Consider the following 64,420-nt stretch of genomic DNA (forward strand, 5'->3'; position numbering starts at 1 on the left):
TTTGGACAGAAAGGACAATGGTTAAACTGACTGGGGAAATAAACTTCAGCCTTGGACACCATACCATTTCTGATGGTAAGCACAAGCATACACATAGTGATACATAAGCCATCTGAATGCTCCTGTGTTTCTTCCATGCTTCTTGCAAGAGCAATCTAGAAGCAAGTTATAAAGGTGAGTGAAGAAGAATTACTCTGCAGTGTCCACCAGCTTACAGGGGTAGACTGTTCTCAGAATAGCAGGCTGGACCTGGTTCCTGTCTCGCTGCCAAGGGCAATTATGTTGGAAGAAATGGAAACCGGTAGCACTTTGTTGTTAGTCTTAAAAGCATGATGTGGAATGTGACACTGAAATTAGAAATAATACCAGATTTATGCCTCCTAGAGATTCATTCTATTCAGCAGGTAAACTAAATGTGAATAGGCTCAACAAAACATTTTCACAACAAGAGAGTAAGATGTAGTATAAGGTAAAAGAGTTCTGCAGGCCGTAGCTAAAGTGCCAGTGATATTTTTCTGGTGACAGCACTACTCTGGCTAATAAAACTCAGGGCTTTTCAAGCACTTCAGAGATACATGCTAATGCTTGAGGCATTGAGATGAGAAGAAATGGGTCTATGGGAGTGATTCAGTAACTGAACAAGATGTTAAGCAGTCAAGTTTGCAAGATACATGTGCACACATAGCTAACAAACACTATCAGGAAGTAGACGGCCCTGTATTATGTGTTTATACAATACATGTCATACATGCTGCTTTACACCATGATGTGATAAATCACTAGTTTATATCCACAGTTTGACATACCTTAAAACAATCAGTGAAATATTGCATTGCACGCCAGATTGTCACTGCTAAATATCTAAACTTCTAGTGACCACGTTTTGATCTTTATGGCTATTGTTTGTCCTTTTAAAAAATGTGGCAATGTAACAAGTATCAAAACAGGAATAAAGAAACATCGCCAAAGCATTAGCTTAACTAGGCTCATTCTTCCTTGAAGCAGAATTAGTGCTAGACATCCGCAGTCTTCTGCAGCTGAGGCACTGCACTTCTTCCCTTAACATCATGTAACTTGCAGTGTTACCTGATAGCCTGGTGCTCTGCTACAGACTGTGCCAGACCATATCTTTAATAGTTTATACCGAATAAAATATTTGTAGATTCTCCTTATGCCCTGTCCTATATTTAAAAAAAACAGCTGGTGGAAATTCAGTTTTGCGGTGTGTGTGTGTTTTATGCAACATTGGACACAACTTTGCAGACATCTTTTAAAACTCAGAACCCTCCAGTGAAAAATATCTCCCTGCATTTTGTCCAGATGGAAGCAAAATAACAGAGAAATTAAATGCTTTTCTCAAAAGCATATCAGAAAACTAGTAGAAAATCAGGAATGGAACAAAAATAAATATCCCTATCTCACCCTTTCTCATATCAGCCATCAATCATCACCACTGGCTTTGTAATGTAATGCATAACATAATGATTGCTTACACTGCCATTAATAGATTAATTGCTTAACATCTTCTTTTTCTGAAGATAGGGTAATGTTAAAATCAAATTTTTCTATGTAGATTATTCTTCGCCTGTAACAATACCTTTATGATACCTTTGTGATTCTTTGTTGTTTTTATTTATGCCTTTAATACCGTGTGCTTTCAACAATTTTTCCTCCACAAGCAAGAACAACCATACTTGTTTGGCTTGAATGCTGGTTTGTTTTGTTCAATTTGTGTTTTTGAAAGAGTGGTTATGAGGATAGCCAGAAAAGGCAGAGCTCTGCTTAAGGGAAGTCTAGCAAGGGCTTTAATTTTTTTAAATTATTGTCATCCAGGTTGAACACTAGGGGTCATATTTAGATAACCACTGACATATTATAGAGCACATCCAGGAGAAAAAATAACCATGCACTCTCACCAGTGATCTATGAAGGTTTAATGATTCACAGAGGAACAGGAGTGATTTTTGGTATTATACAGTGCAAATGCTTGTTTGTTCTGGAGAGCTGGGTTGGGTCCTGTGTTACTGTGCTTCCACTTTGAGTCCAGAAACAAGATAGGAAGGCTCAAAACATGCTCACAGCACCAGAATAGCACTATCTTTTCCCTAGAGGAGAATTTGTCTGCACAGATCTCCCAAGATACATGACCTGTCCCTCTTGTAATTTCAGTGCCACACCAATTCCAGCGCCAGAAAAGTGGGGCACAATACTTATGTTGTTGAGTCAAGATGTTTTCGGGAAACACACTAAGTTCATTTAGGACTAGGTTTAGAGGCAGTAACACCAGTTGTTTTACTAAGCTTCTGTCTACTAATACATTTCTTTTTAACTTTCAGTGACTAAAGTGTCTGCAAAATAGAGCTGACATCAAGCAGAGCACCTGGACTCTACTCCCGGGAGACATCCGGGAGACCAGAAAATGACACTGTGAGGAATAGATGTAGCTTTTTTTATTTTGCTTTTGTGGAAGTGCAGTTCTGACAATGTGAAGAGAGACCCGATGGCTTATATGGTGATCAAGAAATAATGGAAATGGTCTGGATGATGTTTCTACATTGACACTAACCCCTGCTATGTAATGAAGCCTTTACAGCTGCAGATTTCTTATGCTCACCTTTTGATGGATCATCATAGTTTTGGTTTGGAGCTGGCTTGCTGCGTTGTGCTACCAGAGGCCTAAATAATGAAATATCATTACTAGAGAATAAGTGTTTGGTCATGCATAATCCCCTTCTGTCTGCATGGCTTGCTTGTTTCCTAAGTTATAGTTTCCACTGCTTTGTCCAGACACCTTTAAACATCCTAAGTACTGGAGTTTCCACCATTTCCTTTAGGAGGTTATTTCACAATTTAAAACATCTTGCTGTCAAGAAGGTTTTCCTGACATTCATCCTAAAATTTCCTTCTCTTAATTTCATCTCATTATTTCTAATTAAACACCCATGTAAGTAATTCCTTCCCACAGCCAAAGCCAGGCTGAGGCCCAAAGTTGTGAAAGGAGGCAGAAACCCAAATGTATCCTTGCCCTGTGTGATAAATGCAGAACCATGTAACTGTTTAAAAATCCTCATTTCAAATATGAAATGATGAGTTTATGTGATATGTGCACTTTGTTCGAATGTGGAAACAGTAGAAAACGTGAAACAGAACTGAAAACAAATAAGCAACTCAAGACAAATAGAAGGCAGAGAGGATTTTCACTACCCCAAAGCTTTTTTAAGAACATTTACTGCTATTCCATGCTAAAGATATGGTGTGGTGTCTTTTTCTGAAAATGTGGTCATCTTTAACTGTCCCCACTGTATTACTGCTTGACTGCTATATCTCTTGTTAAGGTGTTTAACAAGTTATTCCAAGGCTTTAGTAATATTAAGTTACCTCCAAAGTAGGAAATAATGATCAGGTGGTGGTGAGAAGAGCCACTCCATTTGTAGGTTTGGCATTTCTGGCATTAACAAAAGATTGTTCTTTTTGTCCTGCTTAAGTTCTGATTTACCTCTCTTGCACTGACATTGAGCTCTCCTGTAGTTTCAAGCCTGGTATGTTGTCTTTTATTTCCCTTCTAAAGAACAGTTGTTCAATGTTGCTATGGTGTTTTGATTGTGAATCAGTGAAGTAATTGGTGAAATGGTTAAACTTCAAGATATTCTGCAAGAAAACAAACAAACAAACAAACTCTATTGACATAGAAATATATAGGTATAGATCAAATCCTGACTGTTGAAACAGATTTGTACAGGGAATGACAAAACATTATTTACAGTCATGATTTTTTGTGCTACAGCAAAGAGAAGCAGAGCACAATGCACAGCCCTGGCAAACATGGCCCTTCCTGATCTACATAGAGCTGGGCATGGAGGAGTGGAATAGCTCCAAGCAATTGGCACATGGGGAGCATGAGGTAGCAATATATCCCAGCTCATCATGGCCATGAAGGTTTGATCTGGGAGCAAGCATGCTGCAGCAAGGTGTAGGTTTCATGGTAGGAGAAGGTACACAGGCCCAAATCACAGAGCACAGGGCTGGTGGGGTGCTGCTCCAGCTGAAGGACACTGAAGGCTATTAAGAGGGACTTGTTTTGGGAACCATACTGTGCAAAACCTTAAGCAGGAGCATTTGCTGTGGACAGGAAGACAGCAGATCATGCCTAGGCACTGAATCCATTGGATGACTCTTCAAGTAACAGTTTCCTTGCTTGGGAGTTGCAGAGGCCCCTATCAAAGAAGCGTCTGAACAACCTCACTTCTTCTTTTCAGTAGGGATTGGGGAATTCACCACTTGGTGAGAACTGGGTAATATTCAGTGTCATCTTTTACTGTAATCTGTTGCAAAGTAAAGAAAACACTGGTCTAGAAAACTGTAGCTGGAGAACTGTTTAAGTGGAATTAAATTCGTGTTTTTGATACTGTAAGCACTAGGGTCATTTTCTGCAAGCTGCTTAGCTAGGATTTTATCTGAAGCACATTAACACAATTTACTGATTCATTAGGGAACGCACCACAATGCACCACTGGTACATCTTGACAAAATATGCTCGTTTTACCTTGGCAAATAAGCATATTAAAGGCAAATACTGCAATATATGATTATGACAGTGTTCATTTAAGGACGTGTTTTTCAAAATGTAATCATCATAAGTATTTGTTTAATGTTGGCAGAGTGCTTACTGCTCTGCAACAACAAATAAAAATCATATTTTCATATCTTTGAGCCAACAACATAACAAAGAAGAGTCATGATGGGAAAGAATAAATATATTAAAATAATTAATTTGAATTTTTGCTGTGAACTTGCAGTCTTATGACTGCTGTAGAAAGAGTGAGTTTTCCAAATGGACTGAGTGGAAAGAGCTGTAAATTTGGTGAGGTGCAGTAAAGTGGTTTTGAAGCAGTGTTTCCAGACTGTAAAGCTCCTGCCATATGGCTTTGTTATGAGAGCAGTGCTGCAGAGGCTGAAGCCCAACATCCTCAGGTTGTTTTCTTCTACTATTTCCAGGTATCCTGTTTAGCTGTCATTTGGACAAAACTATAGATGTAAAGGTGAATATCCACTAATTCTTGTCCCTTTCCCCCTCTCTTTCTGAATGTGCATCATACGAAATAGAGTGTGGAATTTAAATCTGTTTTGCTTGTAAGAACACACAAGAAGGTAGCAGGAATCCAAAATAATTAAGGAATACAATAGGTATGAAAACAGAGAGAAGCTGAGCTGTCAGAGAGGGGAATTCCCTGCATTTTTATGAGATGTGCCAGTGCAGAACACCAGGACTGTCCTCAGATTAAACAGCTGAGGATACTCTTGGAGCAAACCCTAACCTGGCAATTGCAGGTCATACTGGGGGGAAGAGGATAATTACTCATGGAGGTGTGATCCAGAAGGTTTTTCACTGATCCAAGGCAATACAAGCCTTGGCAGAGGTGGCCCTGTGTTTTTCCTCCTCCCATTTTCCTGTCACTTCCCTTGTGTCAGACTCTGGCATTTGGTCAGGTAGGCATAACATTACAATTCATTGCTTTGTCTTTTCTTTCCCGTTCGTAACAGTGTAAAATATAGTCGACCAATTTATCCCGGGTGGAAAAAGCAAGCACACTCCCTCCCACTGGGTGCTGCATGGCAATGCTGTTGTTTCCAGGTGACGAAAAAACACAGACCATTACTCTCCCCCTTTGGGATAGCTGAATCACTGCAATGTGTGGAACTGTGTAATTCGGCCCCAGTGTCTCAGCACTGCCTGTGGGACTCTTTCTGCCCTGCAAGAGTGTGCTCAGTCCACTACCCTAGGAGAATGACTCCAAGAGCTGGGGATCATGCTGGGAAACTTTGTGTATACGTGGAGATCTGGTATTCTCCATCCTGATATCCCAATCCCTACCATGAGAAGGAGACTCATGAGACTGCTGTAACAAAGGCAAAGAAAGCACAAGAGTAAGACCTGCACTCCAGCAATGAGTGATGTATTTATGAAGTATCACAGTATCACAGTATCACAGTATCGTGTGAGTTGGAAGGGACCTTATAGATCATCAAGTCCAACTCCCGGGATTCGAGCCTTCTGTGTAGCAGAGCGGCACTTTACCACTTGCGCCAGTGCTTAGATTCTGCTTCATTCTCTAATATGCCCAGGGGCACATCATGCCTCACCAATCTGGTGGCCTTCTGTAATGGAATGATGTCATTATTGGACAAAGTGAAGGCAACTGATATAATCTAACTGAACTTCTGTAAGGCTGTTGACATGGTCCTACACCACAACCTTTTTTCTCTAAATTGAAGAGATATGCATTCGAAGGGTGGGTTATTTGGTGCATAAGAAATTGATGACAGCCAAAGGGTTGTGGTCAATGGCTTTATGTCCAGATGGAAGCTGGTGATAAGTGGTGTTGCCCGGGGGTCCATCTTGGGTTTGCTACTCATCAACTTCTTTATCATTTGCATAGTTGATGGGATTGAGTGCACTCTCAGCAAATTTACAGACAGCACGAGGCTGAATGGTGCATCTGAAGGAAGGCATGCGATCCCGATCCAGAGGGACCTTGACAGATTTGGATGGTGGGCCTAAGTAAATCTAATGAAGTTCAACAAAGCCAAGTGAAAGGTGTTGCACTACAGTCAGGGAAATTCCAGATATGTCTTCAAAAGGACCGATGGAGAGCAGCCCTGCAGATAAGAACCTGGGGATCCAGTGATGAAAAGCCTGACATGACCCAACAGTGTGCTCTTGCAGTCCAGAAGGCCAACAGTATCCTGGGTATCATCAAAAGAAGGATGTCCAGCAGGGAGAGGGAGGTGATTGTCCCCCTCTGCTCTGCCCTCCTAAGGCCTCATCTGGAGTACTGTGTCCAGGTCTGTTGTTCTCAATGAAGGGAAGATGTAGAGCATTTGGAATGTGTCCAGATGAGGGCCACAAAGATGATCAGAGGACTGAAGCAGCTCTCTTATGAAAACAGGCTGAAGGAACTGGGCTTGTTTAGTTTGGGGAAGAGAAGGTGTCAGGAAGACCTCATTATGACCTTCCAGTATTTAAAGGGAGACTATGAACAGGAGTGAAATCAACTTTTTACACAGGTAGATAATAATAGGACAAGGTGGGGGGGGCTGATTTTAAACTAAAGGAGAGATTTTAGATTAGAAGTTGGGGGAAAATTTTTCACAGAGAGGGTGGTGAGGCACTGGAACACGTTGCTCAAAGTTGTAGATGCCTCATCCCTGGAAATGTTCAAAGCCAGGTTGGAAGAGGCCCTGGGCAGTCTGATCTAGCGTTTGAACCAGCAGTCATCAACCCTGCTCGTGGCAGTAGTTTGTAACTAGATTCCTTCCAATCCAAGCCATGCTATGTTTCCTCAAGTCTATGATTCTCTCTTTTACGAGTGTAGAGAGCTTAAAATCTTGTCCTCCAGTGACACTGCATTTTTTAATCTCATGAAAATGATGGCACACACCTGAGACAAGGACAACTCATTGCTTTGTGGATTATGGGAGCAAATTATTAACACTCACACAGAGAGGATCTTTGTGTGCCTGACCTATCTTTGTATTTGTTTTAGTGTCAGCTGCTAGCAAAGAACATGGAAAGAGAAACTATATTTCAGCTGTGTGGGAGTGAGTAGGAAAGAAAAATGTCTTCATATCTTGTGGATTGTTTATTTTATTAGTGCAATAAAGAAGTAATAGGAGCTTTCTATTTGCTAGTCACAATAAAAATGTTGAAAGTAATTGATGGGTACTTCAAATCCAAATTTTATTGCTCTTAAAACAATAACATAAAATTTTATAAAACCTAAAGATTATTGAAATATCTTGCAGATGAATATGTCACAGAAAGGCAGTTTTTGCTTTGGATTTTGTAAGAACTAATACATGATACAAAACCTGATTCATAAGCATAGTGTATCTAATTAATGTAGTATTTCTGAAATGAATGAAGATAAATGCTAATCTAACACGAGAAACAATGAAAAGTATGTGGACTTAAAAAAAATACTACTGAAATTCAGTAATCAAGTACTCCTGGCTCTGCTGGTGTAAAAATGGCTAACTGAACTTGCTCTGAAAGTGCCTGGAAAGCCTGACTGCCCTTTCTGTGGAGTTGGGACCCTCATTTACACAGACACACCATGGCATCCTCATGGTGTCTGAGCATGTGCTAATTCCCATGCCAAGACATGAACAGTAAGGGAGTAGTTCAGCCTTTGTACCATGTGGATACAAGAAATCATCATAGGCAGCCACCTCTCAAAGACTTTAGTTCTCCACTTCTCACATTGTTCTGCGTGGTGAGTCTGGATACTGGAGAAAATACATTGACTTGTTTGAGTATGTTTGGTTGGTTGCTTTTGTTTTGTTATTTCTAATCCTGAGCCACATTCAGTATGTGTTCCTGGAAATGCCATCCCAAGGAAAGGGCTGAAAATCACGTGCTCTTACAAGGACAGTCCCTCTTACCTCTACAAAGCCTTGCCTGCACTGTGCTCCTTCTCCCACCACATGGAACGTCTTGGATTGTAACAGATTTAAATTCTGATTATCCTCTGATATTGTTTTTGTGCTACACCGACCCAGTGGTCATCCAGACATTGTGGGAAATTAATTTTTAGCTGGTTCCCTTTCACTCAGATTTAGGGTTCCCTGCTGTTGCTAGTTGCTATGTGACAGTTTTCATCCAGAGCAGTTTCCTAGATTCTGAAAGAGAATCAGACCCTCTCAGAACAATATTGCTTCACATCTCTGTTGTCAGCAAGAACCGTGTGATCTCTTCAGGACCTCCCCTATCCTTCATCTTGAACCCTTCAAGCTTGTTTTTTTCATCCTGTTTACTTAAAGAGGGAAGAAAACAGACATAGCCAGAACCAGGCATTTTGTTTCTGATTTGGTTTCATCCTGCATGTGATCTCTGAGCAGGTTAGCAGTTGGGAAGACTGGCTGTATTGCTCTGAGACTCCAGCATGCAGACAAGCTAGAAGATGATGAGCAGAGCACAGAGCTTTTCAGTAAGCTCAGTCACTGAGAATAATCGACTTCCAGAGTGGCCAAGTAGATGTGTGTCATACTCATCCCTCTTCCATGTACAGAATCAAAGCTCAGGCTGCTGGCCGGGAATACATATGATTTAGGAGGCAAACCCTGTATAACAACTGTGAAGTTTTAAGTATTTACATTTTAGCAATTTAAACTTATGTTTTTGCTCATCGTGTACTTGAAGACTAAAATAATAAAAATGAACAATTACATAAGTAATCCAAAAATACTCCGTAAAAAAGCAGTCAGGTCAGAAGCCAGAGAAAACTTGAATTTCCTGTCATGTTATTTCTGACATATAAAATAAGATTTTAATGCCCGTGGTTTTATCTTCTTGAGATGTGGAAAGAAGCAGTAATTACAAGAAAAACAATTGGTGATGGCTTTTGCAATTCTCTAGTAGTCCAGTAAATCCAAAAATACTTGGTAAATCCAAAATACTTCAGTTGACTTCAAAGGATTCATGCTGATATAAGAGATTAAGATCAGCTTCACAGTTATATAGGGCAGGCTGGAATCAATCTTGCAATGCATTATAAAAATCACAATCCACAACATAACTTTACATGTGGAAAATTAACAAAAGCAATATTGCAGCTGAGTGAGAGGATAATTTGACTTCCAGTTGCACCCTGTTGACAGCTATTTACAGAATTGTCTTGAGAGTGCTGATTCACTCCCACAACCTGATCTGTGGCATTATAGTTATTAAGAAAAGAACAGAGAAGAAACCCGTTACTTATGCTATTGCTGTTTGTTAACCATCTGATTTGGAAGCACTTGGGCACACACTGTGCAGATACAACCTCTGTGGATGGGACAGCTGCCAAGCAGAGAACACACCATTTCTCCTTCTCCTCCTCTTATGCTCACAGCCTGGGGAATGTAGGTTGCCTCATTATGCAAGCTACCAATCTCTGCAGTGTAGGTGGTTTGAGACAAATAGAAGAAAGACAAACAGCATGTCTGAGAATGGAACAACAGGCTTGTCTGATGGCTTCCCCACGCTAAGGGATGAGTCAGGAGCTCATTTGGGTTTCTTTTCTCTTTCTCCAGCTTATTAACCTACTCACTGTCAGATGCTCTATTACAAACTGAAAAGGCCAACATTGTCTCTAGACAGAACGTTCAGCCTCCAGGTAACTTTCCATAGGCTGGCGCCTACTGATTCTGAGTTTCTGTCCAGGGCTAGATTCATTGTGCTGCTGTGTGGTTGGATCTTGCTCCCGCTCAGGAAAGGAATGCAGGCAGAGTGCGTCAGGGCTGGTGAGAAGCCTGCACAGCTGGATGTGGGGGATAGATAACATAGACCTAGATTAATTCCTTACCTGAAATTTCAGTTCCACAAACCAACACAAATTAATCAAACACCACCTAAAACAAAATACAAGAAAGGAAATTAAGATTAGACATTTTATTCCAAAGTGTTTTAGACTGAGTTTGCACTGTCCAGAAAATCTCTCAGTGGTCCAGTGAAGAGGAAGCCATGCAGCACCACAGATGATATGACAGTGGGCTGATCTATCCCTATGAAAATGGAGAAATGGTTTAACACCTAAATAGGAATGAGCTAATCAAGTCAGAAGTCTTGTAACAGCATAAAGAAATCAGACCTAACAGCACTTTTTATGAAGTATTTCTCATTCAAGGATGACAGCAAAAGGCAGCAAATAATACAAAGAGGGTCACTCTGACCAGCAATTCTGATAGCAATCCATATCCAATGCTCTACCTCAATCAATAAGAGAAAATGTTCAGTATTTAAGTCTACACAGTTAAGAGAAGACAAAAATCCAGAGTAAACACAACCTTGTAAGCCTAACAATTTGGATGCAATGCTTGTTTTGTAACAACAGTCTTCAGTTCTGCCCCATTTTTTCTGCCATCGACCTTTTTAGTAAGACCAACACCACATGTTGCTAGTAAAAAAAACTCACCTACTTTAAAAAAATACAAAAACTCCCCCAGAATGACTGGTTATCAGTCACTACAAACACACGCACATAATTTATCCAGAGATATTCCAGAATGACGCAACACAGTTTACTGAGTAATAACATCTCAACAGGGATATTCTGGCATTAAGTGTGTACAGAAAGACCACCACCGTTTTGCATCAGGGTTTGCTTTTGGCATATGAACCAAAGGGAGCCGTCCTGATGAGCAAAAGGGAAATGCACAGCTGAAGAAATCCCAGTGGCAAGAGTTCTAGTGTAGACTGAGGTTTTTCCTGTAAGTGTTTTTTTCTTCCTGCACTTTAAGTTATAAACAAATTCTTTTCTACAAAACAATAGCAATCTCAGCTAAAATAAAACAAAAAAGAATGAACTAAAACCAAAACTCTTTAAAACTTTTTGAAGAGCAGAGGAAACTGAACGGATCTAAGAGTTCTGCTTTTATTTTGCCCTAATTATACTTGGCTAGATGTCTTAACGCTCACTTTTTAGTAATCGATAAATGCTTTGTGTGTCTGCTCATGTGTCAGTCCCAGTGCTCTGTCGCATTCAGTCAATTTGTTTGCATTGACTTCTGACAGTAACCCTTAATGCATGTGGGACCTAACACAATTATCTCCAGCTATGAGGAAATCTTACAGCAGTCAGTGGGAGCATTCAATGAACAAGGACTGCAGGAGCACAGTGTTTGCTCTGCCTAGTATTTCTCCAGTGCCAGGGAACAAAAGAAACCATGAAATACAAGAAACCCCAAAAAAGCAAACAACAACCCCCAACCTAAACGCAGACTGAAGTAATTTTTCTTTCTTTCTCTTAGAAACAGAGAAAGTAAAGACTTAGAAATGCAATTTGTCATAATTCATGCAGACGTGCAGTACAGTTTTCCCAAGAGCTCTTCTGGATGCACAGCCCAGCAGTTATAGATAAGAGATAAACTGCTTGGTAGCCGTGGTGTTGGGTTTCCAGTGTCTCTATTTTGATCCCAGAAATGGCCTTTTTTTAATACCAACAGAACTCCAGTTTTAGCAAAATCTGGCCAAGACTGAATAGTTGGGAAAAATATCACTAACTAAAGGACAGAAGCATATTTCAAAAATCATTACAAAGCAAGAAGCATCACTTCACAGAGAAAAACATATTAACCATCTTTTTCTCTCTCTTTTTTTTTTTTTTTTCATGAAGTTTCCCAAGGCCAATATATTTTCCACATTTTAGGCTTGTAAACATGTTAGGCAGTTTCAGGTGTTACGTTATACTTAATGGACATGAGAGTACATGAACACTCTTTAAAAAGTAATAACTCTAGGAATTTACTTCCCAGTATAAATAAAGATAGAATGCAGCTTTATACTGTGGTCAAATGGCCAGCTTTGAGGAACCAAAAAATGTGGTAGATTCTTTGACATCTTTCCATACACTGCACTCCTGCTGATGCGACACCCAATTGAGACATGGAGACCAAAGCCAAATTCTCATCTACTCCTGACCTGAACAGGGCTCACAGTCCTGCTCATATACTTATGCATGTTAGAAGATGCAAACAGAAGATGCAAACACATCCTCCTAATAATACTATCTTATTTTAAAATGTTTTTTTTTTGTTGTTTTTTGGTTTTTGTTTTAATTGTAATGTCTTAATAGGAGTAGTTGTGATGCTTACAAACACGGTACAAGAAAAACAACTCTTCAGATGACTTCAGACAGTGTCATTTACCAGAAACGAGTTTGTCCCATGATGAATTATATAGGCCACTTCAAATTACAGTAGGGTAGTTATTACCAGGAAAGGCTTCCTCTTTAAAATGTTCTTAATACAAATTTCTACTTTCTCTCCACAGAACAATGCACAGTGTGGTTGTAGTCTGCAAATGCTAAAAGCTCATTAAAATGTTGATTATATATTACTAGATAGAAAAATATCAAAAGGACTTAGATGAATGTGTTAAATTTAGTTTCACAAGCACACAGTTGTGAGAATACTCTGATCATCCCATGATTATGAGACACAAATAGTTGCATAACGTTTTCTTATATTCTAACATTTTCTAATCTGGCAAACTAAATGAAAGCCAGTATGACTTCAATAATAATAATAAAAAGGAATATATCATACCTTAACAGTACATGCAATGCAAAGCAGTATAACAAAGGGTAGTAGGGTAGCTGAATGTTGATAACTAGATACCCATCCCTCTTGCTGCAGCACAGAAAGGAAGTCCTTTAGATTCAGATCTGTACATAGCTGGTTCCATTAGCATTCTGCTGGCTCAGTCCGGAGCAGTCTACAGTAAACACTCACTGCAGAAGCGAGGCCAGGAAAGTATAGCAGAGTGACATACAGAGAACAGTGATGTGTTCTTTTAGTGTTTTTTTTTTTTTTTTTTTTTTTTTTTTAATTATTATTATCTTTAAGTATGTTATTTTAAATTCCACAGGTAGACTATTGGACTATAACCCAGAAGGAAGATATTCACCTTATTATTTCATCGACAATTCATATGTATGAATTTCAGGCAAACATATGTCTGTTTTTTGCCTCTGGTCTCATTTTCACAGGATGAGGCAGAATGTTATTGCTTCTACAGTTAACTCTGCATTCTCTTATCTATGCTGGGTGGTGGTGCACAGGCTACTACTTGTAACCCTTTTCTCATGCTTATTAACATACTGAACGTGTTTTATTTCATTCTTACTTTGAGCATGTAAGAAAGCTCCTCTCCTGCCTTTGGGAAGAGCATTTATTTCCTACTGAACTAAAACCAAACAAACAAACAACAAGAATTACAAAGAAAAAAGGATTGAGTCCTTAACATCACAGATATTAACCTGACAGAAGATCAGAAGATCAAATGTGCCTGACTGTGACCATAAATAGATTTTTTCTTGTCTGCTTTTCTGCCTTACGCAGACAATTTATTGGACCTAGAAAGCAGCTACGCTTGAAGTTGATCCCTTGTCAGTGCTGAAACTGGGGTTGTACTTTTCTGTATTTGTTTCTGTGGATTCATTATTTTAGTGAAAGCACAGTGAGGAAAGGTGAAATAAAGAACAAAACTTCCAGAAGTATGTTCTTAAAAAGAAATGTACCTGTCCCTTTACAAAATGATTAAATGTCATAGAGTTATCCATTGTGACTTGGTTTGCTTGACTTCAGAAACTAAAGATATTGGCCTTGCTTTTACTTCTCCATAGTCATAAATTGCATGGGAATGACCTTCCAAGGTATTTTCAGGCATGAAAATGTCAGTGTCAATGCCTCTTCTTCCTTCCTTGCATTTTTCTGGTGGCAGTAGTGAGCAATGGGCTGAGCAAGTCAAGCACTACAGCAGATGCTCTGTGGGAAGAAAGATTACCTGGGCTTTGATGAAGCGACAGCGTCCTGAGCACTTAGCATAGCACTGTTTCACAAGAGGATTATTAGCAGGAGACAATTTGCCTCTGCCCTTCTGTTTCATTCTAGCATGAAATGAGGCAGTAGTAACAGCACTCATTCAAGGACACTGGCTCCAGCTTTAGGTGGTAGAAAGGCTGCTGACAGGAGGACCCGAGGTGAGATGAGCAAAGACCTTTACATCTCCTCCTCTCCTTGCAGAACCAGCAGGCTCAAACAGTCTCCTTCAATCACAATATCAAAGCCACCTTATTAGATAGTGAAGCAGTCAAGTGGTTGCTTGTGACAAGCATCTTAGCTTTGCAGTCCCCAAAACTAAAAGTGAAACCCGCTGTGTGAAGAAGAAAAGGACATCTGTTACAATGAGGGCACATACCCCCTATGGCGTCGGAACATACTTTGGGGAACACAGGCATTCTGCAATGTGCTGCCAATAGAAACAAAATGATGTGTGGTAGCAGTCTTCAGGGTTTCATGAATATAGAGTACTTGACAAAGAAGTAAATAAAATAAACTATAAGAAAACTACTTCAAAATAAAATCAAGTTTTTTCAACTACTAGAGTAACTCCGCCCCAACCCCAATACATTAATGTGGTTATTTTCTGTGCCTCCCTGCTTTCCTTGTGCTTGGTATGCACTAGAACTCTGTTCCCAAGGGACTGTAGAGTACTTCATTTACAGCACGTTCCCCAAGTACGTTGCATTCTTTTGCTTTTACAATTAACCTCTCACTACCAGGAAATGCCGGTGATGCTGTAAGGCCAGAGATCACCCGCAGCACCTGTACTGCTCTGTCAGCTGCTGATGTGCACAGTCAAATCTTCCAGTTGCTGAATACTAAAATGAAAGATTCTCCACTCAGACTGCTGCTAGACATCTTCTGGAAATAGCAACAAGAACTGTGTGAAGGAGCACAGGTGCCAAAGTACTTCCTATGTTGGTTTGCAGCTTTTCGTTATCAATCAATAAAAGAAGCAATTTTTATAATCTGTACGGGGTAGGGTACCAACCTGACCTCCTACTAACAATGGATTTACAGCTGTAACTTAATTTATCTCAGCAGCATTCATCTAGCTGTCAATCACACAGCAATGTCTGGATGCATGTTTCATAGGAAAGAGCTATGCGAAATGCCTTTTTTACTGTTTGCCACAGAACACAATGCTGAGTTGCTTGTCCACAAGCAGCACTGCCTTAGGTACCACGTTACAAAGCAAACTGAAAACACAGGCACTGAAGCAGCGTGAAGGTTTTTACATACAATAACATCAGAATGAAAACATATTTGGGGGGTAAAAAAGGGGACATCTATTCACTATAGATAGATAGATACAGATTAAGTTGACGGAAAACATACGAGTGAACAAAACCACTGTGGAGCACAATGGACTAAACTTATCCCAAGTAGAACTGCAGCCAGCTGGCCAGTATCTGCTTGTCAGAATTTGCTTAATGGGGAAAGAAAGAAACAAAGCGAAGTACAGAATGTGTTCTAGAACGCAGCATGTAGTTTTTGCTTGGAGAAACCAGGATGCCTTCCACACACTGCAAATCTTTGAGAGAAATTATGTGTTACTGCAACCCCAATATCAAGATACAATCCTCATCATTTCTGTGGCCCCTTTTCCCTCCCTTTTTATTTAACAGCATTTTGTGAATAACCCATTGATATTTTCTTACGATTGCACTGAAGAGGGAGTTTAAGAAATCTGTGCTTCTATTACTGTGGAAATAAGATATGTGTACTCATGTATGTTCATTCCATGGATGATTGTTCCTTGTCTGAAGAAAAAGCCTGCACTATCTGTACACACTTATGACTGATTGTTCTGTGTGAGATATGGGTGTCTTACTCCTACTTCGGAAATTCATTTGTTTTAATGCAGTTGCACATAGCAAGCTGTAAAGTAGGTTTTATGAAGCCAATAATGCAGATATAATACTTGAGGAATTCCTTTTGGTTTAGTTGTATTTATTTTTCCAAACATTTTGTTTGAGAGAAAACGAGATTGCTATCTGCTGTTTCCTTATTTTTTGCAGGAAAGCAAAGGGTTGTTGACTTCCTCTCCCCTCCCTTCCTTCCTTCTTTCTGAAGGTACTGTACTCATCTGAAAAAAAGAGAACGAAATAATTGTTCCTGTTCTCTTTCTTAAGTCATTTGAAACACTGTCCCTGCTAGTTTTCAAAGTTTACTGCAACTTCTGCACGGGGGGAGAGGGAGAGAGAGAGAGATTACCAACACGAGAGCAGGTAGAGAGTAGGGCAAGATTCCTTCCAGCTTCAACATCTGGTAAGTTGAGTGAAAATGCTTTTATGGTTAACTTTTTAGAAGTGCGATATATATATATATATACTTTTGCATTAAGAAAAGGCATTTATCAGATACACATTTAACTGGTAAGGAGATAATGATCATATACATTGACAAGCAGTATATTTATTCTACAAATGTCTCTAGACTCTTTTTAGATACTGGTGATAACAACGTGCGGTTTAACAAACATGGAAAAGAAAGTGTTTTCCGCTGAGGCTGATAATATTCATATCACAATCTGCTATGCATTTTGCATACAGTGACTCCACCAGAATCTTATTACAGGCTTCACTCACTTTACCCTGAATGTTTCAGCAACCTGCACCAGGCCACTGCTGAAATAATGAGAGAAGCTGTGTTATATGAAAATTGATGTATTTTGCGTATCATCTCCCAGTCCTGAGGTCTGCGCCAATCTGCCAACCTGTGCTATGAGGAGGGACGAGTTGATAGGTCTTCTTTTTCCTTCAGATGGTATTGTGTTTATGATAATACGCATTTATCTCCACTCATCTGTGTATATGAGTAGACTAGAAAGAGTGACATTTAAGATGTGCTAAGGCAGTTCTAGGTTCTCACACGAATAAGAAAAAAAAAGAGAATGTAAACTGCTGTTGCACAGTACTTCAGCTGCACCAAAGCTGATCACCAGCAGAGGATGGACTTGGAAGTTGTCTGCTTATTTGTCACTTGTATTGTTGCAGATATTGATAGATTTTTTTTCTTTTTGGGCATAAATGTTGCAGAGCCATCAGAGCAGAGCATGAAATTAGTGATTAAATGTAATAGTATGTTTCAAATAGTAGAAGAGAAAATCTTCACCTTACACTTTTATAACGGAAGGATGCAATGACAGGGGGTAAAATTAGGATAGGCAATGATTTCTCCACAGAAAAAGAGTTTGGCCATTTTCAGCCCTGTTATTTATTCAAGCTCTCCAAAGTGCAGGGTGCTCTGCAGGGTGTCCAGAGTCCAGACAGAGCAGTCTGGAATGGCAGACAGGCACCATAGAGGCTGGTGGGAAGCCCAACTGACCCTGATCTTGCAGAGCACTTGTGTTGCTCTGCCACTTTGACACAGCCTCAGCTCTCAGTCTTTGCTCAATGAGTGAGCAGAACGGACTTTCCAACCCCTCTGTCTGGTACACGGGTTTCCATAGGAGGGAGTGTTCTGCTTAAATTCAGCTTGATTCCTTGGTAAGCTTTAGGCTGTCTTCACTTTTAGTGCAGCTTGCTACTGAATGCAGCATCCTTCCAGAAGTTCGTAGCTCAGCCTTTGGTTGACTTCCATCCAGTCTGGTGACAGTTGTTAGGTTTACGTGATGATATTTGTCCTTTCTCTGCTAATAGCCAGAAAATGTCACATATTGCCATAAAAAAACTTGCCACATCTGTCCCTTGGCATACTTGGACTTACACATTACTTGTCTAATTACTGATTCATATTAAGCGGAGGGCTTGGTCAGCTGATTTGACAATTGCATGTCAAATATCTAGACACTCAGTAGAAGAGTCTCCTAAGCATTCAATACATTAAAGCTCTGTGTTTGGAAGTCACTCTATTACTCCGTGGTTTTGTTTTCCTCATGCTGTAAAGTGTTAGCCTGGATTGCAATGATATCTAAGTTTTGATCTGATAAGTTCAGAAGTTCAGTTAACCTTGTAGGTAGAGCTGATGGCAGCATTTAGGTATGGGTCTTGTTTTTGAAGATACTAAACTTTAAACATATTCATTATTTGGACCACGCATATGATAAATTCTTTCTTCCAGAGACTGTAAAAAGAAGGAGATTGACACACATAAGTATATATGTGCTCACACTCATATTAATACTATTTCTAAACCCACTGCTTAATAACAAGTGCAACTAGAGATTGTTTTAATAGGAGTGATAAATAATTTAATAATGAAGATCAACTGTGAGCCTTCAACATTCTTAGATTTCATCTGTGAGGTTCCCTTTTCCTTCAAATAATGTATTTTCTCCAGTGATTTGAAGCTTACCTGCTTTCCCTTGGTATACTGTCATTAGGATAACCACAATACTGTCTAGTATAATGGTGATTAGTAACACTGCCAGTATCTTTCTCCAAGGCTCAGGGAGAGGTAGTTTGGGGCTGGTCTTATATCCTTTTCCCACCCTGTTGAGAAATCTACAAGCATAGAAGGGTATATTTTGAGAGTAAGCTGAATATCCATCTACAACCAGCTTGGCACAAATTAAATGTGTGTGGAACAATTTTTCAGTTATTTTGCTCAGTGTGATTAAGAAGAATAAAATTCATTGAAGCAAAAAAAACCCAAAAACCTAAGAATAAAAAGAGAGATGTTCATATTTATTTTGCTTAAAAACTTCTTACTGCCACTGCTAAAAGCCATATCTCTATATATAACCTAGATAACATCACTCAGTATATGTATTTCTGATTGTTTAACGTTTTCCTACAGTCTTACATAAAGTCATTATTTCAATTTTATTGCAATTATAATGAAATAAAATGTAGATGGGTTTTGATTATTCTTCTGAAGAATGAATAAAAACTGCATATACTGATGATGGCAACAACAATATGGAAAAAGTTTGTAGCCTATGGAAATCCCAAGTTAACAAGTCTGATTTGAAAAGCACAGAAACTGACAGAAGTCTTCAAGTAAATGTTAGTTGACCTTTTGTACTCAGGACCATAATCCTTAATGGGGTTTGGATGCAGAATACTAGCACTGAGCTATGTTTCTGTTACCATTTTGAAGTCTCCAATATAGATTTTTTACCAGGAGAGAATGTGAATTGTTGGCTTTTAATGAGTCCTGATTGTCTTCTCATTCTTTCAAGCAAGTACATATTTCCAATAGCCCTAGAGCTGTCTGGATATAAAGCAGATGCTGGTGTACTGTGAGGTACCAAATACATCCCATAGATTCACCCACTGGCATGTCTTTTAGGCGATGTTTCTAATAGTGCCAGTTAGACATCCACTGTTTAGAATGAATGAAGCAAAGAGGGGGGAGTCCTGGTAGCAGTCCAGAGCAAGAGGTGGAAGAGTACAGATTACCCCAAATAGCACTTATTCTGTTCCCAATCTATGATACCATAAAACTGCAATTATGGAGAAAGTTATCTACCTGAATGGACCACAACACTCATGCAGATTTGTCAGCGGAATATTACCCTGAAAGACAAAAGCAGTGAAAGCTGTGTTCGGCAATAGGCTTTTTGTATGATGATTATTTAAGGATACGAGTCAGCCAAAGCTGTGTAAGGAAACGTGGTCTCTCTATAGCTGATCAGAAATTACACATGGTTTCTAAGCACTGGCACACGTTCCTGAGTAGAAACTGATGTAATGAAGCAAACTTCTCCTTTGAACAGACCTTACAAGTGCTGTGTGGACTGCAATGAGTAATTGGCTGGATCAATTTTTTAAAACAACAAATGTTTTCAAATATACTAAATATTAAAACACAAGGAACATTTTCCTCTTAAATACATTAATTATCCGTATTTTTCCTTACCACCTCCAGAAACCATTGAAAATGAAAGAATATCAGCTTGAGAAAGAATTACAGAAACAATATGAAAAGTTTAAAAAGAAATAAACAAGTTTGAGTGGAAAAAAAAAGAGAGAAAAAAAAAAAAAAGATTACTCATGGCTACTCTCTTTATTGTTGAACAAATTCTATTTTGAGTATTTTGAGGCCAAGACTGTAGCTCTCCACTACTGTAAATTTTCCAGTGGAATTTTATGCATGATATTCAGATACCCATTCATCCAATGACGATGACGAAGTAAATAATATTCGTTATTTAAAACACATATTATATTCCATGCTTGATGTCTTTTTTTTTTTTTTTTTTTTTTCCCTTTAAATCTGTCTGGTAGATTTGAGTTCTTCTCACCTGACTTTCAAAATCCTAATGATCCTGTGAAAACTATTATTTAATCTTTGTTTTGGTTCCTACTAAGCTTAATTTTGGGAGTTGTTTTTCTAAAATAAGTGGTTTTATACTACTGCTATCCTGATCTTGATAAGCCAAACATTCCTTCTGAAATAACAACACCTAATGTGTTGCAAAGACCTTCAAAGACACTGGAAGAAGTTAAGCTAAGCAATGAGCTATGAAAAGAAAATATTTTCATGCTCTGAAGGTTATGCAAAGAAATTATCTGAATGCTTGCATTTTTTAACTTTCACTCCTTATTTCCTGCTTTGTATGTTAGAAAGAAACATTATTAAGTATCTGAATCAAGGATGAAAAAGCTATTGTTCTTGCTTTCTCTCCTCACTTTTCTACTATGAAAGCCAGAACACCACTTTTTTTTTTTTTTTGGTTTGAGTTAAAAGAAAAATCTTATGACAGAAATCATGTTTCCTGAAAAATTTGACAGTATTTGTAAAAAGTAAATGTGCAAGCTTCCTACTTCCTAGTTTCTGACATTGTGTAGAAATGACAGAATTCAGTGAACACTTAGACAAGAAAATGCTAGTTGAAACCAAGGATTCATTAACTACAACACCTATAAGGTAAACCAAGACTCACATATGGATAGCGTCACTTCTCACTAATGAATTAGAGAAAGGTAGAACTGAATTGAAGCTAGCAGTATGAATATGAACAGGGTCATACATTTCCAGTTGTTACTCTTAAACAACGCTGTACTACAAATAATGCAAATGTGGAGCAAAGAGGCATTAATTACTCAGCCCTCTGTTCAGAGGCCTGGTGAGGAATACAAACCAACACATTTCTCAGCACACGCAGAAATTGAAGTGGTGATGTTTCTAGAGTGAAGGATCTAAGAGAAGTAGGTGTAGTGGCTCTAGGGTGGGAGCAGGTGGCTACACCTCTTTTCAGGGAGCAGCTTGTGCCCCCCATGCTAGACACAGGGTTGCCAAGAAGCAACCAGTATGTTTACTGCGAGTGACAAGATGACTTCCAGTCTCCTTCTTTACTGGTTTCCCAGCTGTGGAAAACCCACTTATGATTTAATTTTCTGAGTTCAGAGTGGCAGGATAACTCTAGGCTCTTTTTACGGTGATGCAAGACTTCTTGCTTTGCGAAGGGCTCTGTGTTGTTTATGCTACTATACACCTGGAAATAAACATTTGAAATTAAAAGGTTTTGTATGGTCTTTGAAACTGGAAAGACTTGGTGTTCTTACAGCCTGCTAGATTTAAACCAAATTTAAATTGGCTTACTACAAAGATATCAGGGAAGAACACATTGTGGAATATAATTACTATTTCAGGTTTTGTCATCTCTCTTGAGTTGGTTCTTAAATAAAGTATCCCCTTGTTGTTTCAGCTGCATAGAAAATTTATTTGAAAACATTCTTTGACGTGGGGGTGTCTTTCACAAAACACTTCCAGATAGCAGGATATTTTTCTATTTGTCCACTTTCTCTTACAAATATTTGGAAATAGTGCAATAAAAATAGTACCCGAAGGAGAAGAGAAAAAGGGTGACATGTTTCTAGAACATCCATCCACTTGTAGGGAAGTGCAGAGCTTGTTGGAACCATCTGGGAGGCTCCAGCCCAGCCTAGGTTGATTTGCTAGTGTAGATTACTGGAGCTCTTTGTGGCATCTAGTATTAGTCTGAAACTATTACTTTTGTAACAGGAATTACTCAAAATTGTGGTGATGCTCCTGGAAGAGCAAGTTGGTCAAAATATGCTCTTAAGGTTTACCAGGATGAGTGTTCCGTTAAACAAGACTTCTAGGTGATGCTCTATATGTATGTAATCAGTCAGATTTCCACAACTGTTATATACCTGTAGGTAGCATGTTTAAGATGCTGATAAGCAGACAAAAATATCAGAGTTGTGCTGACTTCTCCTCCAAGCCTCATCTTCTCTGTGCCAAAAAGAAATCAAAGCAATAATCAAATACTTTTGATCTCATTAATTATAATTTATTATAATTTTTTTCTCCTATCCCACCAATAGGGAAATCTTTCTAACTATATCCAACGGTAAAGCACTGAGTAGAACCTGCTGGACTCTGTAGACAAGTGATCAAAACTCAGAATTTTCTCTCATGATTTCAGAGATTTACACTAGGTTGTTCACTACTAGACTCAGTAAAAAAAAAAGCATGTACAAGCATTCAGAGGTAGGCACTGAGCATGGTTAGACCTGTAAGTCAAGGTGTGATTTACACAGACGTTTACCCTTGGGCACTATTCCCCTGATCATTGCGTACTGTTTATAGGAATGGATTCACCTGCCATTCCTACCACAACACAGCAATAATTTCTGTCAAATCTTCTAGGTTTTTGTGTATGGCACTTGGAATATCTTTCAGGTATTGACCTCCAAATAGATTTTTTTTTTTTTTTTTTTTTTTTTTTTCTTCCAGTTTGTATCAAGGATAAAATTGAGAGATTCACAGAGGTTGCATGGACTTTCTGTTGGGGTACTTAGTTGCCTTTGTAAGGATTAATGAGTGCATACAGTAGTTCTGAGTAGATAGAGTGTTCTAGAATAGCTGAGTTAGGCCTGCAGGTTTAGAGTTAGTGGGCAGGGGTTTAGGTAGGTGTGTGTGTACAGGTTCTCTCACATGCATCGTGTTTTGCGTAGTGGGTGTACGTGTCTGCGCAGGATTTAGGATGGTATATAAGGAGTGTGACGCAGCAATAAATGGAGAGAAGACATCATGGCATCCATGTTTGTGTCTCTCCCCCGGACAGCCGAGGTCCCGGGATAAGTCGGGTTAATTGGCAGATACGTCAGACGTTAGGCTTCCATTTTCTTGTGAAGAGATTCTGAATTAACTGTTAAAACAAATGTTTGGCATCACTAGTGATGAAGGATTAGTATTAAAGTGGTTTTAGAAATGTTGGAAATTTCACATTTTAAACTTCAGTGATTAATTCAAAATGCAGCACTGACTTTCTTTCTTCCTATTTTTTTTTTTTTTCCTTTTTTAGCAAAAAGTAATTACTTAATTGTTTGTAACTTTAGAATCTCCCAGTATCTGCTGATGATGTTTGGCTAAGCCTGAGCTGCCATTCCCACTTCGTATGACAGTTTGTTGAATTCAGTAAAACTGGCATTTAAAATCTGTTTCAATTTGAAATAATTAACCACAAGAACTCCTCCCTGTTAGTTGATTTGCACAGAGATTTTTTTCCAAGTGATCAAAATCACGGAAGCTATCTGAATTTTGTTTTAAATTTCAGGTTTCTTTAGTTGTGGAAACGAATTAGTTCTTATTTTTAAAATGTTCTAGAAGTTAATAAAATAGGTAAATGCTACATGCAGGATACATTTTGGGGAATCAGAGTGAGAAAACATTTACTTCTTGCTGTTCAGTCAATGCAAAGATTCAAGGCTGGCACCACAGGAGGGGGATTACCATAAATTACTTCCTTGAAGACACTTCATATAACACTCAAAAATACCATTTAGTAGTGGAACTGAAGAACTAAGCACATAGTTTTTTAAACAACTTGAAATAAATTGATTTTAAAAAATGAGTCCTCACTTGCATGCAATTATGAAATATATGTGAAGGTGATCTTTCTCTGGAAAAGAAATACATATTTTAGTTCCACATGGTTTGAATGCTTTGAATACAGATTTTATGCCATTGCAGTCTGGAAAGCAGTGCTTCCTATGCACAGCACAGACATATCAGAAGTAGTTTCCTCCCAGTGCTCCAGTACTTTGGCTAAAGAATAATTTTCAACTTTGTCTCGTCACTCATGATTCTTATTTTTTTTTATTATTTGGATATCCTATGACTTGGATAAACACAATGGTGTCCTAGGAATTAGACATCTCAAATTCTTTTGCTCAATTTCCTTTTGAACTTCTCCTCAGATGGTAATTGTTAAGTCAAGATGAAGTCAGCTTAATTGCGAGTAGTAGAGTTTAATAGGATTAATCACTTTCCTCAGCAAAGCAGCTTTTCCAGAACAAAGTCTGCTCAAACTTCAGCTGAAACCACATCTATTTATATATCCTACATGACTAGGAAAGCATCACCTGGAAATTACATTTAAGGAACTGGATAGTGTTCAGGAGCAGATCTATCTATCTATCTATCTATCTATCTATCTATCTATCTATCTATCTATCTATCATTTTTTTTTCTAGATGTATCCATCTCTGGATGAAAAATCCTCTTTCAGTTCTTGTAGAACAGTGAATGTCTTACAGTAACACACAGTGCTTGCCATTTTAGCAACCATCAGTTTTTCTGTGAATTTTGACTGGGATGAAGTAAATTGAAACAAACAAAAAAAACCATTAAAAGCAAGCTCTTGGTCCTGATGATGAGTAACAATATTGTCCATAATTATCTAAAACTAGACTTTCATTAAAATGTAGTCTGTTTTGGAAACCTTATTTTAAAACTCTACTATATTATACCCTTCTTCTCTGCTTTTCTCCAAGCAAATGTACACATCTCATCAGCTTTTTATGCACGTATTTATTTATTTATTTTGAGTTATCTGTTTATTTACAGAACTTTCAGGAGGTATTGTTTCTTCCTCATACAGTAGCTGCTAATGGCGTGGGAGCACTGCAGTGGGAGAGTTGAGGAACCAAGGCTGAAGGTGCTCCTAAGCTACCCTTGAAGTTAACAAAGAGTTGGGAGGAGACTAGACCATCTCTCTGGACTCCATGGAGGTGATAACGATACTGGGACTGAAGTAGGAAGGAAAGCTCAAACTATTTCCTTTTAAAAGGTCATGAATGCCAGTGAAAGATTTATTTTCAAAACAATACCCCAAGCAGAACAGCATAAAGGTTATGGAAGGGCATGTTTTTTGGTCATTTTAATTTCAAGTGCTCTGCATAATCCTTTTTTTTTTTTTTTTTTTTTTTTTTTTTTTTTTTTTTTTTTTTTTTTAAATTATACTGTATTAAAGCTCAGAACCCCTTTTTAATGTCGCTCTATAGAATTTAAAGACTCTGTTTTGTATGTGAAAATATTCTGGCCAGAAAATATTTCTGGTGAGAAAAAACAAACAAACAAACACTAAAACTGCATTAGTGTATTCTGATAACTTTTCAGAGGGGGAAAAAAAAGAAAAAAAACTGCATATTATTCTTGTGATGCCAAAAAATCCACAATTCTAATTTGCAGTGGCAGATACACAAGAAGGCAGGATATGGAGATGTAGTGATAGAACTTCTATAAAGAGTTGTTACAGCGGCTCCTCATACTTTACAAGGGCAGCAGCGGATCCATTTTTCCACTTTCTGAAAGGAGAGCTTTTTATTCAGTTAAGTAAAGGAAGAGATGTATCTTACTGACATTGCTTTATAACAGTCAAATCCCATATCCTGTTCTCAGATACACACCCGATTTTCCATAACGATTTCACAGTGATGTGGATGAGACCATGGACAAAACAGAGATTGTTATATAGGATGAACTGCTGCCATCATTTCATCTGCTGGTTAAACTAGGTGGGCAACTTGTAATTGCTTCTAGTAATTACTGAGGGTAGGGTTGAATTCCCAAGCATCCTGCTGATAGCAGCTAAGCTTTACACATGTGAACCTCAGCCTTTATGTGCTCCTGGTGCCACCGCACTGCCCAACCTGATCTCATCAGCCCCAAAGTCTGAACAGGATCTCGAAATTCAGTATACCCATGTCCAAAAGCTCCTGGGGGCCCAGTCCTGCAAAAATATTTATATGGAATTAAATGGTATCAAATCAGTGCAAAATATAACAGCCATAAAGTCAGAGACTTTGATCACTTTCCTCCACCCCCTTGGGAGACTTGGATCTCCATTCCTAGTCTCTCAGAGGAGTACCCTAACCAGACTCCTGGGCTGTGAAGCTAACTGCTCTGCGTCACAGGACTATTACACTGCCAAAAACAGCACTACTGTGTGCTGGGGAGTGAGGTGGGTTGGCTGGGGGCTGTAGACTCTGTCCTCTCTAGAGGCAGATCTGAGCCCTCCTCCAGTTGTCACTTCTGCTGTTTTATTAAGAAGGTGCACTTAACTCTCCTGAGTGGTACAGTCAGGCTCCTTTCAGTTATTCCTCCTGGTAGCCCTTTCTCTGCAGTGCTGAAGGGTTTAGAATGGTTGAATGCAATCTGCCAAGGTATTTTTCTAGGCCTGGAACATCCTCAATCTAAAGACAGACCTGTCCTCTGGTCCTGGACCCGCGCTCTCAGCACTCAGACTTGTTTTATGACATATACACACTTATGTCTTTAAAAATGGCTGAGTGACACGTACTGGTTAGACTGCTTGAGGAAGTAGTTTACTGCTGTGTATCCTCCCAGATTAATAATTTATCCAGAATATGAATATACTTACCTTTCATATTTTGGTGGGGGGAAAAAAAAAAAGTCATTGTACATTAAAAAACGCCAACCAATGAAACCACGTAGTTCAAAAGTTATCAGCAAAAATGATTCAGCTGCGCAGTGTCAAAAGGTCTGTTTCTCAGGATGGAGAAACTGAAGCAGGACAGAATCTGTTAGTTGAGAAGAGGCAGGGAGATGGAAAAAGGGGCATGAAAGAAATGACTCACAATATCTCTGTGTTTCAGAGTTTTTAAGGATAAGCAGTAAAAGCCATTTCAGAGAGATACAGATTAGAAGAGAATAAGCAGGCATCTCTCCTCCCTTTCCTCCCTCACATTGCAGCTCTCACTGCCCTTACATTGCTCTCACTCTCTGGAGGCACTAACCATTTAAAGATACCACACTTCCCTAGGTGACAGCTCCTTATCTCTATATGCTCCTCAGCCAGTAATAAAAAGGTGGTCTTATATCATCACACCATATTTTCATATTTCCTAACGCTTATTGAAACCTATCCTTCATGAAAGAAGAAAAGCAATCAGAAGTCACCCTCCCTAGACTGGGAAACCTTTCAGCTACTGACAGCTGGTGGTCCACAGACCATGATGGGAAGTTTTCTCTGTGCCCTTTCCTGTTTTATTCTTCACAAGACTGTGGTTTAGTCACCCTAGAGCTATACCTAGAGCTAACACAGCTGCTTTTACACCCTTCTGCACCCCACCAGCATCTCATTTGCAGCTCACACTGATCTGTGGAGAGAAAATGAAAGGCAAGACGTTGGACCAGAGCTGCTGTAGGCAGAGGTGGACAGAGCTGTGCTGCAGACACGGAGGTAGAGATCTGGCAGCATATTTTTTTTCCCACCTTCTCACTCCAACAAAGCCCCAAATACACTGTTGGTAGCAGAGAGATGGAGCTATTTGGCTGAGGACGTGTCACATTTGACAACCTTAAACAGGTATAGACCAGAGAATTTTATGTAGCTTGCAGTCTCCCACCAAGCATACTTGTGGTTTTGGGTGACTTTATAAACAGATAATGTTTGAAAGCCTGTGAACTTAACATCCACTTCATTATCCAAATTATCTACACGTTGCTAATCTTTTTTGGCAGATAGAATAGAGAAGCAGAGAGGGTGTGAACACAGATGGAATAGAGAAGTGATGAGGGAAGGAAACGTAGAGAAGAACTAAGAAAACTCACAAAGCAGAAGAAAAAAGAGAAAGAAGGATGAAGAAAAGAGAAATAAAAGCTAAAATAGCAGCAAGAACAAACTGTATTCAAAAGTCCCTTTATATGTATACTGAAGTGACTAGGGATGGATGAGCCATGAGGATGAGGTATGACTAGGGCCATTATCAATAAGATTTTAGTGGTTAATGCAGACTCCACCCAACTGTTCTGTTAGGCAACAGAAAACCAAAGAGAATGGTACACAAGTTTGGCTAAAACAAGGACAAAGCATACTTAAAAACAGTGACAGGGAAAGCTGATAAATTGAGAACAGACCACTCATATTGGAGGGAAGGAAAATATCTACATCTACCTCCCTATTGCTCCCAGCAGTTTTATTCAAATCTAATCAGTTCTCCCACTGAAAAGCAAACCATGCAATGAACCACTCAGTAGAAGTATCCGATGTGGCAGTGAAGGTGATAGGACTGTTTCATATTCTCAGCAAAGAAATGTTCAGAATCTCCTTTAACATGTTTATTTAACTGTCAAAATAAAACAATGATCTGTAAAGTATAAAAAGTGGTCATGTATTTATTTTCACGCTGCTTTTTGCTTTTTCTCTATTAAAAGAAATACCAAAGTAGCTGTACTTCTGTAAAATTGCCTATAGCATCTTCCTCCCTGAAAACGTGGGTGACAAAGGATTTATGCATATAATTGAGATTCCAAAAGCCACTCTAGGGACAGTGAAGGCAAGATGTTTCCCAAATGCTTGTATTTCTAAGCTGAGATAAAGAAGGATGATGTAAGTTAAAATGTTAAAACTTGGGAATCACGAAAGTGAAGTGCAGGGAGCATCTAAACAGCTTTCTGAGAAAGAAGATTCATTTCTTCATATTCATATTGCCTCCTAGACTACACAAATGCTGATGCAAATGCAAACCTACAGCAAACAAATTGTCAAAAAAATGTTCAAACCTTAAACAAGAGACAAGGAAGATACACCAAAACAGACTCAATAAATAAATAAACAAATTACATAATATATATGAGATATCCTAAGAAGTTCATTGCTTGTTGCAGGTGATTACTGTGTCTCATTCAACTGTTAAAATGTCCAACAAGCTTCTTAGGTGTGTGTGACTTCCACTATTGTTTTGTTAAGATATTGCCACAGGTTTGCAGGTACTTATTTTCATATGTATACACTGAATTTGCTGAAAGTTTCAAATTTTGGTCATGGCATAAATGGGTTCATATTCTGTTCTAACAATAGAGCCTATAAAAAACTACAAATTGCTGAACTGCAATTCATGAAGAAAGAGTTTCAGAGTTCATTGGAAATCTTGCTGTAGAATTACCAATGCTATTATTCTTACTTTGCTAAACATTTGCTGATATAAAAATGTCTCTGTTGGAAAGAAGAAGTTTTATCCCAAAACCTGATATCAGCAGATGAAGGTAATTTCCCAGGCAGAAGTGAAAAGACATAGAACTCCTTTGTACTATCATACTGCTGTAGGAAGAAAGAGCCTGATCTGGCCCACTTCTCATTTTCAGTCATTCCAGGATGTTTTCACAAATGATTGCTTACATGTTCTCAATTCCAATTGTGTTAAGGAAGGCAATCCAAAACGGGAAGAGAAATATATGAGGGCTGCTCCAAAAGTAATACCTTCTGTCTTATGATGTTGGACCATAACATCAGAGGCGAATGTTGGTGGTATGGCAGTAGAAGCTGAACCTTCCCACCAGAATCCCATTCCATGTTGTTGCCATGTGACAGATGGCAGCAGAGGGGCACTCTGGCAGAATGGCATCTGACATGGAATTGTGTGTAAAGTAAAGGTGTGTCAATAAATTATTCCATGCAGAAAAAACAATGGCACCCATTCACATTTACTGATGCTTATTGAATGTTTCTGGAGACTAAACAGTGGATGTGAACACAGTGAGGCAGAGATGATGCACCTTAGCAGTGGCAAACAGCCCCACCTCTGCTGGTGAGAACTGGTAAGAGTTTGGCATGCAGGCTCTTGTTCATTGCTGGTGAAAATGCACAGCTAATGGTGATGATTGTGTTAAGAAACAGTATTCTGTAGATGAAAATCTGCTCTATCAAGTAGTGTTATTGTGCTCTTTGTTGTACATTACTATATACTCAGTATTTGTAAACTGAGCCCACTACTTGTATTTGTGCACTTGAAATGTGGCTACTGATGCCTGGAAATGATGGATGAAAAATACACCCTGCACAAGCTTCTTGAAGAATAAAAGAGTTGACACTGATCTTAAGGAAGTCCTTGTTTAGATTTGATCATTACCTTTTACCTCCTGTCCTCCTCTAATGGCTGCAATCATTAAACCCCAGAGAAAACTGAATGCCTTAATTTGAAAAAGCTATACAAATAAGCAGTTGTAAACAATATCTAGAAAACCTAATATGCTATTCTGAGCATATTTGCAGCACCCACAGTGTTGCCTGAGGCAGTACCTACAAATAAAAATCTGACTTATGCAAATGCCAAGCAAATGCATGGCTCTTACAGGTATGGAAAACTACCATAATCTAATCCCACTCTGCAAGGCCATACAGCCAGCAAAACAGATAAGACATATGTGTTACCAAGAGCTTAGAAAAAAATCTATTATTTTCCAACTTTTTGAAATAATGAAATTTCTAGAAGAAAAGGGAATGGCAAATGGCAACATTATTGTGGGACATCACTCATACACAGGAAGCAGCATGAAAGAAGATATGAAAACAACAAAAAGGGAAAGGTTTATGTTACTTTTGAAGGAGGCATCAGATGTGAAAATCACTTGGTTATAGGTAATGGATATACACAAAGTTGCGCAGGTGTTCCAGGGATTTTTGAACTATGATTTCAAAGCAGTGTAGTTTTGGTAGGGAACACTGCGTCAGTGCTGAAATCAGCATAGGAAAACCCTGTCAGTCAGATGCTGCAACTAATGCTAGTTTTGCTGAAATAGCGACTGAGTAAAAAACAAAGAACAACTTTGGGATTTAGCTCAACAATTGTATGACTGAATACATTTAAAATCAGAAACTATAATGAAGGGTGACTCAAATGAAGGAGATCCCGCAAAACCTATTGAGAAGACAACAAGAACCTCTGTAGTAAAAGTTATCCATTGAAAAAACACTGCTGGTTTCTCATTAAGGCTCAAGGTCTCCAGCTGCTCAACTTTGGTCCAAGAAATGTGGTAGTATGCCATTTGTCACTGATTCTCACTAAATCCTACACAGGAGCATATGTTAGATTTCAGTCTTTTAGTTTTTCAGCCAGTATTCAGACTCAACAGCAGAACAGAAACACTCTTATGGCGTACTCTTATGGTAAAGTGTCTACAGTCATTTAAGTTCATTTACACACAGGTTTTCCCTTCCAGCTAGGAGAAAACATTTAGCCCACTCATGTACCTTTAAGCTTCCTACTCTCTCCTCTCTTTTGCCTTGTTCTGAGATAGCAAACACAAATGCAAACCTTGTACTAAGTAGCCATTCTGCCCTTGTCAGAGGGTACACATCAATTTCACTTGTTTTGGTCTCATTTCTTTTATTACAGTTGTATGTACCAAGAAGAAAACCAGTAAAGCATTTAAGCTTTTTAGCAACTTCATAACCTCATATTTCTATTGCTGGGCTTATTATTTTTCTATAGATAGAAGGCACTTCCATACAGGAAGCAGAATCTTGATTCTACTGAAGACAGAAGAAATTTTGCTCAGTAGGGATTATTAGCTGGGGAGTATAACAGTGTGTGTGCTTGTAGAGTGAATAACATGATTCACACAATTTACTTTATCCTCTGTCTTAGAAAAAGGTACACTGGCTGGCAATGAGAAAGTAAATGGTGATTGGTATTCTCTCTTAACTCTCTTCCTCCTTCAGGGAAGCTAACAGTATTATTAGCTGCTGCACAGATAGTTGTGGAAGTACGTCTAGATTAGACTATCCAAACTCTGTAGCCTTTCCTTTCTGAAAGGGCGGGGAAAAAGCTTATTTTGTGGCTATATTTGTCAAAACAGTGTATTTCAAAATGCATTTATTTACATAAAGAGAAAAACCTGCAAGGATGTTTGTCTGTTCTGATGAAATTAAACACTCCCCCCCACCCCCACCCCCACCCTTTTTTGTTTGTTTGTTTGTTTTTTGTTTTTTGTTTTGTTTTGTTTAGTTTTTAAATTCTGGAGTGTTTATATATTTTTGTCACTGAACTTTCCAGACTAAGTTTTCAACACTAAGAATCTGTAACACTGCAGATAAAATCTAGAAGTTTCAATGTTTATCCATATTTAAAATGAACTCAAAGTTTAGAATCGCACGCCAGTATTCTACGTAGCATTCCATCCTAAATAACTACGTGTTGAAGAAGGAAAGAAGTTTCAAAGTGTTTATGTAGGAAAGAGAAAAGGTCCCAGTTAGATATTTAACTCAAAAAATTTCCAGGTCCTTCCTCCCTTTTTAGTTATAGTTGAGCATGAAAATGGGATCAGCTACTGCAAGGTCAGGGAGAACAGTAATAACAAGGAACAGCATTATTACAACCTTTACGTTCTCTGAGAATATTTAAAGAGGACTCCTTATGTATGAGGGAACTGTTTCTCACACGCTGTTTGAATCTGCAGTCCCTTCTACAGCTTCCGTGGGACGCAGGTTTTTGTGGAATTAAGTTCTTATCACGGTGAAGGAAAGGTTTGCTATCAGCAGAAAAAGAGACAAGATGACAGGCCAGATTTACTCTTCCCCCTATAAACTTGTACATCACAGGGGTTTGGCAGTTTGAATATAAAAAGTAGCAAGATTATATGTATTTGGTCTGTAAATTTGTACTTCTCTTCAACTAATGAATGTCAATTTTCTGCTTACACAGAACTTCTTTGAGTGTGCTGTTTATTAACATTTTAAACTTTCCCTCATAGGGTCCCAGGATGTTTGTAGCCATGGACAGTGGAATAAAACAGGACACTCAGTGAAAGCCATCAAAGGTCAGTTGTGCAAAGAGATTCTTTCTTTCCAGTAATATCAAGCAACTCTATCATTTCTGTCATAACTCCGTGTTCCAGATAGATTGAAATTTTGCACAAAACAGGCTGTGGAAGAAGGGAGGAACTGGCAGCCAAGAAACAAGAGAACAATTAGACACAACTCACTGTCATTTTGGCAGCATTTCAATAATCCAAAATGGCCAGTAAATAACTTAGCTGGGTTCTCAATTGCTAAGAGCTTTCTGATGCATGTTATACTCATTTTGTATGAAAAGAATCTGGTACGCAAGGAAGAAGACATTTGAAGGACAGGCCCATATTTTGAAGGGCAGACTTAGGTCTAAATGTCCATTTTACATTCTAATTGAGTGAGCTGAACATTGCTTAAAATGAAATTTTTAAAAACCTTTTTCCATTCTTTGGAGCAAAGTGGAAAATTTTTTAGTGTTTGGAAAAAAGTCCAGCCTTTGTACAAAAGAATCTTCGATATCTGACAGTTCCTTATCCTGCCCAGCATCATTGGGATGACAAGGAAATGTAAGAGAATGCAAACTCCCTTGCAGTCCTCTCTGATGAAATGCACATGAGCACATATACACCTCTGTATAGGAAATACACATATGAAAATACACAGACATATTTGTGCATATATGTACAGTGTCTCCATACATACGCTACCAATTGACAAGCCAGGGACTGAAAGCCACATCCTGGTATAATTACTAGATAGTTACCCTGGGCTAAATTTACCTGTTTGTTTTTGCACTATCACAAGTATTTTAACCATTATCCCCGAAGAGATCCTACAGTTTTCCCTTCTTTGTTCCTCCTTTTGCATTAATTGATCCCTTTGTCTAAAGTTTCCATCCTATAGTTTTGTCACTGACCCTTCAGATTCCCACAGTATTTATTCATAGGTAGTTCCAAAATCTAACTTCCAAACAGAAGTAACTTGTTTCCAAGCAGCTTTTTAAGATGCCTTCTTTTGTCCACAGCCTAAGTAGGTCACTGAGATGCGCTTTCATCTATCTTTAGAAGCTAGTTTATCCTGCACAGAACTTCCTGAAAAAGAAACACGAGTGTCTTTAGTACTCTAACCACCTTCATACTCTCCACCCAACGTTTCCAAGAATGGTGCTGTAAATAGCATCAACGTGTCACAGATGACAGAGGGAAAATATGTCCCGTTTTCCAGGCTAGCCTCCGCTTGGTTGGACAGATTCATGTACACAAACACAGGCATACACACACTCATCACACGCATATTTGGAGAAAAGCATCCCCAGAAAGCTAAGGCAAAAGGTAGCCTTGGTTTAATGTGAAGTTCAATGCATAACCAGTGTGTCAGATGAACTCCAAATTTAGGAGAAGTTCTCCAAGAGGTGCTCTCCATACAACTGATGGAATACAAAGAATTGCCAGGGGACAGTTATTAACTTGCGTTATGGTGACAATGGAAGTGATCTGAGCATTCTCAGGTGCCAGTTACTCAGGGAACCTCGGGGACTGTTGAAATGAATTCTATGTTTCATTTTAAACAGGGGGATTTGTGCTCTACTTCAGAAACAGAAAAAAAGCATAGATTATGACTGTAAAGCTGAATGCACTTTGGAGAGCGGTCAGAGGCTTTTCCTCCCCTGAATTTGCCAGGTAAATATCACTAGGATTAAAACAATGAAAAAGAATCAATCTCCACCTTCTTGTTACAATACAGAGTGAGGGAAGCCAGGAAATACAGCGCTAAACCTGATGGTACACGGTGTCCTTAGATCACTTGGCCATTGTTTTCTCTCACAGCAGCACATGCTAATGATACAAAAAAGTTTAAAGTTTTTGGCTTTGACTTTTCATGTCACAACCATAATAAATGTGCACATTATTGTTTGTATTGCCATATCCTTCAGATGCACCGCCAATTTCTAGAGCCTGTTCTTGCACAGCCAAGGACAGGACTTTGCCCACAAATAGCCTGGCTGAATTCAATTAAGCATGAGCACCGCCGTACAGATTCAGCTGCTAAACAGTAACGGTACAACATGTTTATGTTACAAAGATACTGTATGAGTCAAATCTGATTTAAACCACCATTTCTACCACAGGAAGAACAAAGATTTTTTGTTCTCCTCTAGCAAATTTCATTCTGCTTTAGAAGTTTTTCATTTTGCATGATCCTAAGCAAGGCATGCTTAATTGTGTTTAATTAAAAAAACAACTGCAAAATGAATTAAAAAAGAGAATAAAGTGTTAAACTCGGGAGAAAAGAAAGAAATAAAGAAGTTTGTTTCTTTGTTTTAAGGAATTAAAAAAGAAATAAATATGATGAAGAACGAAGATGCCAACTGTAGTGTGGACAATACTCAAGCTTCTCCCTTTTCCCGCTGCCTGCAGCCACTGAGTCCTGTTACAAAGCCACACAGAACAACTCATTTTGGTGAAGAATTCAGACAGCATCTTTCACATTTCCGCTATGGCACTCCTCCTCTTGGAGACATGGAAAGTTTCCAGGGGTCCTTGGAAGGAGGGTCTCGGAAACGCAAGAGCATGCCAACAAAGATGCCCCCTTCTATCGCTCTTGAGGGCTCCTCATCCCCACCGCACAGACTTGAAGATCATACTGATATAGATTCTTCCAGTCTTCCTATGGCGTTTCAACAACCAGCACAGCCAAAGTACAGTTCCCAGATGATTGATCTCTGCAACTTTGGTTTTCAGTTCTATAGATCTCTGGAGCCCTTTGGAGCCAAGTCTATTAAACAAGAACCAGTGAAATCCAATTTGGCATGGCCCAGTAGTCCAGCATTTGTGCAGGCTCCTTATCCTTATTATCCTAAAGTCCATCCTGGCTTAATGTTTCCTTTTATCATGCCCCCAAATCTTCATTTCAGGAACCCTTTTCAGATGAAAAGGCCTCCAGAACCATCATTTCAGAGGTCTGAAGTAAGAGAAAGTGGTGAAAATAAACAGAAAGTGGAGAGAGTAGATGTTAACCTTCAGATAGACGACAGCTACTATGTTGATGTTGGGGGTGAACAGAAACGCTGGCAATGCCCGATGTGTGAGAAGTCCTATACATCCAAGTACAATTTGGTTACCCACATCTTGGGGCATAGCGGCATTAAGCCACATGCTTGCAATCGATGTGGTAAGCTTTTCAAGCAGCTGAGCCACTTGCACACTCATATGCTAACACACCAGGGCACCAGGCCACATAAGTGCCAGGTGTGCCACAAGTCTTTCACTCAAACCAGTCACCTTAAGAGACACATGATGCAGCACAGCGACATCAAGCCTTACAACTGCAGGATCTGTGGAAGAGGCTTTGCCTATCCTAGTGAGCTGAAGGCGCACGAGTCTAAGCACGAGAGCGGCCGAGAGAACATTTGTGTGGAGTGTGGTCTGGACTTCCCCACGCTGGCCCAGCTGAAGAGACACTTAACAACCCACCGTGGGCCCATACAATACAATTGCACTGAATGTGATAAGACCTTCCAGTACCCAAGTCAGTTGCAAAACCACATGATGAAGCACAAAGACATTCGTCCATATATCTGCACTGAGTGTGGCATGGAGTTTGTGCAGCCCCACCACCTCAAACAACACTCTCTGACTCACAAGGTAAGCCATCGCATGTTGAATTCTCACCTCGTGTCACACACAAGCCCAGGGACTACAGACTCCTAAAAATATGCCCACCTCCTTGAAAAGTGGGTAACCAGCCTATAAAGCCTCATGGCAGCAAGTAAAGCCCTTTGGCAGCAGTAAAATTTCATGCAGAACAAAAGTCCCAAATAGTACTGGCATCAGTATAAGAAAGATACCTTTGTCAGACTTAAGAAAGTATGTGCAAAAACACTTCCTTATAGACAAGAGTTCAGTTAAGCCACCTGTATTACTTCCTACAGTTGTACCCTCTCTGTTTCTGGATTTTACCTTCAGAATGAGCATCTGTAAAACAGCATTTTGTAGATCTATCTAACCTCAAAAAAATTTACCAGAAATTTTCCTCTGAAAAACATGTGTGTATCTTTGCTTCCCCTAATTGGGAAGTAGGAGGGTATGCAGTAGGATGTGTGTGCGCAGCAGAAGAAAGTGTATTACTCATTCAGTTTTGCAGCGTCATTGTAATAAGACATGTAGGGGGACTCAAGAAAAATCCCCATTTGTGCATAAATTACCCAGAAGGCTACTTAATGAAAGTGGACAAGAGGACTGTAATCCCAGGCCATCTGCATTAAGTGACAGTCTTACCACAGCTGTAAGGAATGACAGCTATTTCAGTTCAGATCGGGAACAAGCTCTGAGAAACATCCAGAAAAATCCCTTTAAAAATAGGAAATACGTAAGTGTTCCATTCAAGAATGTCTGTAATTAGGTTATCCACCTTTATAAAAATACAGTAAAGGCAAATTAAAAATCCACATATTTTATAAAAATATACTTCCGGTTCTGAATGTCTTTTCCTTTAACACTTAAATTTTGGAGTTTGTACAAAAAGCATTAAAAACACAGAAAGCTACAATGTTTTAATCATACAAACACATTTTCTCCTCAGCCTCTAATTCCACATTTGCTTTTTATTTTCTCTACTTGCTGTTACTATTTCTAAACTTTCTGGATGCTCCCTAGATTTACCATACTAAAATCTACTTAATTTAAAACTTGTTTGTTTGTTTTGTTTGGTTTTGTTTTGTTTATGTCATGGGAAATGCAATGCCCTTCAGCCTTCAGAGAGCTTCTGCTTCTTTGTCCACAGCTGCAGGTGGATTCAGCTGCAAACATAATTAACATCAGTTAGCTGCCCAAACACATCCTTGAATCAGATAGCTTGATGCTTAGAATTGCTGGGCATGTTCACAGCTTCAGCTTTGCAGTTATCTTTGTGAAAACCACTGACTGGCACAAAAGTGACTGACATTTCAAGCCTTCTTTGTAATGAGTTCTATGGGAGTAATAATTGCTCTTGGCACTGCGCTAGCAAATTCTCACTACCTGCAACAAGTTAAACTCTTAAGGTGTTTCATGGTAAATTCATTGGTTTTTGTAATATCTAAATGACTCATAGGAGCTGGTGGTTAGAGAACGTATTTCTGACCAAGAATACTGGATTCCATATCAGTGAATTGGCTGCATGATGTAGAGGGTGTTATATATGCTCTGTAAGCACAAGTTAAAGCAGGGACACTCCATTAGGGTTGGTGTAAATTGCACAGAGATAAAAATATTTTTTCTTCATTAAATATAATATGTAGAGCTTTGTTTGGTTATCTTACTTATCATTTATTTCAGCTTTTTTTCAATAGCTCTGTGTAAAACGGGAGTAGCTCTTAGCTTGAAGCCAGTGATGTTCAGTTACCATAGCCAAACATTTTTTCGATCTCTTAAGTAGTTAACTTTTACTTTTGGTCCATAGATGTGCACATTTGAGCAGTGCTTCACATAAGCAGTAGAGAAGGACAGAGAAGCTCTGGTACTGCATCTCGCTGACATGCAAATTTAAAGATGGAGACAAAACTGCTAATTTTATTACACTTAGATGTTGTTTTCCATCCCTGCTTCTCATATTCTCGCAAGAATTTGCCAAGAAAAAGAACAGAAAACATAAGCATATACTGCTTGAACAAATGATGTTAAAAGCAAAATAATTTATTACCTGCTTTGCTAATACAGAATGAATAATTTGTATACTGCCATACTAAAGATGAAATAACTTAGAAACTGTTCAATCTGCTGTTTTTTCTTCTTTTCTTTCAGGGTGTGAAAGAGCACAAGTGTGGAATCTGTGGCCGGGAGTTTACTCTGCTGGCCAACATGAAGAGACATGTCCTGATCCACACCAATATCAGAGCCTATCAATGCCATTTGTGCTTCAAGAGCTTTGTGCAAAAGCAGACTCTCAAGGCACACATGATTGTCCACTCTGATGTCAAGCCCTTTAAATGCAAGGTGAGTGTATTTCCTTTGTGGCAGAGACACAGTAGCATAAAATGATCTGCTTTGCATTCTTGATCCAGCACAAAAAGAATGGATCTAAATTTCTGTGGTTTGCTTCCTTCCCCTACAGTATCTGTAACTTTAATCCTGAAGCACTGTTTCCCACTTAGTGAGCATATAGATGCCACCACAGCTTAAGGGCAACAAGCATACATGACAATTCTCCACAACAACCATCCAATCTGAACTCTGAGTACTCCAGTTCTTAGCAGCTTCAAGCGCTGACTAAACACACAGATCAGGTTGGGGCCTCCATAGAGGACCATAGGAAAGCAGCAGCCTGGACTTCATACCGCGATGCTGTACGATAGTTCAGGGAAGAACTCAAAGAAAACCACAGCTATATGGAACTGCAGAAGGTATTTGAATGGGCCAAATGTAGTCACCAGACTGAAATTCAAGGCAGGGCATCAGTATCTTAGCAAACTGGCCTCTGAGACCATTAGGGAATGGCAGATCACTGCCTCTCTCCAGTGCTTTGGAGGCTGATGTTCCCTCTCAATCCCCTCTTCTTTCCCCAGAAATTATTGAGGCTTTCGTGTTTTGTTTGTTTGTTGTTTGTTTGTTTGTTTTCTTTTGACTATTTCCATCTCTAATTTCTTCTCCATGAATTATTCATGCTTACCTTTGTACCCAATATCAGACTCTACATCTATTATTTTTAGTTATTTTCTGGTCCGTTATTAGAATCATACCTTATAAAGGCAGAGATTGAGGGTTTTAATCCTGCTTTGATCTGCTCTAAGAGGGCAGTAAATAAGGAGAGGAGCATATTATCCAGTTTATGTGTAAGTAACAGAAGATTGACCTGGAAACAATTTCTAGAACACTTTCATTCAACATCTTTAAGGAATTAAAGCTTTTCTGAAATGGACTCTTCCAAAAGCAGATCTAGATGAAAAAAGAATTGAAAGGAATTATTTTGCCTTGAAAAATGTAGAACTTTGAAATGTTATATGAAATTATTGTTTTCAGTGACAGTTTTAATAGGAAAATATCAAAATTAGTATTTTTGAATACATTTTTTCTTTGATAACATTGAAGTACTTCATTTCAAGGACTTTGTGTCAGCATTTTGTTACTTTTCAAATGTAATTTAAACATGTACATTTTAAAATGTTATTTTGTATGCTAGCACTTACCCTATGTTGAGGAAATAATTTCTCAATATTAGTATCAATATCCAAATATTGATAAAATAATTACTCAAGCTACTGAAAAGCCTGTGTAGTTCCGTGTCAAGTCCGCTGGGGACTGTTTTTCTCTGAACACACCTGCAACCCTGTCTTCATTCCCTTTTGGTCAAAGTCATCCTCTACCCTTCAAATTTCAGAAAAGAAGCTCGATTGTTTGATCAGGTGCTCTGGATGCAGTATAGTGGATCCATGCTACTTCAGAGACAGGTGTAGAGTAGCTGGAAGCTTGTGTTCCTGGTAGGAAAATGCTAGTAAAATGTAGAATGCTAACAGTGTGAACTAGGAACTGGAGTACCAGCAGTATAGTTTCCAGACAGTAACAAAAGCTCTTTAGGAACAACTGTTTTTCTTATTTTTTATTTATTTATTTGTGTTTGTTTGTTTGTTTTACTTCACCATCACTCAATATTTCTAGGAGAAAAGAAACCACAAGTACAATGAAACAGTATCTACTTTGGCTAATGGGGTATGAATCAATGTTAATGACCCTAAGTGGACTGGTGATCATAACAATAAGAAAAGGGAGAACAAATGTTTGCTCTTTGGCGCTAGGAACATCCCTAGTCTCACTGGCAGAGCCTTTGAAGGTCTCACAAGTTTTTCTGGCTGGTATTCAGGGGGTTAAGGCAATGACCAGATAGCAGCCTTTTGGCACCAAGCTCCTCCTCGGCAGAAGGAAGGATATAGCTGTATGAACAGCCTGCTTAACAATGGCTCACATGTCCCCAGGGAACCGCCTGCAAATAGATTTCATCTTGCTTTCTCTTGTACTTTTCAAAGCTTCCTGTTTTCTCACGGTCCTTTTGGACAGTTTACAGTCTTTCTCCCTCTCCCTCTCTCTTTGAGGAAAGGAACACCCTTCTTATAAAGGGGAAAAAAAAAAGTAAAGAAGAATGCAAGGGAAAGAGAGCACAGCAGTAGCCTTTCTACTTTACCACGTGCAGTGGTTTTCTTTACCTTTTTCTCACAGCAAAGAAAACATGATGCTTTCCTATGTGTCTAATCACAGCTAAGCACAGACTCCCTGAAAAGGGAGTAGCAAATAGTTGTCCCTTCTGTTTCCTCACCCAGCTGAACCTGGATCTGTGTTTCATTTTTCTCTGAAGAATGGACATCCCCATAGCTTCTGAAGGCCTGAGACCATGCTTTCTTCTTATTTGTTTTAAACAAAACCACAGAAGAGTTCTGAAGGGGTTGCTCCAAATGGTGTAACAGTGCTCACTGTGACTGTCAAAGGACGATTCAATGAAATTTAAAGATCCTTCTTGTACAGAAGTTAATAATGTTCTGTATCAGCAATAAGGAATGTGATGAAGCTTTCTCACATGCAACCAGCAAAATAACCATTGCAGCAGATACTTTGAACTTCCTACTGTAATTGCACAGTTAAAGGTGAGCCTAAACAGATTTGGTTTACAGCTGCAGATCAAAATATGTTCTTTCCAAGTACAAAGGAGTGTACTCATTTTGGATGAACTGGACCCTGCCCTTGACTGGAAGCAATCTTCCGTGAGACATAGTCTCTGTGTCTATCTGGTGTTGCTTTTTCAGAAGTATCTTTCTACACCGCTTTTACCCATTGCATGTATTGTTTTAGACCATGAGTTTAAACCAAAGAAAATATAAGTACTTTGGGAAAAAAACAAAACACACTGACAAATGTAGAAGGGTGCTACTTCATGTAGTGGTTTAGGAAGACAAAATGTTGTTGATCTGAGTCAGCATTTCTAACACACTGTGCCCAGCCAGTGCATCAAAATGTATTCAGAAGACTTACAACTGGTTTTGTTCTCTTTGGGATGAGAATGCTATTTTATCCGAACTGGAGAGCCTGAAATAAGGTCCACAAGTAACCATGCTGTTCCTGTTATCTCTGTGCCTTTCACATGAGCTGTTCATCCATCTGAATGCTCAGATTCTGTGTTGCATTCTTTTCCGTGGTTTTGGATCATCAGTGCTCCCATCCCTGTCCTACAGAGGAAGTAAACTTCCTAGTTTGGTTGGTATCTTCCTAGGTTGGTCTACAGACCCAGTCAGTTGTGTGTTAGTGAATCTCACCTAGCATTGACTTGCTGTCTTCCAGCATGTGAGCCTCTGAACTGCTCCCTTCACGCTCTGAATCATGGGCATTCATCTGAAATTTCTCTTGTCTCCTTTGAAAGGGATGACTTACCAGATACCATGCCACATAGAGCCATCGCCCCCCAAAACATTTCTTTTATCTGCACTTCTTCCATCTTCCTGCCACACATCTCACCTCTGGTATCATTTCTTCATGTCTTCAGACAAGACTTCAGGACAGGAAGAAATTACATGTCCCTGAGATTATGCAGGAGTTTAGGAAATGGAAAACCTACCCTCTTTTTTCAGAGAAACAAAAATATTATACTGTAAGGGAATAGCCTTTAGGAAGTTGCCTTGCTAGAAAGAAATGGTGCTACTAGACACATTTTAATACTCAGTAGTCTATAAAGGCACAAATTTGCCTGAAGTACTCTGGCCAATAGCCTGTTTAATCAGATTTTCCTCTAATATCAGTACAGAAGGAGAAGACCTAGCTATCAGAAAGCAAAAGCTGCTGAGAACATAGGTCAGACAGAATAGAAGCAGATAGACAGAGGCTTTCTGCTGAGAAGTGTTAGAGAAGAATTGTTACCGACGTTCTTATAGGCAGAGAAATATTGATACATCATAGGCTGTTGAAGAAGCTGTCAATATCTGCTCTTCTTCTTTAGGATTTTTCTGTGCTGCTCAGTGCGTCTTTTCCTCTTTGATCTTCTAGGTCTTTTAAAACCTGGGTAATTCTATGATTCTATTCTTTCTTCACAGCACATTCACAAGGTGTTTTGGTGCCTTCATTTCACTGAATATAATTCATCAGGTACATTAGCTTTCTTCAAACACAATGGAGAGACAGTTCTCATTTCTGAGGGGATGGATGACCAGTCATCATCAGATATCTTACTTTTATGAATTCCTGACTCATTTTAGCAGGTTTTTTTTTTTTTCTTTTCTTTTTCTTTTTTTTTTTTTTTTCTGCACTTTCTCTGGGACCATCTTGTCGATAAATTTATTAGCTGGAATATCTTATTAAAATCATAGAGAAATAATGCATCTGAAGTAAAATCATCTTAAAAGCAAATGAGTATTTCCAGAATTTTTCTTTTTGAAGCATTCCATCAGTTCTGCTTGTTTTTAAAAAGGAGTGCTCTTCAAAATTTTTACATTAGCAAACTGCTTTTCCATTTTGGTTTCAAGAGCAAAGATTGCACTACTGCTTCACTGAAAATCATTTCACCACCTCGGTTCCATCCAAGGATTCAAAAGTCAGATTAGACCAAAAGTTTTGTGGAGCCTCATTAATTGCTTTTTTAATCATGTTCTGCCAGGTGAGTACAGTGCGTGATAAAATTCCTCTAACTCAGTTATAGTGACTATGTCTTATATAGTAACAAAGACGGTGGTAAGATTATTTGGACAGTAATATTATTTGTCTAAAATCAGTGAAAAAAAAATAGGTAGGAGTAGGAAGCAAACACAGAATTTTACATAGGACGGAAATAGCTGCTTGAATGTGAATAAAATTATAAATCCTATCAAGGAAAGACAAGAAGACAAGTAAGACAAGAAGCTAACAGTACGGATGTCAAACTCCCATGTCTTGAGACTACATTTGATTTATAAGGGATGGAACTACAAAAGGACTCATCTAGAAAAACAACAATGAAAAAAATTCTTTATTGTTTCATCAAAGGGAAACCTGTAGGATCAATGGCTCAGTTGACAGGAACACGCTTCAGGGAAAGCTGAGTCATTCTTATGGCCCCATGCCTGTTTAAATTCCAGCTTACTCACCAGAGACATCAAAATACAGAAGCTGGTAAACAAAAGATGAGACAATCAAAGACAATAGGGAGAGAAAGAAGCAAAGAAAAAAAAGGAATTGTTTTTTTTCCCCAGCTTTAGGCAATATGTGCAGTCACTTCCAATACAATAAAGGAGAAGTGATATTCTGTTTGACTGTTTCGAAGAAACTTCTCATTTAATTATGTGTTTCCATCTCTGCCTGGTATTATTTTTGAATAAAGGATAGCTTTATAAACTACAAACAAAATAGTTTATTGGGATAGAAAGTTATAATTTCATAGAAGTCTAGAGCCTTTCAGGTTTCATGCTTAACTCTCCCCACTTCTTACAGCACTCCCCGATTGTAAGTAATCCACGACCATCTCTTAGTCACCACTTTTTAAAAGTGATAGCAAAACAGAAAGCCCTTGAGAAATCACATTAAACCGTATACACTTCTCTGTAGACTTTCACTCATATAATAAGCTGCAGCCAGAAGTTGCCGTGGCTTGTGCTGGGAAAGATAGGTTCTATTTGCTTAAAAAATATTCGCCTTGGAAATTCTCCTACAAACTAATTAGTTTCATTTTATGTCCTTGTTTTGTTCTGTTTTTGCTTTTTGACAGTTGTGTGGAAAGGAGTTTAACCGAATGCACAATTTAATGGGACACATGCACTTGCACTCAGACAGTAAGCCCTTCAAGTGCCTCTACTGTCCCAGCAAATTCACCTTGAAGGGGAACCTAACCAGGCATATGAAAGTCAAACATGGGGTCATGGAAAGAGGATTTCATTCTCAAGGTAATGTTTATGAGCAAAGTTATTCTCTGAAGGGTTTGGCATATGCATATCTGTAATCTTACATGGGTCTTTCCTACAGAAAGGACTTTCCCTGTAAGCCTGGGAGTTTGTTATTAACTATCTATATTACCTCTCGGCTACAGATTAGAACTGCCCAAGACAGCAATTCTGTTCTCTGAGACCTTTCAAACAAGATTTCTTATGACACAGAGGTTACAGACTGAGAAGGAGGAGTAGCTGGAGAAAAAATTAGATGGTTATGACAAGAAAGTCATTTTGGCACACTAACTTGCCATTTTCAGATGATAGGGAGAATGCAATCAGTAGTGCTAAAGCAAAGGATTTATCAAGTCATAGCAAATGTTCTGTACTTCAGCTCACAAGCTCCATCACTACAGAAAGGGTGGAATATCAACAGCCCTGCAAAGCTGCTCCTAGTATGTGGGTATCCCTGACACACAAATAATAGTGAGCAGGTGTGCACTCAGTTTTAAGTGACTTTGGCACACACAGCTGATCAGGACATGGATGAAACTGCACTGATTTTCCTAATGGAGGGTGTGATTATTTATTTATTTCTAAATAAAGTTTACTGTTTTGGGGGTATTGGACAGACCATGGCCTAGCAGCCATCAGCAAGCAGACATTTTGCCCCACACTTGTCTAGTTTGTGTGTTTTCTCTTATGTTTGAAGTATGTCCACATGGTTTTAAACATGGAGATGAACCATAAATCCATTCAAAGCTGACAGAAGCAAAAAAATCTGGAAATTTTCACAGGTCTAGCTTGTGGTTTATTGGATTCCTGGCTAGAATGGAAATGGAAGCCCATGTAGCTCTACATCTGGGAGCCTTTCTAAACAAAAGCCACAAGCTCAAGTTCACGTTACAGAGACACATGAATGAGAGAGGACAATCCTCCCTTATTTCAAAGTATATGGAGCTCTGACTACTCAGGCAGCATTTTCCAACATGTACACACACATTTCCTAGAATCAGCCTTATGTGCACAAGTGACAGTGATATCTAAAGAACTGATGGAATTAGGAAGGATTGTTTGGAGAATTTTGGCATTAAAAGATGTTTTGTTTGTTTAGAGTTTCTGGATAAATAATTCTATCACAGGTAATATTTCACAGTGTTCCTCAAAGTCAGGCTTTAATGCAACCCAACACATATGGGAAACACATCTTCTAATGATATTTGGCATGAAACGTTCAAAGATTCTAACTAGTAATGGGATAAATGGCTCTCTTCTTTCCCTTTAGTCACCTACAGCACTGTGCAAGTTACACAATTACTTGTAATTGAAGACAGCCTAAGTGCTTTTCAGTGTACAGAGATTCTTCAGCCCTTGAGGCTTATCTGACAGGAGACAATTTGTAAGGGCTGCCACCTGCTCATGAGCCATTTTAATGAACACAACACAGTTGCAAAGCAGCAGCTGCATCCAGTGAGGCTGCATAAATCCCACAGACGCCGGATCAAATTACTAAGAGGAAAAAAAAATCCAAGCAAATAAAACAGCTTCTATCATAGATTTTTGCTACTGAGTGAAATATTCATCCCAGTAGTGTCACCTTTGTTTAAATTAAGAAGAACTGTGCCTATAATATCTGAATTTTCCTCTTAAATCCTGATGGTCAGAGCACATTTTGGGTCCACTGTTGCCTCTTGGGCAATGTCTGGGTTTCTAACAAAGAGGAGCCTCTCTAACAAATATTAATACAAAACAGACAAAGGACCACACTCAGACTTACACTCTGCAGCTCAAAATCGTCATTTGATTATGATGATTTCCTCAACCTGAAGGACATAGAACATTTTGATGACATTGGATAAGAGTGGAAAAGTCAGTGAGAGATGAAGTTTTAGACTGATTCTCCCTTTATAGTAATATCTTTGAGCAGGAGAGTCTGCAGAGCAACCACATTACAACATTTTAAATCTCTTCCACTCTTCTGGAAAAAAAAAATAAAAAAGCAAAAGAAAAACCAACAAAATACAAAAACTGGAACTTTGATTATGGCATGTGATGGTTTAGATCAAAGCCTTCGCTAAAAAAATAGGAAGAAGGAAGTGGGTAGGTTCACTGGCAAAAAATAGTTTACAAGAGGCCAGACACTTCACTTTTATTCCTAGCTCTCTCTCAAATGTCTGGCATGTACAGCAAAATGTTATGTGTGTCCTGACCTGGCTGCGAGGTAAATACAATAGTACTCTTTTAAAAGTATCTCAAAGGAGGTGTAAACATTAAAGGGCTTGGAGATAGCTGAGTGGAAGACAAGGGTAAAACATTAAACAAAGGCCATCTCAGGCTTTATGTTTTAACCATGTATAGAAGCATTTGCTGATGTAAATTGTTCCTTTTCTCCCTCCTTGAAACACTGCAAGGTTTTGGAAGAGGGAGAATTGCTCTGTCCCAGACAAACATGTTGAGAAGCTTGGAACAGGAAGAGCCCTTTGATCTTTCCCAGAAAAGCCAAGGGAAGGGGATCTCATTTCATTCGGATGGCGAGAGTGCCAAGGGAAGCTCATGCCAAGAAGAAGAGGAAGACAACTGCTATGAGGCAGAGCAGTACAGCCCTGGTGTGTATCATCATGACAACAACAAGTTGTATGTTCCTCAAGATCTGTCTGGCAAACCACAGTGCATGATGAAGGGCTTCAGAGAGTCCTACTGCAGTGAGAAGGAAGACATGTTAAGTGAGGGAGGACTGGAGAAGAGAGTAGTAGGGGATTCCGACAACCAGGAGAGCCCAGCAGAGAGAGACCTTGCAAACAACAAGGAGCACCTGAGCTTCAGAGCCTTTGAAAAGGCCAGTCTGGGGCATTCTCTCTCTGATTACTTGTATTTCAAACACAGGAGCAAGAGTCTGAAAGAATTACTGGAAAGAAAAATGGAAAAACAGACAGTGCTTATAGGCATTTAAATAGACGTTTTAAAACAGCTGGAAAATGAGCAACAGATAGCTTTGAGCATGAACTGTAATTTACCAAAGCCTGGAATTTTTTAGTAGTCTTTACAAATGAACAAGCCCAAACAATAAAAATATATTAAAGTAAAAAACATACATGAAAAGAATAAAGCAGTCCACAGAGATCAAGAAATGCAATAGATTTTGAACTATGAGATTTTTATCCACTTGGTATACAAGCAGACGATAGCGTGGGTACAGAAGTTTATTTTCCTCTATCTGGTATCGGGGGTGGTATATATTACACTCAGTTTTCTAGTTATCAGAGAAAAAAATAAAATACTTCAGTATTTCATTTATTATCTGACTAAATATATTAGACAGCGTCTAACCACAGGTCTCAAAAAATCTGAAAATACTAAACATTTCATGCCATAAGCAAGAGAACTGTTAAAGATGGTGTGCATGAAAATGCCATCTCAGATCACTTCATATTCTACTGTGACTTACATTGAGGAATGGGGAAAAAATTATGAAGAAATGTTAACATCTTCATCTTGTGAGACAAAGAAGTGCAAAAGTATAAGGCTTTGGAAAGGCTGAAATTTCTTATGGTTGCAGAAGCTTCTTCTCTGGCAAAAGGATTGCCTGTGTTTTGCTGTTTCAGTTAGTATGGAAGCATTCAGCAGATCTTCAAATGAAATGGCATGGACTGCATTGACATTTTGTTCTAATGTCTGCTCACACCATTACACTTAATGAGCAGCAGCTCGTAGCATTTGCAAGTATTGCTGTAATTACACATAAAACAAAGAGAGTAATTTCATTGAGAAAATGATGTAGTTTTGCCGTTTCTCTTCCAGTTTATCTTGGCAAGCAGATCTGATTTTTAAAATACAAAGCCCAATCAGATTTTGTTTTGGAAGGGATTCCAGAAAAGAGACTTGTAAGGGTGAAGCAATACTTTACAAAGAAAGACGTGGTTTTTTTTTATTTTCTCTTATCTGAGTCAGAATTTTTCCCTCATTAACACAGCTTGACCAGTGAGCTCCTGGCCTTTCAGAATAATTCCACTCATGCTGTTTTAATGAGTCATTCCCAGCTTTTTATTCTGATTCTGATTCATGCAATTATATGTTCATAATAAAGATGCTAGAAGCACATTTAAGCATACTCCATCAATAACATTGTTTGGCCAGCACCTTGAATCCTACATCTTCAGCATACAAGACTAGTGGGCCCAAGCCATTCTGTTACTTATAGGAAATAAAGATTTAATAAGTAATTTAATTATGTCGATATCATTTTTGGAAATTACAGATCAAGAGGTTAAACTTCTTTAAATACGGTATTTCATTTCCAAATATTGCAACCTTCTTCATTTCCCTACCAATATCTTAATTTGAAATACCTTGTTATTGTGCTTGATGTTTATTATGTAGGTAACTCCAAAAGTAATGCCTTTTTTCTTTTTTTTTTTTTTCCTATGGGAACCCCAAAAGATACAAAGAGCAAAATAACACAATTCTATAGAAAAAATTCTCAGCTACAAAAGACTGTTTTCTGGCATAGTCAGCACCATTGGCTATGCATTTTCATCAGCGGTGAACAAGATCCTGCATGCCAAGCTCATAACAATCTGCACCAGTAGAGATGGCCTGCTCTTGCTGTCACCACTGCTGAAATTCACCACCCACTACCTCATTGTGCTCACATCCACTGTTTGGTCTCCATAAACATTTAGCAAACATCAGTGAATGTCAGTGGGTGCCATTTTTTCATCATGGAGGAATTAAGTGACACACCTTTGCTTCATACACACCTCCATGTCAGGTGTTATTCTGTCAGAGTGCCCCTCTGCTGCTATCTGTCATATGGCAACAAGATGCAGTGGAATGTTGGTGGGAAGGTTCAACCTCTATTGTCGTACCACCAACTTACGTCTCTGACATCATGGGCCAATGTAACATAGGAGGCATTACTTTTGGAGAAGTTATATTAAATATGAAGTCACATACTTGTGGTTTACTAATGCAAGAAGCATGTTGCTGCAGCTCTCATGTTACAGAAGGAATAATTCTCACACCAGTTAATCAGCAATCACAAAGCAACTGTACTTATTTAGAATACAAAACTGTGCTTGTATAGGCTGAGGTTGTAGGAGGTGGTTCTATTTTTCAGTTTTCAGACCTGGCATAGTAAGAATTCTAAATGACTAGTAGAATAAGCTGTTAGTGTAAGAAGTTTTACAGCACTTTTCACTCCTCTAAGTATAATTAACCACAGTTGATGTACAGAGTTTTTAAAAATAAAGAGGATATATAAAATTGATGTGGAATGTAGGTGACTTCAGGACTAGTCTGAATGATGTCTTTCAAAATAAGAGTATTTTTCGGATGTTTTATCATATACATTTTTTATGGTTTTTTTTGTATACATCCAACTTGTTCCTTGCTTCAAATTCAAGATAACTCCTCTTTCAAGTAAAATGTGTACAGCTGCTTTCTTTCTTGGAAAACAGGTGAAGTGATCAGGCAGAAATTCAATGTGATCCATTGTCTCTTAGAAAAGGGAAAAATGACAGTTACCTTCCTGGTAATGTCTTGCTTCTACCAGATGAAGTTTTAGCCAACAGCTGAGTACCACAAACTCTTGGAAATATCTCTGTCAAGCTGATACACTTCCATTCCACTTTTGCAGCCACAACAGTTCCTATAATCACATGAATAAGCAAGAGATAAGGAACATGGCTGCAGTTCCTATATGTTTTTCTTTAATGCAACTTATATAACTTATATATTTATATAATTTGCTAAACATATACATGCAGAAAGTAAAAGAGTAGGAATGCCCAGAATGGCGATATTATTGGGGATTAATTTGTAGCATACATCACTTTTCCTGCATTCTTCCTAGAAAGTGGAGAATATTCCATTACAGTGAGACTTGGAGAATGTGCCCAGTCACACAGTCACCCTAAGCTCATTCACAAGCACCTCAGGTTAACTCATGTTAGAGCAGTAAATAATTTGTTTAAAAGCCCAAGTCGCAGGTCAGAGGAATTGCAAACAAAGGCAATACTGAAATAAAGAGACAAGTGTCAAGTGACCTGTGCAAAGGGATTAGGAGGTGGCAGCCCTCCATGCTGCAGAATGTAATGTAGCTGAGTTTTAGACACTTGTTATAAAGAGGCCTCAAGGGACAAATTATAAGTGAAATAACAGCCTTCATTGTGAAGCACCTTGCTTGTCAAACATAAGTTATTTTCACACTATTTACATTGGCACCATTCTGGGAACAGACAGTAACAGCCTTTGCTTTTTAATAGCTTTAAAAATGCTTTATAGAAGTTTACTCTCATAATGAAGCTATTTCCCATCTCTAGATTTTGAGGGATTAACTTCCTTGTTTTCTCTGAATAGAGACCTGGTAATCCTGCAGAGACATTTTTTGTGTCCTGACCCTGGGACAATCTTTTTTTTTTTTTTTTTTTTTTTCTTTACTGCTTCCTAAAATGAGTCTATCTCCTCTCTTTTTGCAATATTGTAGACTGTAGACAAAAAAAAAAATGCTTATGTCTCATTCTTCTCTGTGACTTGAGCTTTCAGCTTAGATACCATAATAAATTAAGGCCCAGTCTTCGTCACACTTATCACATCCATATAGTTTTCCTGTGCTATTACAAGAGCCAAAGTTCATTCCCTTGGAAAGCATCAAAACAAATGAGAGTGAGCACAAACGCATACAGCTGAGATATTTTCCAAAACAGATGCTCAGGAAACCTTGCTGAGTAAACAGTAAATGTGCAACAGCATAATGAGGTTGAGAAAGTGAAGGCATGTGGCTTGTTAAGTAGGATATTTTTCTGCTCTTCAGAGCAGCAAAGAGAATTCTGGAAGACACTGTTGGCACAGAGTAGTGGATGAAAATTCAAAAGCTGGATTAAGAAAATCTGAGTATAAAGGAACATAGCATGTTTCTTAAGAAAGAGAAGGTGTAATCTGAAATGAGTTACATTTTGGGTTTGGCCACAAGGACTCAGCCATCTCCTTGTGACATGGAGTTCTCTTGTCTGCCGAGCAGCCTCTGATTTGTGATAGCAAGGACAGGTGTAACGTGCTCAGTAAATCAAAGGATAAAACACTTTATAATAATGTTATGACAATTCTATCCTGCGCTGTGCCTTACCAAATGGGCCCTTGGAAAGTTACAAGAAACACCTAATTCTACTGCACTCACCTCTTTACAAATCTGTCTTGATCCCATGGCTATTCTCTGATTTCTCTCTTCATATGGTGCTGCTGGACTCTGCTATTATTAGCGTACGGTTAAGAAGTAATATAAGTACTGTATTTATTACACCAAGAGTTTCTAATAATTATTAACAGTTTTGAAAATAAACTTTGTCTGCTTAGCTGAATGAGATATAACAGAGCTAACATTATGTACTCCTAACAAATTTTGCATATACTATGGTGTATATTTATTTCACGCAAAATGCTGTGTTGTTATTTGAAGCCCAAACTCAAAAAATGGACCAACTTTCTGAATTCTTAGTTTCTGGCATTCAGTTTCAGTAGTAAAAGCATATATGATGTATTGTATTAACTTAAATATATACTAGAGATGCTGCTGTACTTTGTGTTGAAATGGATCTGGAGTTCTTGGCACCTTTGCTATTTTACATAATAAACACATGGGGATGATCTGACAAAGTCATCTGTGAAGTGTGGTCCTTTTCAAGGGAAGCCTAAATGTATGACAGAGGGGCAATTAGGAGACAAGGGAATAAGAGCTGCCAGGTTCCCTAGGACAGAGAGATCGTTTTACTACAACAGACTGTAGGGAGAATGTAAAAGTGATTAAGACTGATTTAGACTGATTTTGGCATTTGTTAATTTAGCCTTAGGCAAGCAAAAAAAAGTAACATTTATCTTAATGATACTTCAAAGATCTGCATCTTGGATTAGAATAAGACACGTTAGAAAATTGAAGTTAAGGAATGGATATTCCATTGTAATTTCAGGAATAAGCAAAATATCTGAACTCGAAGTTTCAGAGTTTCTTTATCTGCTGGAAAATGTTTTCAAGTGATGAGGAAATTCTTAGATTTGTTTGTTTAACAAAATCCTGATGGAACTGGCATCATCAGGCTTCACAGAGATCATTTAAACTTGTTTTTGAACACACAGAAAGTAACTGGAGTACTGGCTATAAAATAGTTCAATTCATAAAGAGAATAGAGATGTTTGATTTCCAATCCTCTGAGGTATTCACCTTAAAAAAACAAAAACAAAAACCCAAAGCACTCATCCAAACACCAGATATATATTGAAGCTAAGTGAAACAGAAATAAACCCTTTTTAATTTCTTGTCCACCCCCCTGCTCTACCCCCCCACCCCCCCTTTTTTTTTTTAATTCCAGGTAGCAACCACAGTGTAGTTTATAAATTAGTTAGAGTATAAATTAGTTAGTGTATAAATTAGTTAGAGTAGTCTACATGAATCACTTGGAATGGGACACAACTGATGAAGAGGCACAAGAATATACTGGGCAGGCAGCTGGTGGGGCTCATCAACAGGGCTTTAAATTACAATTGATGGGGGAAGGAGATGTACTGTTGGGGAACAGAGAAGAGTCAGGGAACACTGCCACTTAGATTCATAGAATCACAAGGCTGGAAAGGACCTACAAGATCATCTAGTTCAACCATCCTCCCTTTACCATACCTACAGAAAACCCCTAAACCCCTGGAGGTTTGTGGAAAGGCTCTTCCAAGGAGGTAATGTAATTGAAAGCCCAGCTGAAGTTCCTCTGCACCAATGTGTATGCCTACCAGCATAGGAAAAAAGCAGGAAACCATGGTGCAATTGGAAAACTATGGTCTCATTGCTGTCACAGAAACATGGTGATTCACATGACTGGAATACCACCACTGAGGGCTATGTGCTTTTCAGAAGGGATAAGCAAGGCAGGAGAAGTGGGGGAGTTGTCCTCTATGTTAAGAAATGGATAGACTGCATGGAGGTCCCTCTAAGAAAAAGTCAGGAATGGGCTGAGAGCTGTGGGTTAAAACTGGGGACCAGACCAATAATGAAGAACTGGTGGTCAGAGTTTAATACAGGCTGAGTGATCAATGGGAGTCTATTGATGAGGTCTAGCTTCAGCTGCAAGAAGTCCCATGCTCCCAGGCATTCATCCTGATGGGGGTTTTCAACCAGCCAGATATATGTTGGGAAAACAACACAGTAAGATGCAAGCAATCCAGGGGAATCCTAGAGTCCATTGATGACACCTTTCTGGTTCAGGTATTGAACAGACTCACCAGAGGTGAAGTGTTGCTGGACCTGGGACTCACCAGTGTAGAAGATTAAGATCAGAGGAAGCCTGGACTGCACCAATCATATCCCAGTCAAATCTGTGATCCTGAGGAATGTGGGCCTGGAAGAAACCCTGAAATTCAGGAACATTCATGTTCCTAGACTTCTAAGAGGGGGTGAGGGGAGCAAAATCCCTTCCAGTGCAAAAGCAGAGTAAGTCTGAGAGCACCTAATGAGGCTGATTGTATACAAGTCTTTGGGGCCAGATAGCATTCATCCATTATGTGGAACTGACAGGTGTGATTGCCAAGTTGCTCTCCATCATGTCTGATAAACTGTGGCTGTCAGGTGAAGTCTCCAGTGACTGGAAAAAGGGAAACATCATTCCCATATTCAAGAAAGGGTGAAAGAAAGACCTGGGAGTCTACAGGCTGGTGAGCCTCATCCTTGTGCCTGGGAAGATGATGGAATAGATCCTCCTGGAAGAGATGTTAAGGCACAGATGAGGTGATTTGAAACAGCATGGCATCACCAAGGGCAGATTGTGCTTTACCAATCTGGTGGTCTTCTGTGATGGAGGGATGGTATAACTGGACAAAGGAAGGGCAAATGTTATCATCTATGTGGACGCTTTTGAAACGGTCCCACACCATATCTTTATCTCTAAATTGGAGAAAAAGGGATTTGAAGAGTGGACTATTAGGTGGTTAAAGTTGATGATCAGAGTCAGAGTGCTGTTCTTAGCATGTCTCAACATGCCAACTATGTCCAGGTGGAGAATGGTCACAAGACTGTCTTGGGACTGGTGCTCTTTAACATCTTTATGTTAGTTAAATGATTCAGACAGTGGGATTGAGTGTACCCTCAGCAAGTCTGCTGATGACACCAAGCTGAGTGGTGTGATAGACACAGTAGAAAGGGGGGACACCATCCAGAGGGACTTAACAAGCTTATCATAGAATCAGAGAATCATAGACTCCTTAGATTTGGGGGGGATCCTCAAACTTCATCTAGTACAATGCCTGTGCAGTGAACACAGACATACCAGGCTTCCCAGAACTTGATCCAGCCTCCCCATGAAAATCTCCAGGGGCAGGGCATCAGCCATATCTCTCAGCAACCTGTTCCAGTGCCTCAGCACCCTCACTATAAAATGCCTTTTCCTTATATCTAACTTAAATCTACCCTCTTTAAGCTTGAAAGTATTTCCCCTTGTTCTATCACAACAGACCCTGCTAAATGGTCTGTCCACTTCTTTCCTGTAGCTCTCCTTTAGATACTGAAAGATGTCTTCCAAGTCCCCTGGATCCTTCTCCAGGCTGAACAGCCCCAGCCCTCTCAGCCTGTTCTCACAGGAGGTGTTTCATCCCTTGCATCATTTTTGTGGCTCTCCTCTGGACGCACTCCAGCAAGTCCATGTTTCTCCTGTACTGAGGACTCCACATCTGGATGCAGTACTCCAGGCCTCACCAGTGCAGAGTAGAGAGGCAGGATCACCTCCCTCACCCTGGTGGCCACATTTCCTTTGATGCAGCCCAGGATACAAATGGCTTTCTGGGCTGCAAGGTCACAATGGAGGCTCATGTGTAGTTTGCTATCCCCCATAACCCCAGAGCTCTGAAGCAGCTTTTTCAATCCACTTTTCTGTAACCAGCAGCCGCAAGACATAAAAATGTGAATATATGCATACATTTTACTAATCATCATCTAATGAAGACACCTACTCATCAGCAGTGGGGCCAGTGGTGCCTCTACTCTTATTAACACATCCAGACCCTCTGTAGCAGCTACTCATACCTGTAGGACTTGCTCATTCATATATCAGTAAGTGTCATCATGGAAGTTTAATAGTTATGCAGATTGTTTAATAGTTATGCAGGCTTGTTTTCTCAGTTACTTATATACTTCCAAGTTAATTTTTCCAAGTCTTGAATTTTCTCTTTCCTAAGTAGAAGTAATTTTGTATGGATGTTACCAAGTATCCTGAATAAGTGTGACTACCTATATGCATTTTTGACAGACGGTGGCATCCAGCAAGTGGTGTTTTCTTATGTCTCTGCTTTTTTGTATTTTTAAAAATGTTTCCACCTTTTTTAACTTCTGACTTTCTCTGACAGATTCTTCAGGGACATAGTGCACATTGATTAGCTTCCTGCAGGGGACTGTAAGTGTTCAGGGTGACCTACTCTGAGTACATTGCTGCAGTGCCATTTCCATTCTTATGAAATGCTTGAAATAAGAATGAAGTATAAAGCAGACATAAAGAATGACAAATCAAAGTGATTTACTGTTATTTGCAAATGGCAGTGCCGTGAGCATGGCATATCAGTCCTAATATCTAGGCAGATTTTAGATGACTTGAAGAAAAACATATTTTAGAGATGCTTGTTTTATTTTATTTTATTTTATTTTATTTTATTTTATTTTATTTTATTTTATTTTATTTTATTTTATTTTATTTTATTTTATTTTATTTTTTCTAGATTATGGATTGAATGTGTGAGTAAGAGGCAGTGGGAACATATCAATATACTCATAGTGGACAAAACTGGTTATCATCCCTTTTGTCTTTACATGTTTATATTCCATGTATTAACAGTTGTGTCAGCCAAAGTACATTTATAATGTAGTTGTTTCCATACGTCACTTTTTGAAAGGCACCAGCAAAAAAATCCCTTTTGATTGACATAAACCATAAAACCCTGCCAATCAGGATTATGATGGGTGAGCTCAACCAGTTCATATCATCATAAAACAACAGCTTCGTAAGGCAGCAGATTCAGCAAGCCTGGACTCGTGCAAATGTGTATGCAGTTTTCTGAGTCCACAGGTGCAGCACTTTGTCAAAAATAATCTGCTACTTACCTTCTCTTCATCTCAAAGATGTTAAGTGTGGTGGTGTCAAAGGCAGAGAAGCATTTGCTTCCACATCAGCATATTTTCCCCATTTCGTTTCTTTAAACTTGTTAAAACTTTCAATCTCAAAAATTCAATCTGAGTTTATTAAGAATCATTGAAGTTTCTTCTGTTCAGAGCTTCTTTACGGTGTTTAAATGGAGACTGAGGCCTAGTCACTGAGGAATTAGAAATCTATCCTTCACTCTCCAAACCTGCAGACTCTTCAAAAATACTTTATTAAATATGCAGCTTTTCAAGCACTTGACTTTCCAGCCCCTCCTGTGGAAAACTATGCAGTGAGCTCACTCACTGTATGTACGTAATATCACACCTAGGGAGGGGCACATACCAGCTTTTGATTTTCAGGTTGGCCGTGGGCCAGGCACTGGAGATGGCTTACTTTCCTAGAGAAGATGGGAAAGGGAAGGCTGGGGAGATGATCCTGTGAGTGCATTAGTTTCCTTACATTAGTTTCCTTAGCTTGATGTAGAGGCTCCCCAGGAGGAGATGTCATTATGTGTTACGTATGCAGTAAGCCTCCACCTTTTTAAAGGGATTGGAATACAGCATAAAACATTGATTTATAATTCCCTTTCAGCACAGTTTTCTCTCCATAGTTTGCACTGAAGGGAAAAAAAATCCTTGACAGAAAGTTGTGGGAATCTCTTGTCGAAGAAGCTGTAGAGCTGGGACAGTGAAGCAGTGAAGTCAGCTAGTCACTTGCAAGATGAAGGGATGCAAAACTGTAAAAAAAAGAAGACTACATCATGCCAGTAGTGTGCCTCACCATTACCACCAGTAACCTGGACTTTTGTTATTACATATGGTTCAGTCTGGGTGGATGCAAGAGACTGGGTCTCATTTCAACTTGCTGCATGAGTTAGGAATTATTTTAGGAAACACCAAGAGCAAAAACATTCTCAGGACTTGCAGCTGTACTGAATACCATCGCATTGAGTTGGTCACGGGTCTGAAAACCAGTCATAACTGAGATGTTTTTGGGTCTTTTGCTCCTTCTTGGTCTTCCACCACTTCTTTTGCTTGTTCTTGAAGTCCTCCACTACCACAGGGTACAAGCCCTTCTCACAGGAACTTCACAAACCACTCTAGCAAGGATAGCTGATCACATAGCTCTTCACATTTTCCTGTACAGATTTCCAACACCATTAAACTAAAGCTACATATCAAAACCTCATCTTTTTCCTCCAAGCACTGAGAAACGGAACTTCTTTCCTCCAGAGGCTCTGACTGCCTCTGTTCATCTTACAGCTCCCACTGACCAGTATCTCTCAGGTCAGCAAGCTCAGCCAGGCCCACAGTTTCCATGCCAATGGAGCACTTTGTATATGTTCCTCACTTGACCAGAACCCACCTGATCATACCTTCTGTATTTTGCTTTTTGTATCCAGAGTGCACACCTTTAAGCCTTTGCAATCTGAATCATGTCCTGTCAGGGTACACTTCTTGTTATTAGGGTACCCTCCCTAATAGTGCCACTCACCTCATCTGCCATCATAGTGTGCTCCATTTCATTTTAGCAGTCTTTTTGCCTTCTATCCTTTCTCCCCTTCACTTATATATTTATCTTTCTTCCAGGCAGAGGCAACTGCCAACATCCTCCCTTCAGACAAGCAGAAGTAGGTGGCTTTGTTAGACTATGAAGACAAATGAAAATACAGAACAAAACTACATGCTGCCCTAACTGTGCAGCTGAAGCATATGTTCAGGTACATGGTGCAAGAAAATAATAATAGTTTTGTGTTTATGGTGTGTGTGATTGTAGTTTCTACCTCTGAATGAAACATTTAGTTCTTTTGTCTTTAGCCATGTTGTTTTTAGAAGGGTATGTTTTAAAACCATGGTCCATGGGAGTGTTTTTCAGAACTGAATTTCACTTTACAAACAAATTCTAACACATACGAGAATAAAGAAGGTTTCATAAAGCCAGTTCAATATAAACAAAAAGAAGCCCAGATCTGGTCCCTGTCTTGTATGGACAGTGGATTGGCCTTGACAGCTAGACTACTGGAGATGACAATATCAGCCTGAGCTGTTCCTCCCATTGGCAAGGAATAGATGCAGATCCTACAGATGGATATAGTCCACTGCACAGCTGAAATGGAAAATGGCTTTAGTTATCAGATCAGGCTGCTGCCTGGTGCTTATGGTTTCAGCCCATTAGCTGAGGAAGGGATGTACCTAAAACAGGTGTCACCAGACCTTTCAACTTTGAATGGCTGATCAGCTGCCAGTTGGCTATTTACAGTAAGAGATAAAACAAGGTTTCTGACAGCCAAACTTCCTCTGATCTCTCTTCCTCCTCCCGCAACTGAGCAGGCTCTGATCTGAAAATGCTCCTGCGCCAGTGACCAGACAGCATTACCCCTGTGAAGCACAAACCTGACCCACTTTGACTTAATGTTCAATTTTGAATGGCACACAGCCAAGTTGCTACCAGTTGGGTTATTCATGCTGCAATAGGAAGCAATCTTTCTGACATGCAAACTTCCTTCTTCTGCTGCCTGAGCAGCAGTGCAGGCAGTCAAAGATGCTGAGTTAGATAAAGAGCAATTTGACTGCAAAGATCCATGTCTTGACTCACAGCTGCACTCCAGCTTCATTGTCTACCCAGCAGCAAAAGCCATCGATACCCATGGCAGATCCTAAGAAGACAAAGCAGTTATACTTGCAAATAGAGAATTTCTGTTACAAATCCTATAAAAACACTCATTTTATATTCATGTGAAAGAGATTTGGAAATCTCTGATAAATAGATTGGGCAACCATAATCGCAATGGGAATTCAAGATGCCAGTGCCAAATTTGATTAGATTCACCTTGTTTCAATAACCTATTACAACAGTCTTCACCATCAGAGTATCAGGCTGGTTACGTGAGGTCAATTCTTCCTCTTGCTTTCCCTCCTTATGGAAATTCTTCATCCTACAAAATAAAAAAATATGGCTGCACCAGCCTGCAAAGGACTTCACTAATCTCATCACCTGGTGAACAACATGATGTCTGGAGAGCAGGAAGAATTAGTTGTGCTATCTAAAGACAACAAGGCACCAATATAAATCACACGCTTCACAAGGGCTACCTCAGGCTCTCTTTAGCTTTTATGTATGTGAAGGGGAAAGGAGAGGGTTAGCATATAACAAGAAAAGAAATTGAAAGCCTTTTTTTTTTTTTTTTTTTTAAGTTCCTAATTGAAGCAGGAATGCTCAGTGATGGCTCACACTATGACACACTTCCATTAATTTGACTCTTCCTCCTTGTTTGTCATGACATCATATCATGAGTGTATCTGTGGGACTGGTTCACTTTCCAGTCCTGGAAGAAGGGTGGCAGGTGCTAGGGTTCTGCCTTACAGTTCAGATGAGTAACTGGAAATCAAAGTCTGTGATAAGACTTAGTAGAAGTGCTCAAGGAAATAGAAGGCCTTGAGACTTGGTTGTAATTCATGGTGTATAGAGTACTTCTCTAAGTCAGGCAGATAAGAAATTTACAGCAGGAATAATTCAAGAGCATTATCATTTAGACAATAACGTATCCCCCAGGTTTCTTCATAACTGTGATTGTGGTATTCTTATGTCAGGTTCCTGGGAGCTTCTTATACCTCTGGCGGATCATCTCCATTCATTTACCACAAGACTGAGAGGCAAGATTGGGCAACCCACTTTCTCCCAAAGCTGCCATGTCTCAGAGGAATATGCTGTTTCACACTGGCTGAAAATAGCCCGGGTCGCAGAGGTCAGCACCCAGGGAATTTCCCCTAGAGGTGAAGTCTTTGTGCTAACCACATCTTACTGTAGGAGCAGTCCTAGTCACCAGTGGGTGGACAGGAAGAGAATGATGCAGTGACTTCTTTCACTAATTGCAGCAGTATAGCATGCAAAGAGAAAAAGCAAGTATCATTTAGATTTCTGATACATATATATATCAGAAATCTAAATCTAAATTTATATATATATTTTACTGACAAAGACCTATAATCACTTAAACCTGTGCAAAAGCTGAGGAGTAAAGTTAATGAAGGCAGCAGATTTTAGGAAAACTGTGGCTATGAGTGGAATAACAAGTACCCTACCATATAATTCTGCATTCAGGCATGGCTTCTGATGTAAAACAAATTACTTCTGGAGACCTGAGGGTCTGCGGGCGTGTTGCTCTCTGTTTACAAAGAACACACACAGAATTCTGTCTCCTTGAATACAGTACAGACAAACAACAGGAGGCTGTTTCTTTGTTCAGTAAATCAAACCAGTTTTATGCCAGCATTCTGTCCAAAATTAGTCTTTTCTCCCCCTCTTTGGATTTCTTCCAGACTTATTCTACTGGCTCTTCCTTGCCTGGCCTTGGCTGGTTTTGATTGCAGTTCTGTTAGGCTCACTTCATACTTGCATGTATGTACCTTTGCATCTGAATCAGAATCCACCATCAGCATCTGCAGAATGTCACAGAGAAAATTTTTTGGGTGGCGCTGCCCAGGTTTTCCTAAGAAGCTTCCTGGTCTGTATTTGGGTATTGTTTAATTTGTTGACAAATGAAAGGGTACTGAATTATTTTAGAAGTGATCTTCTGTGATACTAGCAGCCAGTCAGACCGCCATCCTGACAGCTGAAACCACCAATATATCAGCTATGAGCTGTGGCAGCATCCTCCAGCCTAACAAATAACTGTGCTTATTGTAAGAAAACAAATTAGTACACACAGGAATTCAGCCAGCAGGTTGCTTGATTGAAATTAAGAGGACGGATCTGAATTAACTAAAGATGCGGATTTAGAGAAACATTCATACAGCTTCAGATTGTTATGTAGTAAGGTATCTTGATTCTGACTTGATAAAACTCCCTTTGAATTTGAGTTAAGATTCATGAGGCTTTATTCTGAAAAAAAAACAGAATGCAAAATAGGAATTAAATGCAGGTTTCCTAATCTACTTTTAAATTAGTTTGGTTTCAAAACCTTGAGGGTCACCTTGTGTGTCACAAAACACAACTGTTACCTCCCTGGCTCCTTTCATGACACCCATGAAAATGAAATATGTCTGGTCAGTGTAATATTAATATATGCTGACATGCTTGAAGCAATATGTAACATGCACTCAGCACTGTTCTGAAAAATAATTCTTCTTGATGATACACAGAACAGAGGAGTATAACAATGCTATTTCTTTGCCACATTTGCTCCCAGCAGCAGTGGTTGATAGGTATGACTCATGAACACTGCAATTTAGTAAATGCTTTGATGCTTGGGAGGGTGACATGTCCCTGGCTGGTTCATCTAATTCATCAATGGAAAATGATGGGACCAAGCCACTGGCTTGTCCGTGGATTTTAGAAATCCAGTTTAATGGGAATGGCAGTTTGATTTGAAGGAAAATGAGTATTTGTGGAATTGCGCATCCTAGGAATCCTGATCCTGGAAAAAAATACGCAATTAAAAATTCACAAAGTTTATAAACTTCTGAATTCTATGAAATAACATCATAATTACAAGAGCTTTTTACATTTATTTGCTCTGTGGATGGTTCCACTGTCATATTTTCATATTATTTTTCATCTGAGTGCCAAATTCTGTTTTCACTCTGAAAATGAAGGATTGGTAGCAATAAAGTAATAAGCTCCATTTGATTTACTGAAAATTGCCTTAGAAAAACTCTTTCTGCACTCAAGCTTTTGCAGGATTCCCCTTTAGGACAGCGATTGTCTCAGCCTCAAAATGTATTCTCCCTGTCCTTCTGTATGACCATCCATAGACCTCACAGTAAACAAATACAATTATATCTCCCTCCGCCAGCTATGCAAAGTGACTGGCTTCCTAATGAACAGTCATCTTACCTGGGTAGCGGTAAACAGCATAAATACATGTTTATCTCCCAAAAATGTTTGAATACAAAGAAAAATCTAATTCATATTTTACTCTAGAAAAAATGAAGAGCTGGAGGGGCCTAGAAACACAAGCTTACTGGCGCTGGGAATAATTGACAAAAAAAATCTATGTTATTTACATAATATCATCTGAAAACATAAGCTACATTTTTTTCAGAACAGATTCCAAAAGAAAATCTGAATATTTTCTGAAGAAGTAAAACCTTTTCTGAGGGCAAAAATTTTAATTGAAATTGGTATAGCTTAGTGGGAGAGAAATAGGTTGATTTGAAACATCTTTCTTTGAAACATTACTTAGGAAGCTTCTCAGCCAGAGTCACTCCTGGCCTTACAAAAACTTCAGCTGTTCTGTAAAGCTTGAAAGCTTTAATGGTTCTATGTGTTGCGCTGTGTTCCTTTGACTTTTCCCCTTCCTTTAAAATGTAAACCCATGACAGATCTATCTGTTTATCTTCCAGAGCACAGAGCCATGTTCATTTCTTGTTCTATACAAATGATTAATAATGTCACGACTTTTTAGCCACTGATTAGTAAGAAGCGCTTTGCTTCTTACCCCCTGCTTCATAATTTGAAGTCTCCCACCCCCATCCATGACACACGGGACTGTCATTCTCTTTCACTGTCATTTCCTTCTATTTTATCTAAGAGTTTCAGAGTTTTCCCCAGGAAATTCTTTTCTATTCATTTTTAGTGTTTTCAGGGAGCAAACAAGATGAAAGCTTAATGAAAAAAATGTTGTCTTTCTTGACATTACTGTAAATATAGCTGATGTTTCCCTTTTTGTAGCTGCGTAGGATGCAATCTGAAAACATATTAAGGCAAATAGCAGATAGTGAAGCAGACATTTTACTGAAACTGGGCATCTATCTCTCTAAGACAGCCAGAATGCAAGGCAAAGACAATGCAATGTTTTAAGAGACTTCAGTAGGTATTTAAAACCTTACTGCTCCACTCCACTTAAGAAAGATGTCTTAATGAACTATTTATTCACTCTTACCAGTGGTTTTAAACATGAGCCTTCCTACACAGAAAATTGGAAATAACTCATTCTGATGTCTGCTGACTGGGGCGTGGTAAAGCACGTGAAAGCATTTTTCTTTTCTTTGGCTACCCCTCTGCTATTGGCACCATACAGAAGATGAAATGTCTCTTCATATATTTTACTGGCAGCTACAGTCACTGTGAAGACACTGAACGTTGTCTTCCAGAATGTCCACCTGATAATCTGATTGAGTAGTATGGTGAATAAAATAAACCCTTTAGTACTCCGTACTCTATCTTCAGTTAAATCTTCTTTCTTAAAATATGGTAATTGTTCTAACAGGTAGGAAAACTTGACAAAGAAGAATTCCATGTTACCATGGAAATTGCAATTTGGCACAATGACAAAAGAAAATAGAATCGTCGCAT

At 39.0% G+C, this 64,420-nt stretch overlaps 1 protein-coding gene across 3 annotated transcripts; it reads left to right on the top strand.

Annotated features, from left to right (window-relative positions):
- Positions 1 to 16,540: 16,540 nt before the first annotated feature.
- ZNF366 (zinc finger protein 366) lies at positions 16,541 to 49,279 on the top strand. Of its 3 annotated transcripts, XM_072359791.1 has the most exons (8): positions 16,557 to 16,653; positions 25,153 to 25,316; positions 33,082 to 33,147; positions 34,689 to 34,797; positions 35,444 to 36,762; positions 38,899 to 39,090; positions 44,807 to 44,981; positions 47,375 to 49,279. In XM_072359791.1, exons 4-8 carry the CDS (start codon positions 34,749 to 34,751, stop codon positions 47,911 to 47,913), a joined length of 2,274 nt encoding a protein of 757 aa, XP_072215892.1. In that variant the 5' UTR covers positions 16,557 to 16,653; positions 25,153 to 25,316; positions 33,082 to 33,147; positions 34,689 to 34,748; the 3' UTR covers positions 47,914 to 49,279. The 3 variants fall into 3 exon arrangements, with proteins under 3 accessions (XP_072215891.1, XP_072215893.1, XP_072215892.1); XM_072359790.1 differs by lacking the exon at positions 25,153 to 25,316 and having other exon boundaries at positions 16,541 to 16,653; XM_072359792.1 differs by lacking the exons at positions 25,153 to 25,316; positions 34,689 to 34,797 and having other exon boundaries at positions 16,542 to 16,653.
- The last annotated feature ends 15,141 nt before the right edge of the window (positions 49,280 to 64,420 follow it).

This window comes from Excalfactoria chinensis, chromosome Z (assembly GCF_039878825.1).
Source record: "Excalfactoria chinensis isolate bCotChi1 chromosome Z, bCotChi1.hap2, whole genome shotgun sequence".
Lineage (NCBI taxonomy): Eukaryota > Metazoa > Chordata > Aves > Galliformes > Phasianidae > Excalfactoria > Excalfactoria chinensis.

Excerpts from the sequence above, each read along its gene's own strand:
- ZNF366 (XM_072359790.1), top strand. The coding sequence starts at position 34,749 with ATGCACTTTGGAGAGCGGTCAGAGGCTTTTCCTCCCCTGAATTTGCCA. Across the intron at positions 34,798-35,443 it reads TCCTCCCCTGAATTTGCCAG|GAATTAAAAAAGAAATAAAT; the intron begins GTAAATATCACT and ends CTTTGTTTTAAG. Across the intron at positions 44,982-47,374 it reads AAGAGGATTTCATTCTCAAG|GTTTTGGAAGAGGGAGAATT; the intron begins GTAATGTTTATG and ends AAACACTGCAAG.